The 72,089-nt window shown below is 43.2% G+C and overlaps 2 protein-coding genes and 2 pseudogenes across 6 annotated transcripts; 2 read left to right on the top strand and 2 right to left on the bottom strand.

The window, feature by feature from the left end:
- Positions 1-9,058: 9,058 nt before the first annotated feature.
- LOC103647970 (uncharacterized) lies at positions 9,059-17,036 on the bottom strand. Of its 4 annotated transcripts, none has more exons than XM_008672477.2 (7): positions 16,576-17,036; positions 16,201-16,308; positions 14,087-16,098; positions 13,784-13,894; positions 13,564-13,714; positions 13,321-13,458; positions 9,059-9,377 (listed from the first exon to the last, which is right to left on the bottom strand). In XM_008672477.2, exons 1-7 carry the CDS (start codon positions 16,913-16,915, stop codon positions 9,235-9,237), a joined length of 3,003 nt encoding a protein of 1,000 aa, XP_008670699.1. In that variant the 5' UTR covers positions 16,916-17,036; the 3' UTR covers positions 9,059-9,234. The 4 variants fall into 4 exon arrangements, with proteins under 4 accessions (XP_008670699.1, XP_008670700.1, XP_020404240.1 ...); XM_008672478.2 differs by having other exon boundaries at positions 13,564-13,702; XM_020548651.1 differs by lacking the exons at positions 13,321-13,458; positions 13,564-13,714; positions 13,784-13,894; positions 14,087-16,098.
- Positions 17,037-17,249: 213 nt separating this feature from the next.
- On the bottom strand, positions 17,250-26,233 carry LOC103647969 (protein NRT1/ PTR FAMILY 4.4). The gene is made up of 5 exons (XM_008672476.3): positions 25,850-26,233; positions 25,450-25,667; positions 24,290-24,733; positions 18,800-18,930; positions 17,250-18,549 (listed from the first exon to the last, which is right to left on the bottom strand). The coding sequence occupies exons 1-5, from the start codon at positions 25,974-25,976 to the stop codon at positions 17,598-17,600; spliced, it is 1,872 nt and encodes a 623-aa protein (XP_008670698.1). The 5' UTR covers positions 25,977-26,233; the 3' UTR covers positions 17,250-17,597.
- Positions 26,234-47,238: 21,005 nt separating this feature from the next.
- LOC103647968 (uncharacterized) lies at positions 47,239-49,873 on the top strand (annotated as a pseudogene).
- Positions 49,874-57,254: 7,381 nt separating this feature from the next.
- On the top strand, positions 57,255-59,362 carry LOC100274609 (LOC100278178-like pseudogene; annotated as a pseudogene). The gene is made up of 3 exons (NR_159956.1): positions 57,255-57,553; positions 57,993-58,139; positions 59,108-59,362. The product of NR_159956.1 is annotated as a protein-like pseudogene (transcript).
- The last annotated feature ends 12,727 nt before the right edge of the window (positions 59,363-72,089 follow it).

Genomic DNA, 72,089 nt, shown 5'->3' with positions numbered 1-72,089 from the left:
AAAGGGAGAACACGTGATAGGTCTAACTAATGTAACTTTCGAAAAAGATAGACCTTGTGCAGCTTGTCAAGCAGGTAAACAGGTGGGAAGCTCTAATCATGCCAAAAATGTGATGACAACATCAAGACCCCTGGAGTTACTTCATATGGACCTCTTCGGACCCGTCGCCTATCTAAGCATAGGAGGAAGTAAGTATGGTCTTGTTATAGTTGATGATTTTTCCCGCTTCACTTGGGTATTCTTTTTGCAGGATAAATCTGAAACCCAAGGGACCCTCAAGCGCTTCCTAAGGAGAGCCCAAAACGAGTTTGAGCTCAAAGTGAAGAAGATGAGGAGCGACAATGGGTCCGAGTTCAAGAACCTTCAAGTGGAGGAATATCTTGAGGAGGAAGGAATCAAGCACGAGTTCTCCGCTCCCTACACACCACAGCAAAATGGTGTGGTAGAGAGGAAGAACATGACACTACTAGACATGGCGAGAACGATGCTTGGTGAATTCAAGACGCCCGAACGGTTTTGGACGGAAGCCATGAGCACGGCTTGCCACGCCATAAACCGGGTCTACCTTCATCGCCTCCTCAAGAATACTTCATATGAGCTTCTAACCGGTAACAAACCCAATGTGTCTTACTTTCGTGTATTTGGGAGCAAATGTTACATTCTAGTGAAGAAAGGTAGGAATTCTAAGTTTGCTCCCAAAGCTGTAGAAGGGTTTTTGTTAGGTTATGACTCAAATACAAAGGCGTATAGGGTCTTCAACAAATCATCGGGTGTAGTTGAAGTCTCTAGCGACGTTGTATTTGATGAGACTAATGGCTCTCCAAGAGAGCAAGTTGTTGATCTTGATGATGTAGATGAAGAAGATGTTCCAACGGCCGCAATGCGCACCATGGCGATTGGAGATGTGAGGCCACTGGAACAAAAGGAGCAAGATCAACCTTCTTCCTCAACAACGGTGCATCCCCCAACTCAAGAAGATGAACAGGTTCATCAAGAGGAGGCGTGTGATCAAGGGGGAGCACAAGATGATCATGAAATGGAGGAAGAAGCACAACCGACACCTCCAACCCAAGTTCGAGCGACGATTCAAAGGAATCATCTCGTCGACCAAATATTGGGTGACATAAGCAAGGGAGTAACTACTCGTTCTAGATTAGTTAATTTTTGTGAGCATTACTCCTTTGTCTCTTCTATTGAGCCTTTCAGGGTAGAAGAGGCCTTGCTAGATCCGGACTGGGTGTTAGCCATGCAAGAGGAGCTCAACAAATTCAAGAGAAATGAAGTTTGGACACTGGTGCCTCGTCCCAAGCAAAATGTTGTGGGAACCAAGTGGGTGTTCCGCAACAAACAAGACGAGCACGGGGTGGTGACAAGGAACAAGGCACGACTTGTGGCAAAAGGTTATGCCCAAGTCGCAGGTTTGGACTTTGAGGAGACTTTTGCTCCTGTGGCTAGGCTAGAGTCAATTCACATATTGTTAGCCTATGTTACTCACCATTCTTTCAGGTTGTTCCAAATGGATGTGAAGAGCGCTTTCCTCAACGGGCCAATCAAGGAGGAGGTGTACGTGGAGCAACCCCTGGCTTCGAGGATGAACGGTACCCCGACCACGTGTGTAAGCTCTCTAAGGCGCTCTATGGACTTAAGCAAGCCCCAAGAGCATGGTATGAATGCCTTAGAGACTTTTTAATTGCTAATGATTTCAAGGTTGGGAAAGTCGATCCAAATTTTTTTACTAAGACTTGTGATGGTGATCTTTTTGTGTGCCAAAGTTATGTCGATGACATAATATTTGGTTCTACTAACCAAAAGTCTTGTGAAGAGTTTAGCAGGGTGATGACTCAAAAGTTTGAGATGTCGATGATGGGCGAGTTAAGCTATTTCCTTGGGTTCCAAGTGAAGCAACTCAAGGATGGCACCTTCATCTCCCAAACGAAGTACACACAAGACTTGATCAAGCGGTTTGGGATGAAGGATGCCAAGCCCGCAAAGACTCCAATGGGAACCGACGGACACACCGACCTCAACAAAGGAGGTAAGTTCGTTGATCAAAAGGCATACCGGTCTATGATAGGGTCTTTACTTTATTTATGTGCTAGTAGACCGGATATTATGCTTAGTGTATGCATGTGTGCTAGATTTCAATCCGATCCAAGGGAGTGTCACTTAATGGCCGTGAAGCGAATTCTTAGATATTTAGTCGCTACGCCTTGCTTCGGGATCTGGTATCCAAAGGGGTCTACCTTTGACTTGATTGGATATTCAGACTCCGACTATGCTGGATGTAAGGTCGATAGGAAGAGTACATCGGGGACGTGCCAATTCTTAGGAAGGTCCCTGGTGTCGTGGAGTTCTAAGAAACAAACTTCCATTGCCCTATCCACCGCTGAGGCCGAGTACGTTGCCGCAGGACAGTGTTGCGCACAACTACTTTGGATGAGGCAAACCCTCAGGGACTTTGACTACAATCTGAGCAAAGTCCCACTCCTATGTGATAATGAGAGTGCTATTCGCATGGCGGATAATCCTGTTGAACACAGCCGCACAAAGCACATTGACATCCGGCATCACTTTTTGAGAGACCACCAGCAAAAGGGAGATATCGAAGTGTTTCATGTTAGCACCGAGAACTAGCTAGCCGATATCTTTACCAAGCCTCTAGATGAGTCAACCTTTTGCAAGCTGCGTAGTGAGCTAAATGTCTTAGATTCGCGGAACCTGGATTGATTTATAGCATACATGTGTCTTATGCCTTGATCCTGTTCCTTAATGCATTTTGTTGTTTATTTATGGTGCTCAAGTTGTACAAGCACTCCCCGGACCTCACAAGTCCATTTGCAAGTGATGCACATATTTAGGGGGAGATGTGCTACAACTTGACTCTTTGAGACTAACTGTGTACTTGAGTTTGCTTAATTTAGTCTCAAAGGAAGTTTGAAAGGGAAAAGGTGGACTTGGACCATGCAAGACTTCCACTGCACTCCGATGAAAGAGTAACTGATTCCAAGTTCATCTTTGTACTCTTATTGCCTTTTTACTCTTAGTTAAAGATTTTGGTGAGGCAATGGGGTTAAAGGGCCAAAATTGATCCCGTTTTGGTGCTTGATGCCAAAGGGGGAGAAAATAAGGCCAAAGCAAGAAATGGATCAGCTACCACTTGAGAATTTTGAAAATAGTAGAGTTAGAGTTTTGTTTGTCAAAATACTCTTGTTTGTCTCTTATTGTCAACATTGGTCTCTTGTGGGGAGAAGGCTTGATTATGGGAAAAGGGGGAGCTTTTGAATCTTTGATCAATTTCTCTTGAAATATCTCTCTTTATGTTTCAACAAGTGTGTTTGACTTAGAGATAGGAAATTGAACTTGGCTTGCAAAAACAAACCAAGTGGTGGCAAAGAATGATCCATATATGCCAAATTTGAATCAAAACAATTTTGAGTTCTCATTTGTATTGATGTTGCACTTCCTTTAGTTGCTTTTTATTGTGTTGGCATAAATCACCAAAAAGGGGGAGATTGAAAGGGAAATGTGCCCTTGGGCCATTTCTAAGTATTTTGGTGATTGAGTGCCAACACAAGTGGACTTATGCAAAGTGATGGACAAAGTGCAAATCAAGTAAAAAGGTATGTTTCTAAGACTTGGTACATTGTTTTGGAGACTAATGTATTGTGTCTAAGTGCTGGAAACAGGAGAAATCAAGTTGGGAAAGAGATGGCTTTGTTCAGCCAAAGACAGCTCGGTCTGGATGCACCGGACTGTCCGGTGGTGCACCGGACAGTGTCCGGTGCGCCAGACCGGCGTCTGTCAACTGGCTGCTCTCGGGAAGCAATTAACGGCGTACAACTATAAATCACCGGACTGTTCGGTGGTGCACCGGACTGTCCGGTGAGCCAACAGTCGGTCGTGCCAACGGTCGGCCGCATAATCCGCGCGCGATGCGTGGCAAGAGCCAACGGTCAGAAGGGGCACCAGACTGTCCGGTGCGCCAACGGCTCCAAAGCGCCAACGGTCGGCTTCGCCAAAGAAGGAAAGAAATCCGCACCGGAAAGTGTCCGGTGGTGCACCGGACTGTCCGGTGCGCCAGGCGACAGAAGGCAAGAATTGCCTTCCTGGAATGCTCTCAACGACTCCTAGCTGCCTTGGGGCTATAAAAGGGACCCCTAGGCGCATGGAGGAGTACACCAAGCATTCTCTAAGCATTCCTAAGCACCAAGACTTCAATTCCGCGCATTCGATTCTTTGTGATAGCAACTAGAGCTCCATTTGAGTAGAGAACTCTTTGAGTTGTGTTGAGAGCTCATGTTGTGACCTGTGTGCGTACTGTCGTTCTGATTTTGTGTCTTGTGTGTGTTGCTCATCCCTCCCTTACTCTGTGCTTCTTTGTGAACATCAAAGTGTAAGGGCGAGAGGCTCCAAGTTGTGGAGATTCCTCGCAAACGGGATATAGTAAAGCAAAGCAAAACACCGTGGTATTCAAGTGGGTCTTTGGACCGCTTGAGAGGGGTTGATTGCAACCCTCGTCCGTTGGGACGCCACAACGTGGAGTAGGCAAGTGTTGAACTTGGCCGAACTACGGGATAAACCACTGTGTCTATTTGTGATTGATCTTCTTGTGGTTATCGTGTCTTGCAAAGACTCTTCTCTAGCCACTTGGCTTTATTGTGCTAACTCCTAACCAAGTTTTGTGGCATTAAAGTTCAAGTTTTACAGGATCACCTATTCACCCCCCCTCTAGGTGCTCTCACTCCTATAAGTATGTTTTAACCCAAATTGGCGTCTTATACTAACTCGACCATATACCACTACCTGACCAACATGCACAATGTGTATAGATCAACATAAATTAAAAGCACCTGAGATTTTGAACTATCCCATAAAACCTATCCTACCCACATCTATCTACATGTCCATAAACTCATATGTAACTCCAAGAATGAAGACCGAGGGTGATCAACCTCAACAAGGAAGGATAAGCACCAACTCAAGTCTTAAAGGACCAAGCTGGATCGCTAGATGAGTCAAGATCCACTATCCAGGACGGAATCTTCCCTTTCCAAAGTCTTTATTTCTTATACTTGTATTGATCCTTCTAACCCCCAACTTTCTTAACAATAGCTAAAACATGATTACAAGGTACCCATGCTATCCTAGGCACCTACTGGTTAGTCAAAAAAAGGCTCGATGGTTTAGTACCAATTGAAAACAAGAAGCGAAATACAAACAAAACCTTCTATATCCCTTTTCATTGTAATCTCGAGGACGAGATTATTTTTAAGGTGGTAGAATTTGTAACACCCAAAATCTTATTTTAAAAGTTAGTAAAATTTCTCCAAGGATTTTGATGTTAGAATACCTTCCAATAAGAATTTTCTTACGTTTGAAGCAACATCACCTAAAATAAACATGTTACTAATAAAGATTTAAATAAAATAATCTCTATATGAATTTGTTACCCCCTTTGTTGAAATATATATTTCTAATTATTCTCTAAATAATTTTATAAACTATAGATTTTATTTCTTAAAATACCTATTCTCCATTTTAGTGTGTATGAATTTTATATTTCAAAGCATTTGTTTAAATAGTATAATAAATTAATTAATTAAACAAATTATATTCATGCTGGAGTTTTTAAACTGTGAATTCTAAATGAATTTGCAATCTAAAATTGCCTTTGAATTAAAATTGATTTGGGAATGGAAAATATAAAACAAAAACAGAAAACATATACCTGCGTTTGGGCCGATTTCGGCCCATTTAACCGTGCATGCCCAACTCCTCCCCTTACAATGGCGGCTCATCCTTCCTTTAATTCAGTGCTCCCATTCACTGACGTTTGGGTCCCACACGTTAGCTCTCTATCATGTCGACACAGCCTGTCGTCTCTTTCTCCCCCGTGAAACCAGCGTCGAGTCCGTAGCCCTCCCAAACAGACACCACGAGATCAGCTGTGTTGACCGGATCCCCAACCATGCGCACACCATATCTGTCGGGGGTGGTTGCGAAACTCGCGGGGCTCCTTGCTCGGGCTATAAAACTCGACCCCTTTGTCCTCCAGCTCGAGCCGCCACCTCCTTCCTTCGTCGCCTCAAGAACTATCCTAGTTGCGGCTCCGTGAGGGAAAATGAAGCCGTCGTCGACCCACATTTACACCAATGATTTCCCTCGTGCGGTGGCCGTGCAGGTTCACAGGTGTTCACTGGATATAGCCATGGCCGACTCAGGCGGGGAAGTCCACTAAGGTCACCGGAATTACTCACCGGAGTTGAACCTCCGCCATTGGTCCGCTGCGTGCAGAGGGCAGAGCCCTCCATGCCGCACCATCCAGTAAGTAGTCCTCATCCAAGTCCGCCTCATCCTCCTCGTCACGTGGCTCCGGTAGAAACAGTGCTTAGGCATCGATTCATGGCTGACTCGTCACCGGTGCGCCCTTTTGCCGTGAGGTAGGGCGGCGCGCCGCGTTTGGTCTGTGGTGAGGAGGTCGGAGGATGACACAGCGACAACCGTTGATCCAGCCGCTAACGGCTCGGATCGGACCGTGCATACCGTTCGGCTAGAAGGCTTCGCGACCATTGATCGGAAGATGGAGGGACAAGATGAGAGTTCGTTTAAAACTAATCTGTGCCACAGATCTTTTGATCAACGATCACAATCGTATAATGGTTCATAGTGATGTACATCTAATCCGAACCCTCAGATTGAAATCCAATGGCCAAAATCGTCCCATACCCCTTCGGTCGTCTAACTTTGCTAAAGAGTCACTGCAGAATCGTGTATTCAACCCACGGTTCCCCCAAGTGCAAATACTATTACGAATAAGTCCTTGTTTTTACAAAGAAAACCCTAGACTTATTGTAAATGATGGCCACCGTCGAGGGAAATCATAATTAATATAAAATAAAATCTAAAAATGGTTTATAGTGTAAAAAATAAATCATTAAACTTAGAAAACTCATATTTTACTCGTTTTAACTTCGACTTAATCTATTCCAATTGCGTTAGCTTTGTAATAAAATTGCCTATGCAGTAACAACCTTAATTGTATCATATCACATACTTTTATAATTAGATATTTGTTTATCCTATGGTTATTAGATTTATCCTACTTAATCTATCCATAAATATAATCCGATCTATAATAAAGTTATAATTTAGATTACAGTTGAATTAGTTATTTCTTTAATAACTTTTCTCATATGATTTACATTAATCAACATAGAATTTAGTTCGTATCATTTAATCATGGTAATCTTCCGAAAACCATATCTTACTAACCGTAGCTCCGAATTTAGTGGTTCTCGAACCTGGGATCTCATTGCGATGTGTAGATCATTATTATGCAGTATGTTCTCATGTTTGATGTGATGTTAATATTTTCCTATGCCATGTTTGTTTGTATTGCTACGAGTAGCAGTGAGGTTACGAGGCACTTGAAGACCAAGTTGGCACCTAGAAATATTGAGTCTAAGACAAGTTGTGCCATTGATCACTTGTCTTTACCTAATAATGTTCTTGTTAATCAGTGTGCCATGTTCAGGTTAATTTGATGGGACCTAATAGGTTTCCCTAGCATTGTTTATCCTCCACCTTGCAAACAGATAAATTATTGGGTAGATTTGCAATTGCTCTATCTGGTTTTGGGAAACTAATGTTTTATTATGGTCATGTTCCAATTATGTTGTTGTTTAATTATTGTTCATGATAAGATCATATTGTTAATTGGAACATGGAGAACCACTCGGGAAAACAGTGCTACCACAAGGGTGGAATGGGACGCCCTTGGCCAAGTAATTAGGAAAGCTAGAGAGAGATTACCTTACCCGAGAGGGGCAAGTGGGGAGACGTCGCTGCTAGAGTATAGGGAGGTCCTCCGGTCGAACTATCTGTAAAGCTTTTCGAACGAGGGATTCCTATGCTTCCTTCTTCCTGAATCCGTATCGGGTTTTCTCGAACTAGTGGAACTTTGGAAAGGCCTCGTAGTGCTACTCTGCCTCGCTTCCTTGGTAGAGTTGTATGGGGTCCGTACAACCCCGTGGCAAATGGGTAACACGACTTGTGGGTAAAGATGCACAACCTCTACAAAGTCTAAAACTGGTATATCAGCCGTGCTCATGGACATGAGCGGCTCGGACACTCAGATGATTAATTTATGGAACTAAACTTAATTTGTCATATGCATTGCATCACGGGTGTTATTATCAATTGTGATCTCTTATTATTTGGGATTGGTATCTACTTATACTTAGTAATTGCTAATAAAATTTTGACCAACTCTAAAAGCAATACTCAGCTTTAACCATCTCATTTGGTAAGCCTTACACTTCACATAGGCTCCCACCTTTAGCGAGTTCATGCACATTATTCCCCACAATTTGTTGAGCGATGAATGTATGTGAGCTCACCCTTGCTGTACTCACATTCCCCCCAGGTCAAGAACAGGTACCACAGGATGAGGCGCATGGAGGATGTTGTGATGAGTTCGTGAGAGGTCTAGGCTGTCGTCTCCGGTCAGCTTTGGTTGTTGGATCGTTGTCTTTATATGATGTAATTATTTAATTCTTTTGTATAGAACTCCGTTATGTATTAATGATGTGACATTCGTTTCTGTACCATAAGTCATCATATGTGTGAGACTTGATCGTAACACACTTGGTGATTATTTCGCGCCCAGATTTTGGACCCCTCAAATCCGGGTGTGACATGTAATTTTGGTCTTGGCACATGTATAGAGGGCATTCGATTTTGTCCTCGAAACTGAGTGTAACACATTTCTAGATGTAGCTAAATACGTGCATCTACAGATCCTAATTTAAAGAGATGAAAAACTAGAGGCGGTGGGTATACCCGCCTCTATAAAGATATATCAGATGTCCCTATATAGATATACGAACTACCTCTTCTATAAGAATCTATATTAGTGAATGACTTGCCTTGATTCACATGCATGATAGCATAGCTTTAACCAATGCGATGGTATGCATGTTTCTACGTTCATTATATTTTATAGGAACATAATTTTCAATTTTCAACGCAATTTAATTAAGTAGTTTGAGGTATCTACTTTTTTCGATAAAGGAAGCTTTATATTAAAGGTTACCAAGAGCGATACATCAAGAGGATACATAGTCTTGGTACACAAACTTCCGGCCTCTGCCTAATGCACATAGCCAAACTAAAAAAAAACAAACAAACATAAACGCAACAACTTTCCCAGTCTAGCGACAGTCAATCCGAAGACTAGATCGCCACCCATGCACCCGGGAAAAAAAGACCGTGGCCGTTCGCACCAAGAGTCGCGAACCCTCCACAACCAACGGTCGCAGCTCCTCTCGCTGAAGGATGGCCCAACTTGATAGCTTCTGTGACGCCAAATGGATAACCTGCAAAGGAGAACACAAGATTTTTTTCTCAAAAACTAAGTCATTTCTACAGATCCAGAGCGCCCAGCACAGCACGGCCGCTCCAAGTAGAAGCAATGGTTTCAGCACACTATTAAAACCTTGAAGCCAATCCCCAAACATATGGTCTACATTTTGTGGTTGGTTGATTCCGGTGGCCATCAGAAACACGCTCCAGACTGATCGAGCAAACCGACAATCAAAGAAGAGGTGTTGAATGGTCTCTTCCTTGTGACAAGAGGCGCATGACAAACTACCTTGCCAGTTTCGTTTAGCCAAATTGTCTTTTGTGAGAATTACGCCCTTACGTAAATACCATAGAAAAATTTTAAATTTCAGGGGGGCCTTTAGCTTCCAAAGCTCTTTATTAACATTAGGGATATTTCTGAGCATCAAAGCAGCGTAGTGCGATTTAACCGAGAATCTACCATTCATGGAAAGGGTCCAGCGGAAGGTGTCCTGTTCGTGGGACAGCTCCACACCTTGTATGCGTGACAAAAGAGAAAGCCAATCGATCAAATTGGCTCCAAATAACTGTCTCCGCCAAGAAAAGTTCGGAGGCGAAACGCTCAAGGCTTCTGATATTGAAATGAATTTTTTCCTCGTAATGTTATACAGGGCTGGATATTGGTCTTTTAAAGAGGACCCATCCAACCAGGCATCCTCCCAGAACCTCACTTGAGAGCCATCCTTTATGAGGAATGAGCCAAAACGGAGGAAGGTTAGCTTTACTTTCATTAAGCCTGACCAAAAATGGGAGTCACCAAGTTTCCACTTCACATGAGACAAAGGTTTTGAGCCAACATATTTATTACGCAGTAATTGTTGCCACATTCCATCTGAGGTGAGTAGCTTGTACAACCATTTATTGAGAAGGGCTGTATTCATCATATTCAGATCCAAGATACCAAGGCCCCCTTGATCCTGAGGTTGACATAGAATGTTCCATTTAGCAAGTCTATATTTCCTTTTGTTTTCATTCCCCTGCCAAAAGAACCTCGATCGAAAATAGTCTAACTTCTTAAGGACCCCTTTAGGTAGGGAGAAGAAGGACATCATATACATCGATAGGCTACTAAGCACTGACTTAATCAAAGTCAGGCGTCCTCCGATAGACAAGTGCTTCCCTTTCCAACTGCTAAGTCTCTTCTCAAAGCGCTCTTCGACTTTAGCCCAGTCTCTATTTTTTAGCTTTCGGAAGTGGATTGGAATACCAAGGTAATTGATGGGGAGGTTACCCGGTTTACATCCAAAGAGTTCTGTATAAAGATCTAAATTCTCCTGGGCAGCCCCAAAACAAAACACTTCACTCTTATGGAAGTTGATCTTTAGGCCTGAAGCTTGTTCAAATGCAAATAGAAGAAGCTTCATATTGCACGCTTTGTCCGGATCATGATCCATAAAGAGTATAGTATCATCTGCGTATTGGAGAATTGAGAGCCCGCCATCAACAAGGTGAGGGATCATTCCCACAACCTGCTCATCCGTTTTGGCCCTACTAATGAACACTTGTAGCATGTCTGCCATAATATTGAACAAGAGGGGAGATAAAGGATCCCCTTGTCGGAGTCCTTTTTTTGTTTGAAAGAAATCTCCGATATCGTCATTAACATTCACCGCTACACTTCCTCCTGAAATGAAGGTCTTAATCCAAGATATCCATTTGGACGAGAAACCCTTCATCCTGAGAGTTTGATATAAAAAAGGCCACCTCACCTTATCATAGGCTTTCTCAAAGTCAAGCTTAAGGATTACACCATTGAGTTTTTTCCGATGGAGTTCGTGTATTGTTTCATGTAGAATTACCACCCCTTCCAGGATATTACGACCTTTGATAAAGGCCGTCTGCGTCGGGCTAACAACCTTATCTGCTACTGAACCCAGCCTATTAGTGGTCACCTTGGTGAATATTTTATAGCTCACATTCAGAAGACAGATTGGCCTATATTGCTGAATAATATTTGCCTCTTGCACCTTAGGAATGAGGGTGATCACTCCAAAATTAAGGCTAAATAGAGGGAGGTCTCCCTTTGATAAATCCTTAAACATTTGCACTAGGTCGTCCTTGATGGTCTCCCAAAATTGTTGATAAAATTCAACTGGAAAACCATCCGGACCTGGAGCCTTATTGTGATTCATTGAAAAGATGGCCTCCTTTATTTCAGTTTCCGAAAAATTTGCCGTGAGTAAGCTATTTTCCTGACAAGAGACCTGTGGGATATCTTGATTAAAGGATTCATCTAAAGTGAAGGAGTTTTCCTCCGGCTCACCAAATAAACCTTTGTAAAACTCAGTGATAAACTTTTTAAGATTGTCGTGACCTTCTACTTTAGAATTGCCATTCTCAAGCGAGAAGATTCTCTTTTTTCTGTGTTTCCCATTGGCAATCATATGAAAGTATTTTGTGTTGTTATCTCCTAGGAGAACATCCTTTGTTTTTGCCCGTTGAAAATACTTGATCTCTTCCTCCCTGAGAAGTTTGGTCAACTGGTCACGTGAGTGAGTCAAGCAGACAAGCTCAGACTCATTCAGATCTCTTGTTTCAGCTTCAGTATCCAACGTGCAGATAATATTTTGGAGGTCTGATTTCCTTTTCTTATAATCCCCATTTGTTTGGGCCGCCCAACCTCGGAGGAACCGCCGTAATGCGCTCAGCTTATTATTCCATCTTTGCACCGAGTTACGACCCTTACATGTATTAGCCCAAATTTCCTTGATATGGTCCTGAAAACCTTCCCTTTGTAGCCAATTCAGTTCAAACTTGAATTTCTTCTTACTTCCAACGAAGGCAGGATAGCCAGTGTTAAGAAGCAAGGGGGTATGGTCGGATACGCCTCTATCTAAGGCTTGGAGTGTTACCAAAGGAAACTTAAATTCCCATTCTGTAGACATGAGTGCTCTATCGAGCTTTTCATAAGTAGGTATGGGGAGGGAATTTGCCCAGGTATATTGTCTACCTGTTAGGTCTATTTCTCTTAAATCCAAGCTATCTATCACAGCATTGAAGAGAAAAGGCCAGCGACCATTAAACCTGTCATTGTTTTTCTCCTTACTGCTTCTCATTATATTAAAATCCCCCCCAATGAGGAACGGAAGAGAAATCTGATGGCAAGCCCGAACAAGCTCCGTTAGAAAAGCTGATTTGAATTCTTCTTGAGCTGGGCCATACGCAACCATCAAAATCCATTTGAAGTTATCTGTTCTATTGCACAGATGGAATTTAATGTAAAATTTTCCTTCAGCGATAAGGGTTACATCAAAAGCATCCGCTCTAACTCCCAGAAGGATGCCACCAGATCTGCCCCTCGGTGGAAGACAGTGCCAGATAAAATCTACTCCACCAGACAGACGCGCCAAATTTGCAGTGGACATATCCTGCTTTCCGGTTTCCATTATCGCTAAGAAGTCTAGGTTGTGGTCCCTCACAGCCTCCGAAATGTAACGATATTTAGCCAAGTCTGAAAGACCTCTGCTATTCCAGAAAAAGCCCTTCATTAGGAACCATTCATTTTTTGTTTCGACATACCCCCACCATATTGGCTTTTATGATTTTTAGGGCGCTTTTTTGACTGTCTTGCAGATGCCATAAGATCACAAATTTTTGTGTCCAGGTCTACATCGTCAAAGTTCGCATCAGCTACATCCTTTAGTAGGTGAGTTAAGAGGTCATTGTTTATTTCATCAACCTCCTCATCACTCACCGAGCAAGAGTTGCCTGTATTGCTCTCTTCCAAGCTGGGTGATTCAAGAGTAGTGTGTGAATTAGTAGCCTTCCTATCCAATTCCATTTTTTTTAAACCATTGATCGATCTATTAACTGCAAACTCATCATCGCCCAACATGAATCCTATCTTTTTTAGCTTACTGGCACAAGAAAGATTTGACAGATCATTGATAGCAGTGACAGCCGAAGCTTGCTCCATACCTGACTGAAACGGCCCAATCGGAAGAGATGAAGTGGACACCGTGCGTAGCGCTTGACCAGCCGGCTTGAATCCACTCAAATCGCCATCAAGATTGCGACGAGAAGCCCTCTTCATAGCCTTCAAAGTAGAATCCTCATCTACATGAGTAGATCCATCTTTAGATAAGGCAATAAAGCGTGCACTTCTACGAACAAAAGCAGGTGAGTCTGAATTGTTTTTGTATAATGGAAAAAAATTCGAACCTTTCCCCGGAGGCATCAGTTTCTTCTCCGGTGGGATGGGCAATTTTACTTGCCCCGCCCCAATATGCAAACTGCGTTCAATCTTCCTTACATCATCCATCGGCTGGCCCTCCCTTTCAAATGCAAAACTCCTCTGTCCCTGGAATGCAGGCTGCAAAGAATATTCAGTCTGCATAGGAGGAGGATAAATTTCAAGAATGGGAGGGGGACAAACATGTACCATGGACCAGCAACATGCCGCTGGCATATTCATGGCCGTGTGTGCCGAAGTAAGCACAACAGACGGACCAACCCCCTTCTTGTTACTTACTAACTGCTCATCAGGAATATTCTGTAGCAAAAAGTTGCAGCCATTAGTGCTATCTGACCCAACAACAATATTCCTTTTGCCACAAGAAAATACTCCAGCAGAAAGTTGTGAGTAAATATTCTGCATTCTATGCTTCTGTCGTGCAGCCTGCTGATAAAATTCAGTACGCATAGTAGGACCAAATTCAAGCGAGGGAGGGAGGAAAGCATGTACCTTGGACCAGCTGCTTGCGTCAGGCACAATCCTGGTCGTGTGTACAGAGTTAATCACACCAGTCGGGTCAGCCCCTGTCATGTTACTCACTATCTGCTCATCAAGAATACTCTGTAGCATTAAGTTGCAGCCATTAGTATCATATGACCCAACAACAGAGCTCCTTTTGCCACCAGAAAGAAACCCAGCAGCAGATGACATTCCATTCTTATGCAGCTTCAGATCTGCCCCAGTTCGGCCATTCAAAGAGGGACGTACAGAATGCAGGGCAGACAAGTTGAGCAAAGGAAAACCCTTCATCACAGCAGGCACAGGTTCATTAGCCTTCTCCAAGGGTGAAATGGCAGCAGCCCCAAGCATTGGAGAATCTTCTCCATCACCAAAACCCCCTGCCATAGAACCAGCACCACCCCCCTTCCCATCTAATTTATGCTTTTTGAAAGCATGTTCTGGACTTTTATCCTCTTGTTCAGAAACCTTGTCCATACCACCCCCACCACCATTACGAGACTCCTCCCTAAAAATCACCGGAGATGCAGGAATGAAGTTCTTATCCTCTATAGAATAGGTGATCTCGTATCCCTTCTTGTCAAAAACAATATCGGTGGTCAGGGGTAGTGGATCTCTGCTCATCACACCAACAAGCAGTCTGATGACGCCCATCTTTCTATAGGTGTACATGTCTACATCAAGAGTGGCGCCGATTACCGATCCTAGGGCCCAAAAACCCAAATAATGCCTCCAAGCGTGAGGTACTCCCCTCACATGAACCCAAACCTCGTCCAATTGATAACTGGGTTCAACATCACTAGCATCCTTCCATTCAGAGATGGTGAGAGTAACTCCATGATTTTTGAGAGTGAACTCCACATCAGCCATCCTAATCAGTTCATCAACTGAGGGAAATACCACCAAGAAGGAATCATCACTATGGGGTAGCGCCTCCCAAACCCATTCTTTTGTAATGAATCGAGCTAGTTCAGCTTGCACCGCCTCAGCCGAGAGCTTCCCCCCACTCACTTTGATCAGAGCAGTCGGGGCAGGGTCAGGTGTTTCTAGCCTGTAGTCGAAATCCGGAATGCGAAAGAAGCCTAACTCGTTATTACCAAAGCCAAAGAAGGAGGCATCGGGCTTAGGCAATTTCAGTAGGGGGCACTTGGCTACCACATGTGAATTCTTCTTGTTACACACCACACAATCTAAATCTGCCTTGCACTCATCATTTAAATGGCCACTCAACTTGCAACGGAAGCACAGAGGAGACTTTAGTTTCTTTGCTTTCACAGAGTTACCTGGGGGAGCCGCTGTTGACTGCCTGCGCTCAGCATCCCTTGGCATCCAAGACATACCATCAGCAGTGGCCGCCTGAGGCATCGTCTCCTGGCTTGCCGCGGGCACCTCCCCGTACTGTTGGAACCGCGGCTGTGGTGGAAATCGTCCACCCCGGCCCGCTGCTCCACGACCAAGACTGCCCCGGCCCAGGGGACCTCCGTGCCCCGGACCATGGCGCTGCGGCTGCACTCCAAATCCACGTCCTTGACGTGGGGAGGTGCGCCCACGCCACCCATCACTCTGTCTGGAAACCGCCATCCCTGGGAGTCTGCTGTTTGGGACGAATGGGCGATGAGCAGCTTCACTCGACCTGCTGGCTGGAGCAGGCGGACGGGCAGCCATCTCAGCATAGGATGGTGAATGCGATGAGAGGATGGCCCCTTTTAAATCCACCGCCACCGGCCTAGGGACCTTGCCTTGATGAAGCCGGAACAAGCAGGAGCGTGGTTTTCCAAAAGCCTTGGCCCTCTTGATTAGGTCGGCTAAAACGGAGTCCGATGAGTTAACTTGAGGACCTCTCCCAACCTTGCTGTCCCAGCCACACGAACTGGAAGAAGTGCAAGTCGTCCTTGGGAGGATCGCACGCGACTCTTCGGGAGACGACAGCCCCCCAGCATTAACTCCCGAAATTATCTCGTTACCACCTGAAGACACTGATTTGTGGGTCCAGAATGGGTGCGCTGTCAAGAAAGCCTCAAGCGTCAGTCTCGCCGCCGATCGCGGCCGCGGCAGCGGTCCGCGCCATGGCCTGATAATGCAAGCTTTGCGTGGCAAAGGTTTACCTGAGGCCATTATCCGAGCCTTAGGACCCCGCCGCAGCCTCACATTTCGATTTGATTCAATTTTCGTGAACACCTTGTCGTCTTCTTCAGGGGATCCAAAGTGTTTTGCTGTAAGAACAATTTGTTCAGCTAAAACACCGGAGTCTGTATTGTGGGGAATCAGAGTATCGCCCCCTACCAAAGATGTTTGTTCCAACATCCGATTATCACAATTAACTCCCCCCTCAATCTGAGTATGAGCACCAGTAGGTTCATCCGAAGAAGAAGCGGATTCGCTGGAAGAACCATAGGCTCCATGCTCACCCGAGGGGACACCAAAACTCGAAGATGAATCCGCCAAATCAAAGGAAATACCAGTTTGAGAGTTGTACTTACCGTGTATCAGCTTGCATGCCTGCCGAAGCCTCCCATGATTTGATCTCCTTGTCCTTGGGGAGCATGCCCAGCCTCCGCTATCTTCCGCCATCAGCTCAACGAAAGCAGACTGCTCGCTGCTGGACTTCGCCAAGGACGTGGACGCGCTCATGGACTGGGTCTGCCTGCAGCTGCCGCCGGAGCTGCGGCAGGAGGCGGTGCGGGCCGTGGAGGCCGGGCGGCGCGCGGGCGCCGACGGCCGCGTCCGGGTCCAGCCGTACCTGCTAGCTGCCGTGCTCCACCTAGCTGTGTCTGCTGTACCTTGCATACCGGTGATACACCCAGAAATCCTAATATGCATTGCATATGGTGGCGATTTGCAAGTTGCGACACACTCTCTTTCAGGTGGATGGTCGTTGCTCTAGCTGTAGAGTGTAGGCTAAGGCTACAGCTGCTCTCGCTCGGTTCGCAGAGAAGGAGCTTGCTATCTTGAGGTATCTACTTAAGTTCATGTATTTGAAATCAATGGCATGGGTGGGTGATAGTGAAATTGGCATAATTGCATTTTGGGCTATCCTTTTAAGTAAGGACAATGTTGCGTAATTTATTCACACATATATGCGCAGTTGATATTATTTTACTTGACAATGTAGTGATTCTAGGCATTGAAAGTCAAGGTGCAGAGTGGAGATTGCTTTTGTTGTCGAAATAGTAAGATAAATAAATAGATAATACATCATTTGCATTTACACACAACTACATATACATAGTATTAGCTCAACCCGCGTGTAAGGGGACTAATATATAGGTTCAGCTACCCAAACCACTTCTACTCATGCATCCATACATGAGTTGAATTTACATAACTACACACCCTTAAATTAACTTGGCCCGGCCAAGGTCGTTAATTGTGATCAGCTATCTATCGCTTTGTGAGATTAATCTAACCCTCACACACACATATGTTCTAAGATAGTTGCGAATGAAGAAAAACCATGAAAGCAGACAAGATACCTACACTTGACGTACGCTAGTTTAGTTGATTAATTGGCTGAACTTGTTTTCAAGGACCCAGTCATATTAATCTCAGCACTCAGGGGTGTCATTTCGTCACCCTGCTGCTCACCGCCGCCGCTTCCGACTCCGACGACTTGCACTTGCAGCGTCTCTACGCTCTTGGAGTACCACCGTGCCCAGAAGAGGTAGTTGAAGAAGTTAAGCATGCTGAGTGCCGCGAGGAGGCAGTAGAAGAGGTCGAGCCTGTCCTTGTTGAGGTCGTTGTTGGCAAGCCAGCCGCCATTGCCATTGCCTGCCGTGGAGCTGGAGCTACTGGTGAGCCTGTTGACGAGCGACACGAGCACGGAGCTGAGGTAGAAGCCGAACGAGTAGGAGCAGTAGGTCATGGAGGTCAGGAAGGCCTGCATGCCGGCGAGCGACTGCCTGTAGAAGAACTCGATGAGCCCCACGGCGGTGAACATCTCCGAGAGCCCGAACACCAGGAACTGCGGCGCGATCCACAAGATGGAGAGGAGGCGGCCGCCGTCCGTGGCAGCGGCGTGGCGGCGCCGGGCCTCGACGAGCGCGGCGGCGACCATGGAGAAGGTGACGGCGAAGAGGCCGACGCCGATGCGCTGGAGCGGCGTGATCCCCGTGGGGACGCCCGTGAGGCGGCGCATGGCCGGCACGAAGGCGGCCTCGTAGGCCGGGACGAGCGCGACGAGCATGATGTAGGGGATCGCCTGCAGCGAGGCCGGCGGGACGTGGAAGGAGGCGGCCAGGCGGGTGTCCATGGCGCTTCCCTGCTGCACGGAGAAGGTCTGCAGCTGCGCTAGGATGGTGTTGAAGATGATGGTGCACGCGAAGATGGGCACCACGCACAGCAGCAGCTTCACCTGCTCCACTTCTGCTGGCGTGCACATAATCCACGGGCTCTTCTTCCCCGCCGACGATCCGCCGGGGCCGTCCTGCGCCTTCATGCATGCCTTGTCCAAAAACCTTTTATTTGCAATAATCACAAGATTTGAGACACGTTACTATTCTATTAGCGATAATCCACAGGAAAACTTTGAATATTACGTACTAGTATATATAGAACTAAAAAAATATTTTTATGGTAATAGAACTAGCTACTATACAGGCGAAAGATAGTATGCATATTGTATAGTGATAACTTTTTTTTTTGCTTTTAATTTAAGATACACATCGATCTTGTAAGGTGTGAAGAAGGTACACATATATTTGGTACCTGAACTTGTTGATGTGGCAAATGTCTGTGGTGTTAACGGACATCTCATGGACGGTAGAACCTGCGACCGCCTGCGTGGAGGCCGTCGACGGGCACACTTGCTTCCTCTTGCTCACTGCGGCGACAAATACCTACACACACAAAGAAGTCCCAGGTCAGGCCATGATGGGTGATGAGAGTTGAAACAAAACATGAAGGTACGTACAACATGCAAATCATTAATTAATTACTGTTGTAAACTAGTATGTAATTTTGGTACTTGGGATATTCTAATAAGGAAAGAAAGCATTATGTCTAATTGGCCATGCATGTCTTTCATTCATTCATCTTACTGCAAGCACCTTCCAACAGCTAGCTAGGTAGCAAGCCTACGCGCGCTGCTGTTGTTGTCCCACCCCAGTGGAAAGCTGAGCCACTAGCCCCTGTCAATTTGTCCCACAGGTAAAAGCAGAGACACGGCCGGTGCACAAATCAAGCCAACAGTGGAACTAAAAGTTTAACAAAGCAAGCACACAGTTTTATTTACAAATATCCGGCTGGTGGACCATCATTCTAACAAGCAGCAGCAGGCTGGAGCTCTACATCATATCTACTGTACTGATCACTCTATTCTAAATTATATATAATGTGTTTTTAGTTTTCTGAATATGTTTTATTTTTACTATATATCTAGCTAGGCATGCATAGAGTACATTATATGTATCAAGAAAATAAAATCAAACGCTTTGTAATTGACAATATTGAAGTGAGTAATAAATAGTTGTTACATATTTCCCTCTGAAATTGATGTTTTATCTCAAATCGCACAAGGTTTATTGGATGGGTGGGTCCAAGTTTTTTTAATTTTCCCCCCAAGATAGTGTCTGTCTTAATTTTGATCTTTTTCTGGGTTATAGTATGTTTTGTATACAATCTACAACCATGCATGTTTTTGAACACGCATATATATATAAAAAATCTCTAGCTACCACCACAACTACTACTTGACCAAATTAAGAGGGTGTTTGGTTTTTAGGGACTAATGTTTAGTCCCTTCATTTTGTTCTATTTTAATATATAAATTGACAAATATAGAAACTAAAATAGAGTTTTAATTTCTATATTTGATAATTTTGTAACTAAAGTGGAATAAAATGTAGGGACTAAAAATTAGTCCCTAGAAACCAAACACCTCCTAAATCTCCTGTATGTGATAGGCGATGCCTGTGGCTTTTGATCATCAGAAAGCTTTGCCGATTAAATAACATCGGCTGCCAGCCATCAGCTTTCCAAGCAGCATATATTATTGGTGTCATACTTTCTTCATAAGGAATCATGATACGCATGGTCAAACTTTGTTCCTTTTCTAGCTAGCTAGTGTTGGATATACACCTGCCTAGCTGCTCGCTCAACCATACATCCTTTTGCTTCACTCTCCGAGACCCGCTAGCTAGTGCGTCCCTTCCTTATTGGATTTCATCTATGTACTACTAGCTATTATATATTATATATTTGTGTGTGTAGCTAGTGCACGTACGTGCAGCTAGGCCCGGCCGGCGGCCACCATCATATCTGCCGATAGTGCATTTACGTGAGAGCTAGGGCTGTGTTAAAATATGTATATATAACACGTACGTGGATTCTGGCTGTGTTACCTACTAGCCAGTAACATTGATTAGAGGATGCCGACTTAGGTATATTATTCAATATAATGGACGTAGCAAATTACAAGTCTGATCCAGCTAGCTAGCTAGGCTACAGATTTTGCTTTTATTAGACACACTAGTACAAAAAGGCTCAAAGCCTGCGGCACCCATATATTTTTACAGGCGGATCCGGTTATCCACCGACTGTGCTATTTTTAGTGGCGGTTCCTTAAGAAAACCGCCACTAGAAATCGTATTTCTACTGGCGGTTCCTTAAGAAAACCGCCAGTAGAAATCCATGATTTGTAGTGGCGGTTTTCTTAAGGAACCGCCAGTAAAAATACGATTTCTAGTGGCGGTTTTCTTAAGGAACCGCCACTAGAAATCATTTTTATCCTTAATTTTTCGAGTTTTTCAAACGACCTCGTATGATAAAACCACCAAAATAAAAGTTGTAGATCTCTAAAAGTTATGAAACTTTGTAGTTGACAACTTTTTTATTTGAACTCATTTCGGTTCTCAAAAATTGAATCTAAGTATGTCAAATTTAAAATTCAAATTTTGCAAACTACCTCGGATGAAAAAAGTGTCAAAATAAAAGTTGTAGAACTTCAAAAGTTATTTATCTTTGTAGTTGACAACTTTTTTATTTGAATTCGTTTAGGGTCTCAAATAAGCAATTTACACTCAAATGGTTGTAATATGTGGAGAAAACAACTACAAACTAGACACAAGTCATGTCATAGACGGAGTGGTAGTGGAGGGTACGCGCAAGGGTGAGGTCTACGGTTCGATTCCTAACAACCGCGTAGCGCGCGAAAAATGTCGCGACTTGCGACTATAAATTTTTTTACTATTTTTAAAATCTGTTTTATGTTTTCTGGAAACGATTTGCACTGGCGGTTTTATTATGTCGACCGCCAGTGAAAATCGATTTTCACTGGCGGTTTTATTACGTCGACCGCAAGTGAAAATCGATTTTCACTGGCGGTCTTCAGTTACCCGCCTGTAAAAATGATGATTTCTACTGACCTCTAGCACTGGCGGTTACGAAAAACGTCACTATAAATATGTTTAGGACCGTCAGTATAGAGCTTCTCTGTACTAGTGCTTCACTCTCCGAGACCCGCTAGCTAGTGCGTCCCTTCCTTATTGGATTTCATCTATGTACTACTAGCTATTATATATTATATATTTGTGTGTGTAGCTAGTGCACGTACGTGCAGCTAGGCCCGGCCGGCGGCCACCATCATATCTGCCGATAGTGCATTTACGTGAGAGCTAGGGCTGTGTTAAAATATGTATATATAACACGTACGTGGATTCTGGCTGTGTTACCTACTAGCCAGTAACATTGATTAGAGGATGCCGACTTAGGTATATTATTCAATATAATGGACGTAGCAAATTACAAGTCTGATCCAGCTAGCTAGCTAGGCTACAGATTTTGCTTTTATTAGACATGTGCCTAAGCTTATAGTATAGGCCTATTTTTTTGGGGATCAAAGTAAAGAGGTGTTTGGTTTCTAGGGACTAATGTTTAGTCCCTCCATTTTATTCCATTTTAGTCCCTAAATTACTAAATATAGAAACTAAAACTCTATTTTAGTTTCCTTATTTAACAATTTATGAACTGAAATGGAATAAAGTGGAGGGACTAAAATTTAGTCCCTATAAACCAAACACCCCCTAAATTAAAGCAGCACGATGTGGAAGAGCTACCTGCTATAAATTAACCATCATATAGGCAAGCACATATATTTATGACCGACAGAAGAAATGATGCGTCAAACACATTCAAGTTTATTTGTGATTGGGCACAAATTTTGTGGATTTGATTAAACACATTCAAGTTTATTTGTGATTAGGCACAGATTTTGTGGATTTGAATCTAGCTAGCCTGCTAACATTTCACCAACTAGATTGTGCAGTCCAAAACCGGCCACTGCACCGGGTCGGTAAATTTCCCACGACTACGTACCACCATAATCCTAAATCTGTTCTCATATGGGCTTTGCAGCTCCACATGAATATGCTATATCATCTCAATTCTACATTTTGTATTATATTTTGATGTAAAACTGTTTGTACTTTCTTTGCAAACTATTTTTTTTTAAATGTCTAATTGTTTCCCTTTCCCAATAGCTTTACTACATTTCTAATATACTTATTCAAAAATCCGCAGTGTAAGCCCTGCAAACAACAGTGAATAGAAAAAAAGAACATGTATAGCTTTGGAAGGAAGAAAACAAATTGTGTTTCGTTATTGGTTTTTCATTATATACCTAGTCAAAAATAGAGATGGCAATGGGGCCCCATTCCCGATTCTCCGCGGAAAATTCATTCATTAGGAGATGGGGATCGAGAAGTTTATTTCCCCACGAATATATAAACGGGAAAAATTCTCCCCCGACAGGTAATAGTGTATGAGGACGGGAAATCATTCCTCGTCCCTGTTCCTTGCTCGGATCTGCTAAAATTGCACATGACGATGTTTTTGTGTAATAGTTAATGATAAGAATATATAATTATCTTCTTATGAGATCACTAATTGTACTAATATGTTCACTTTGATGTACATATAATTATTTCTTATAACTGACAATGTGTATAAGTGACAATGTTATACATAAATAAAAAAGGAAGTACATCTTAATTATAGTTTAAGCGGGGACAGGGATCCAGGTCGGGGATTTATCGCCACAAGAAATGGGGATAGGGAAGAAATATCCCCCGCAAACGTTTGTGTGGATCCTCGAGGGAAAACAAATTGTCACGGGTACGAAAATGTAGAGCTATTCTCTAACGGAGAATTCCCTATTACCATCCCTAGTCAAAACACACACATGGGCACACTCATGCGCACGCATGCACGCCCACAAGCCAGTGATGCACACATGTTCACCTAGTACCTACTCCTTCCATGTTCCTTCTATATATGTAGATGTTCACCTAGTACCTACTCCCAATTTGTTAATGCTTTACATGTTCCTTCTATGTAGATGTTCACCTAGGACCTACACCCATCCTAAACAGGACAATTTTTAATAAAAATAATAATATTTATGATACCAAATAATTATTGTTATATTTTTCTAGCATATTTATTTATATCTATTTGATATTATAAACTTTTTTATATTAATATAACTTTATTTTGAATATAAGACACTTTAACTATAAAAAAGATACAATGACGGGGAAGTATTATTTTTCGTTTTGCAGGAAGATCTAAGTGCATATACGATACTCCTTCAGTCCCAAAATAAAAGTTCTTTTACCTATTTAGTTGAGACATATAGTAATTAATGTATTTGTTTTATATATGCGTTTAGTTTATCATCATCTATTTGAAAATAGACACAAAAATCAAGAGCTAAAATGACTACCACTTTAGAATGGAGATAGTATTTAAAATGATAACCACAAAGCAACTAAAAGCATATATATATATATATATATATATATATATATATATATATATATATATATATATATATATATATATATATATATATATATATATATATATATATATATATATATATATATATATATATATATATATATATATATATATACACTAACATAATACTTTCTCGGTTCTAAATTACTAGTCGTTCTAACCCTTGAATTTTATGTTTATATTTGAATAGATGATAATATATATAGACATGTATAAAAAATATATACATCAAGTATTATATGAATTTATTAAAATGTTAAAACGAATTTTAATTTAGGACGTACAGTCAATCTTTGTACAAAAAAATATAGTATAGGGTATCCCGTATCCGTACGTATGTATGTACGTACAGTACGAGACAGTGGTACGTAGAGCACCAGTAATACAATCTACACGTACCTTAGCTATGGGAGTGAAGATGCTGCCCTGTGGCGGCTTGTTGCGGTAGAAGGCAACGCCAGCGACGAGGCTGAGCAGGCCGACGGCCATGGCGGCGGCCGAGACCCCAAATCCGACGTCCATCCCGGAGCGGGTCTGCACCCAGACGAGCACGGTGAGCGCCACCAGCTCGCCCACGCAGAAGCTCAAGTAGGCTGCATTGAAGTAGCTCGACAGCCGGCGGGCGGCGTCGCTGCCGCTGCCCCGCCGGAACTGGTCGGCCCCGTGCGCGATGATGTTAGGCTTGAGGCAGCCGCTGCCTAGCGCCACAAGGTAGAGCGCCGCGAAGAAGATGCTGGCCTTCAAGCCTCTCGCCTCCTCGCACGCCTGCCCCGGCGCCATCATGTCGCATGGCGGCGGTCGAAGCTGCGGCAGGTGCGCCTGAACCGCCAGTAGGATGAAACCCTGCCAGTGCCATATAAGTAAGTAGATATATATTAACAATATGTAGAGATTATTATTACTAATTGCCATTCAGAGGAGATTAAGTTAGTTGGTGCACTGCAGCAGCTTTTGCTGTTGCCATTCTTCTGATGCACTGAATCCAAAGATGAGGCAGGAAAAAAGTGGATTGGCGTTCGGGGCGCGCACTCAAGAGGCGCACTAGACGGCTGGCATTGGGAGTGATGATTTGTTCCTGTCCTTTCATTGCCTTTATTTCTCCCTTGCTTGCCTCTCTACAGATCAAAGCACTGTTTTCTCACTGAGCAAGCAAACTGTTTGTTACTGTATATCTTTTCCTTTTGTTTCAGGCCGTTAATTAAAGTACCAAGCTTGTTTTCTTTGTTGGACGGTTTATTATTTTCTCTTCCTATTTACCGTACCACTTTACTTACAGGAAAAAAATAAATAAAGAACAGTACGTAACCAGCAGAGAGAGAGAGAGAGAGAGAGAGAGAGAGAGTTAATTAAATTAAATTAAATGCCATGATCCTGTTCATCATCAGGCTGCTGGCCCTCTTGCACAGAAACAAACAGGAATGCAATCAACCGTTCTTAAACGAGCCCCCCAAGCAGGTGGCATGGCATCATTTTAGCTAAAGCTTTTCTTTATATGGGGATGATGATTGAAGCATAAGAAGGAACGAATAGTTTATATGCAATTATTAGTTTCCTGTTACCGAGAGCTCGACGAATCCAAAGATGAGCATGGTCCAGAAGCTGCCCAGGTAGGAGTCGGAGAGGAAGCCACCAAGGAGGGAGATGAGGAAGACGGTGCCGATGAAGTTGGTCACGATGTTCGCCGCCTGCGACAGCGGGAAATGCATCTCCCCGAACACGTACGTGATCAGGTTGTTCCCCACCGCCGCAACCGCCATCATTTCGAACGCCTGGATCCCTGGCAACATGCACGACGACGCATGCAGGTTCATCGACCAAATTATGAAGAGCAAAATCATATAGAGCACAAGGAACACAAATTAACACTGCGAGCTGCAAGAACGAAGGGTGGAAAACCAACACTTGTTCAGCCAAATAAAACTTTGGAACCGAGAGAGGAGAAAAATCTCTCGCACGAACCTAGGACGAAGACCGCGGCTTTCATGCCGCCGTGCTTGAGGGGGTCGCAGGGCCTTCCCTTCCAGTCAACAGAGACAGCAGCAGCTATGGCGTCCCCTTTGGAAACTTGCCTCGACTCGATATCCATCCTTCACCTTAGCTAGCTTGCAGCAGCTGCCACTGGCAGTCTAGCGCACGTACACCACTCCCTTCTACAGTTCTACTCTGCTCCCTCGCGTCCAATAATGTTCTTTTAGCTCTCTGTGTCTCTACCCCTGCTCTTGTGATACACAACCAACCAACCTATTGAGCTACATATCACACTACTGTTCTAGGGTGTTGTGTTGTGCTCCATCTTTTGAGTTTGCGATGTCTTGGTAAGTTTCTAGGCAACCGGAACGGTTATTTATAAGGGCCCTGCTGGCCGTGGGGGTACTGCTGGCTAGGCCAAACTTTGCGAATAAATACAACATGCAAATTCAACTGAAACAATAAAATTCTGAAACGAGATAATATTAAAAAAAATGGATGCAACAAAATTCAAAGCACGAGCGAAGGAAGAACAGGTTTCCCTGCTACACCCGCCAGCCACATTAAACTTAGTCCATGAAAACTTTCCAGACCTGTTTTTGGAACCAGTCATGCCGATTTTCATGTCCTGCTTCTAAATTATTGTTTTCGATATAAGCCTTTAATCTTCTTTTTGTGTAGGAATATATAGTTTACAATCTGGACTTGTTTTTGCAATTCTTTGCCGATATAAGCCACTTGGTAAAGGAGATATTTTCCGAGTGTCAAAAAAACACTCGCCAAAACTTATTTGCCATTTGTTTGTTTACACTTGGCAAAGATCTTTTTTATCGAGTGCTTGTTTGGACACTAGGTAAAGAACTTATTTATTGAGTGCTTTTTTTGACACAAGACAAAAACTTTCTGGCAGTGTGCTTTTTTTAACACTCGGTAAAGAGTTTTTTATTGGGTGTTTTTTGACACTAGGCAAAGAGCTTCTTTGCCTAGTGTTTTCTCGACACTAGGCAAAGATAATTTTCAAATCATATTTAAAAATAGCAAATTAATTTAAATGAAAAGGTTTTCAACTACAAAGTTGTATAACTTATTAATTTGTACAATTTTTAATTTGGTCATTTCTTCATATGACAAAGTAATAGTAAATTTGTTCACAAAACGTATAGATCTCTCTTGTAGTGTATGAAACTACAAGAGAGATGTATAAGATTTGTGAGCAATGTTCAAATTTGCAGGCTTACTAGTGGAATTATTGCGCCTACTACCAATTTTAACAAAACTTTGAATCGATTTAGAGATGAACTATCCAAATCTATATAGAATAGTTTGGCTATGAAAATTTAACCTAATAGAATTACTTATCATAAGATGTACCTTTTACATTTTAATTTCTTGAAAGCTCCTCATGGTTAGAGGATACCAAAATATTAAATAATTCACCGATACATCATCCAATTATTTGAAAACTATCTTTGACTACCCGCGGATTATCTTTACCAGGGAGAGGTGGCAAAGGCGGCTGCGGTGATGTCGAAGGCGGCCCTTGAAGTGGCAGATGCGGTGGTGCTGCATCCGCAATACATATGTTTTCTTGTTATTTGCACCTTTGGGCCATGCTTGGGCTATCCTTAATCATTGACTTGTAGGTCAAGGACTTCGCCGACCATGTTGCGTCTGGGGCCTATGCTAAGTTTATGACTTCGTCGTTGGACTAAATGTAATTCTGTCCGGGCTGCGTCACGTGCCTATAAATAGGTGAACAGTACCCCCGTATGGTTGACGCTGACTTGTATTCGCCCGTGCGTCACGCTTGGACTTTTACCTTCTGTCAAGCCGAAGGTACAAATGTACTTCGTTATTGTTTCTGTTTATCCATGATAATAAAAAGAATATATATATATATATTAATAATGTTATATGATTATTTATGTTATCTTTTATACTTCATATGCTTCTTCTTTCATTAATATACACTGTGATGATGAAGCTTCGTCCTTCATAACCTTCGTATGAACATCATTATATCATAAGGGAAATAATGCTTCGAAGGACGAAGGGCATTAACCTTTAACATTTTTTGTTGCCTTAACTCATAGCATTTGAGAGCAAGTCCCCAATATTGGCGCCCACCTCTGGTGAACTCACTTCCACTTTTGAGCTGATGGCTTCGTTCAACAACCAAGTCGTAGCACCCTCGGCTATGAAGCTGGTGCTCTCGATAACAGGCGGTTCAAGCTCAGAGCTAGCTAACAAGAAGCAGAAGAAGGAAGCGCAGAGAAGGGTGCAACATGTTGGGGTGCAGGGACCCTTCATCAAGTCCAAATGGTCCCACATCCCAATCACCTTCTCCCAGGAGGACCTTCAGCTCAAGGATTACCCTCACAATGATGCTATGGTCATATCTTGTGTCATCAAGGGGTTTCTAGTCCATAATGTTCTGGTTGACATAGGCAGTGCGGCAAATATCATATTTGCTAAGGCCTTCAGACAGATGCAAGAGCCAGAAGACAAGATTCATGATGCTACACACCCTCTTTGTGGCTTCGGAGGAAGGCAGATTGTGGCACTTGGCAAAATCACAATGCCAGTTACCTTCGGCTATGTCCACAATACAAGAACTGAGCAAGTTGTTTTTGACATTGTTAACATGGAGTACCCATACAATGCAATCATTAGTCGAGGGACACTCAATTCTTTCGAAGCAATACTCCATCTAGCATACTTATGCATGAAGATACCTTCGGAGCAAGGGCCCATCACTATCTATGGAAGTCAAGAAGCTGCCAGAAAGGCTGAAGGAAATTGGACAGATTCAAAAGCAATCCATAACATAGACGAAGCCGAAGCTTGTCAATAGTTTAAGCACAAAAGAGAGAATGCTACTTCGGCAGATCAGCCGAAGCCTATGCTACTATGCGAAGACATAGCAGAACAAAGGGTGTTGCTGGGATCTTAGCTATCTGACGAGCAAGAGAATACTTTGATAAGATTTTTATTCAACAACAAAGATGTCTTTGCTTGGTCAGCCAATGATCTCTATAGTGTCAACAGAGATGTTATCGAACATTCACTCAATGTGGATCCATCCTTCAGGCCAAGAAAACAAAGGCTTCGGAAGATGTCTAAAGACAAAGTTGAAGGTGCTCGGAACGAAGTAAAAAGACTTGTTAGTGCTGGTGTCATCAGAGAGGTGAAATATCCAGAATGGCTAGGCAACACTGTTATGGTAAAGAAGGCCAATGGTAAATGGAGAATGTGTATTGATTTCACATATCTTAATAAGGCCTGTCCAAAGGACGAGTTCCCATTACCAAGAATAGACTCTCTTGTAGATGCAGCAGCTTCTTCAGAGCTCATGAGTCTATTGGACTGTTACTCAGGCTATCATCAAATTTGGATGAAGAAGGAAGATGAGCCGAAGACTAGCTTCATAACTCCTAGCGGCACATATTGCTACCTTCGAATGCCTTAGGGGCTCAAGAATGCTGGAGGAAGTTTCAGCAGAATGACAACCAAGGTCCTTCATTCTCAAATAGGTAGGAATGTACTGACCTATGTTGATGATATTATAGTGAAAAGCACGAAGCAAGAAAATCACATTGCTGATTTGCAAGAGACATTTGCTAATTTCAGGCAAGCTGGCTTGAAGTTAAATCCAGAAAAGTGTGTTTTTGGGGTGAAGAAGGGCAAGTTCCTTGGCTGTTTGGTATCAACAAAGGGAATCGAAGCCAACCTGAGCAAGATTGAAGCTATCCTTCGGATGGAGCCGCCAAGCACAAAGAAGGGGGCCCAACAGCTGGCAGGAAGATTAGCATCATTAAACAGATTCATATCCAGATCAGCAGAAAGAAATCTGCCATTCTTTGAAATACTGAAATCAGCCGAAGTTTTTCAATGGGGTACGACCCAACAAAAAGCCTTTGAAGAGCTGAAGCAATACTTGATCGATCTAACAACACTCACTCCACCTTCGCCAGGGGCTCCATTACTCTTATATGTGGCAGCTTCACATTCTGCAGTTAGTGCGGCTCTGGTACAGGAGAAGCTAGATGGCCAAATCAAAAGGCAGGCTCCAGTGTACTTCGTCTCTGAAGTTTTAAGTTTATCAAAGAAAAATTATACAGAATTGGAGAAGGTGTTGTATGCTGTGTTAATGGCCACTAGGAAGCTTCGGCATCATTTTCAAGCATATCACATAATTGTTCCTTCGTCACAGCCCTTGAAGGACATAATGAGGAACAGAGAAGCTACTGGAAGGATTGGAAAAATGGGTTGCGGAGCTTAACGAGTTCAGTATTGATTATGTACATAGATCCTCAATTCAGTCCCAGGCGTTAGCAGACTTCATTGCTGACTGGACGCCAGTGGCTCAGGAAGAGGAAACCAATAAAGACACCGAAGCTTGGACAATATTCTGCGATGGTTCTTGGGGAACCTTCGGCGCAGGAGCAGCTGCGGTCCTAGTTGCGCCTTCCAAAATCAAAATATGTTATGCAGCAAAACTTGACTTCAGTTGTACAAATAATATTGCTGAATACGAAGCACTTCTGTTGGGCCTTCGGAAGTTAAAGGCAATGGGTATAAGAAGGACTATCCTTAAAACTGACTCTCAAGTCATTTCTGGTCATATAGACAAAAGTAGTAAGGCGAGAGATCCGAAGCTCGAAAAATATCTGGATACAGTTCGAAGGTTGGAGGCTTCTTTCGAGGGTTTTTCTGTCAAGAATATTCCAAGAGGAGAAAATGAACATGTAGATCTGTTAGCGAAATCAACGGCACAGGGGCTCCCTCTACCTTCCGAAGTATTCTTCGAAACAATAAAAGCATCTTCGGTTGAACTTATGGAGAGAGCAGTGCTTACAATTTCTCCAGTACATAGTGAAGATTGGAGAACTGAAATTATATCCTTTCTCCAAGGTAATTGTATTTCAGATGACGAAGCTTATAATAAGAGAATGGAGGCAAGGACAAGACCGTATCTGATGATAGAAGGAGAATTATATAAGCATGGAGTTTGTTCTCCACTCCTCAAGTGTCTATCCAGAACCGAAGGTATAGAATTAATGAAGGAGATACATGTAGGTCTGTGTGGATCTCACATTGGGTCCAGGCCCTTGTTGGGAAAAGTGTTTAGACAAGGATTTTATTGGCCAAAGGCAGCTTCGGATGTAGCAGAGTTAGTTCAAAAGTGCGATAATTGTCAAAAATGTGCAAGAGATCAGAAGCAACCTTCGTCTCTCACACAGCTGATACAACCTACTTGGCCGTTGCAAAGATGGGGCCTGGATCTGTTAGGCCCACTTCCACCAGTGCAAGGTAACTTGAAATATGTTGTGGTGGCAGTAGAATATTTTTCTAAGTGGATTGAAGCAAAGCCTTTGGCTACAATAACTTCGGTTATAGTCCAAAAATTCTTTTGGCAAAATATTGTTTGTCGCTTCGGCGTGCCGAAGGCTATAACTGTGGACAATTTAACACAGTTGGATGTTGAAACGTTCAAAAATTTCTGTGACCAAACTAGCACGACGATTCATTTTGCATCAGTAAGGCACCCAGAATCGAATGGACTGGTAGAAAGAGCAAATGACATTATAATGACAGGAATAATGAAGCTAATCTTCAATCAGCCCAGAGGAAAGTGGCCAGATGAGTTGATCAAAGTGGTGTGGAGCCACAATACAACCATGTCAAGATCAACATGTTTTACACCTTTCAAACTATTATTTGGTGACGAAGCTATAACTCCAGAAGAAGCTAAAGCAGGATCAATAAGAACAGTAGCTTCGGTAGAAGACGAAGTTGATTATCATGTAGCAAAAGATACTATAGAGGGGACCAGACTTTAGGCTATAGAGAACATCAACAAATATCAAGTCGAAACAATAAAATGGTGTGACGGAAAAGTTCGGTTGAAAAATATTATGTCAGGGCATTTGGTGCTTCGGAAAGTGGCCAACCCGGACACAGTAGGCAAATTGCAGCTAAAGTGGGAAGGACCTTTTCTGGTGGTATCTTCGTCGAGGCCCGGTTCTTACAGATTGAAGGATATGGACGGTAACGACATACCTAGATCTTGGAATGCGGATGAACTTCGGCGATATTATGTATAATTTGATGTAATCTTTTTTCATTTTTTCTATGGCACCCTTTTCCTTTCCAAAGGGGGAGAAAGGTTTTTAATGGGGCCATAGCTTGTAATTTTTCCTTTCTTATTTAGCTCCATGAGAGCCAAATTCCCCAAAAAGGATGTAAAGTGTAAAACCTGAGCATGCACCATCGAGTGCAGAGAGAAAAAAAGAGGAAAAGCAGGGAGAAGCTCAAAAGTCGTCCCAAGGGGATGCAGAGCATGACGAAGCTACAAAAAGTCGTTCCTAAGGGAGTGCAGCATAAGTTTTCTGCTCAAAAGTCGTTCCCAAGGGAATGCAGAGCCAAATACCGCCGAAATATAAGGTGAAGAAGTTCAAAAGTCGTTACTAAGGGGATGCAGAACTTATACCGCCGAAATAGAGGGCGAAGAAGTTCAAAAGACGTTCCTAAGGGGATGCAGAACTTATACCACCGAAATAGAATGTGAAGAAGCTCAAAAGACGTTCCTAAGGGGATGCAGAGCTTAAGATTCAAAAGACGTTCCTAAGGGGATGCAGAGCCTGGGTGTGGCTTCGTGTCCGTGTGTTCGGACATTCATTTGCACATTACATCACATCATTCATTGCATTCATACACATTCATGTAGACATTCGTAGGATCATCATCATAACATAAAGTATAAACAGATGCTTCGTCTTTGATGACAAGGCTTCGATGAGCATAAAGAAGCAAAGATATGCTTCGTTGTGTACGAAAAGAAGGGAAGGTGTTTTTCGCCTTCGGCTCAAAAGATATAAGTTTCGTCCACATGTGTGCAATTCACACACGGATGAAAAGGTAAAAGTATATTACAAGGTATAGACAAATTTACAGAGTAATGTTTCATTCCTAAATTACAGAATCTTTTACAAGGATAATTCGAATTTCTCTAAAGATTTGTGCAGCAGCTTCATCAGTCTCCGTCAAGCTTCGGTTTATTGACCTTCGGCATCGTCATCCTGTACACAACAAAGCGGTATAAGGTAAAAAAGTAATCTCAGGGGAAGGTGAGAAATAGGTACAAGCTTAATACTGGCTTAAGATGACTTCGAGCTTCATCACCAGCTAAGTCTCGCCCACCCTTCGTCCAAATGTGTGTTATAAATCTATTTCCAATGCTTCAGGCTAGGCTAGGGATATCAGTCAAGTCCGCTGGTGATAAGCTGAAGTTTGGCCTGTTGACAATCTTTCCGTGCATGCAACTAGCCTTCATAAAAGCTACAGCTGTGCCGGGAGAAGCCAGCAGGGCACAGAAGTCGTCGTGCCCAGCTATAACTTCGTCAAGCGCCTCAACTTCGCTCTCAATATGTTCGAAGGCGCTTGGCAGGTCTTCAACCGAAGGTTCAAATTTTTCAGAGCTAGCTCCCACTAAGTTGAAGACCTGTTTCAGCCGCTGCACGCACCGGTTGCCGAAGTTCAAGCAAGCATTACGAAGCTCTTTTAGGGATTCTTGCAATTTTGAGTTTTTCTCGACTTCGGCTCCAAGCCTTGCATCGAAACTTTTCTTTTCTTGGTCGAAGTTTTCTGATTTTTGGAGGAGTTCATCGTGTAATCTGGCAATTTTGGTTTGGGCTTCAGCCAATGAGCCCTCCATTGTCTGAAGAAGGAAATCTTTCTTTTCTAGAGAAGCTTCATGATCTTTGATCTTCTTTTCTAGACCCTCGATTATAACCTCATTCTTCTTATTTTCGAGGTCTTGTTGCATTCTCAAGGCTTTGCTTAGTAGCATACTCTGTGTAAAATAACCTTCGTCAGAAATCTTTGCTTCATCACAAAAACAGTAAAAAGTTGAAGAAAAATCGTACCTTAAAATTGGAATAGAATAGGCTGCCTACGATATGCTGTCGTCGGTAGCTGCTGATGTCAGCCTCAAGCTTAGGAAAACCAACACTCTTCGACAGAGTGCTGATAATCTTTGCCCCAGTGTGGTCTCGGATACACCCCAAGGATTCTTCATCAACGCCACCAAAAAGCCTGGCTCCTGATTGGTATCCACAGGATATAGCATACTCCTGCAACTCCTCCTTCTCGGCCTTGGATAACTCTTGACCAATTAGATTTTGAAAGTTAAAGCTTTTTCCTTCCGAAGTATCTTCGGCAATTTCTTTCTCTTTCCCAGGCACTGTGGTCAGGGCTTCTTCTGTAACCACAACAGTCTCCTCTGCAGCCAGGACTCCCTCTGCAGCCACGGCAGTCTCCTCCACGGCCAAATCCAAGAGAACTTTATCAATAGCAGATAATGTACTCTCCAGATTCGTAGCTTCGGTAGTCCCAGCTTCGGTAGCTGGTGTCATTTTTGATGCTGAGGCCGGTGGTAGTGTTTCCTCAATAGCTTGCATGACAGTAACAATTCTTCACTTTTTTTGGCCCAACCACCTTTTTCGCTACCGAAGGCTCTTCCTTCTTCTGTAAAAGTTTCGTCAGATGCGACCCCAGAGGACTTAGCAGCTTGATAGGTAAGGATTCGGCCATTACCTTTAAAATTTCTTCTACTTCGGCAGCAGAAGGCGTCGAAGGAGCTTCCTCTTCTATCTTAGCCATCTTCGGCTCTGGAGTTGCAGTTTTTCTTTTCTTCGAGGTCGTCACCTTCGGCTCAGGACTGGATTTCCTCTTTTTCAAGGCTTTTTCGTCCTCTTTTATCATCCTAGCAGCCTGTCTGCTCATAACACTGACAACCCTTTTCTCTTTAACCCTTCGACAACCTTGTTTAGTCGTTCATAGTCAGGGTATTCAAAGTTTAAAGCGTCCATTACTCGATTCAACCTTCTTTTTGGTCGAGTGCCGAAGGCTGCAGTCATCAGTTGATCTTCCTTTTTGGTATAATTGCCCAAAATTTCGTTGCACATAGCCTCAATCATCTCTAGCCACTCTTGGCAAGGCTTTTTGAATTGTTTTTCAAACTTGAAGCGATAGGGCAATCGAACAAGTTCACCCTTCTTCTTTGTTCCTTTCAGCTTCGGCATACTCCATTCACTCAATGTGGGAGATACCCTGTTCGCGAAGTATTCTTGCACTAGATCCCTGGTGCTGACATGTTCAGCCACCACTCTAAATTCTGCTACAGCCAGCTGACATGGTAACCCTGGCTTCATGTTGCACAAGGGTCTAGTCATCCCGAAACTTAAACTTAGTGGGCTCATGACCAGTATCTTCAGCTTCTCTCTCCTCTTCTCATCGTCCTTGATATAAAACCACTCACTTTTCCAGCCAGTTGGCCATTTGGTCCGATAGCTGAGGACTGGAGCCTTCGTATCCTTGCGATACGCGAAGTTATAACAGCCAAAATTTTCATGTAGCCCGTCTTCTCTGGCCTTTGTTTGGTAATGTAGCTCATGCACTCGGCAAAAAGCTTCAGCATTTGGGTCCATTCCTTGGCTTCGAAGGGCCCAGATAAAGATGCTGAGCCTAACAATAGCGTTAGGGGTCAGCTGATGAAGATAGATTTCATAATTATCCAAAACTTCTCCAATCATCTCGTTCAGCGGGAACCATAATCCTGCTCTAAAAAAACTTTTAAAAACTACTACTTCATCATCCTTCGGTGTTGGAGTGGTTTCTTCCCTGGCAAAGCGAATAAGCTTCTTCTCAGCTTCTCCGAAGTAGCCTAGTTTTATCATCATGGGCATATCAGCTTCAGACACAGTAGATTTTTCAAAATCCAAGTGGCTAGGTTTTGACGGGATCAGAATGCTATAATCCTCTTCTTCTTCATCACTGATTTCTTCTTCAACATCTTGTTCAGCTTCGGCAGCAGGTGCACCTTCTTCAATGGCTCCCTCTGTCACAACTAAGCCCAATTGTCTCATGACTTCAGAGATCGGGGCAGTGTCGGTGGCTTCAGCCTCCTCTCCGTCACGAGTCACCCTCATGGTAGAGCGCACTCTGGCCATTTGATTATGAATCTCTTGCAGTTTTTACGAAGTTGATGATTTTTGCAATTTTTGACGAAGCTCTCTCTTTTGACGAAACTAATTCAAAGTGACGGTTCGCTCGAGAATGTGGTGAAAAAGCTTTGGCTATGGTCAAATTTTTCAACAGCACAACAGTACAATGGCAATGAATGTTGTGGTAACTTCACACCTACCCGTCTGTTTATATAGTGCTGCAGGTGGGATGGTGAATCGCTAAGTCGCCCTCACCCACCGAACAGTCACCCGCACCCGCTGAATGGTGGACCACTACCTGCTGTGTGGTGGGCCACCTCGAGCCTGGAGTACTTTAATTGTTTCTCTGCAACGAGCTCAGCGAAGGTGTTTTTCGGACCTTCGGCATTCCGAAGCCTTGAAGATTTTTCACGGATCAAGCTCGTTACGAAAAACGATCTAGCAACGCGAAGGGGCTACTGTTGGGGGCCTGCTTCGTCGCTGAAGGTCCTTTAAGAAGAAGCACCTTCAAAAGATCAGTGTATAATCAAACACAACACGAAGGTACACGCCGAAGCTACGATCCAGGGAGCTTCGGCATAGCGACATGCCTCGAGACGAAGGGTTGCACCGACTTAAAGAGGAAAAGACCGTTCAACCCATGATGATTTGTGTCATGATTGTAGCTAGTCATCAGGGGCATAAATGTAATTCTGACCGAGCTGCGTCCCATGCCTATAAATAGGTGAACAGTACCCTCGTACGGTTGACGCTGACTTGTATTCACCCGTGCGTCACGCTTGGACTTTTACCTTCTGTCAAGCCGAAGGTACAAATGTATTGTTTCTGTTTATCCATGATAATGAAAAGAATATATATATTAATAATGTTATATGATTATTCATGTTATCTTTTGTACTTCATATGCTTATTCTTTCATTAATATACACTGTGATGATGAAGGTTCGTCCTTCATAACCTTCGTCTGAAGATCATTATATCCTAAGGAAAAAATGCTTTGAAGGACGAAGGGCATTAACCTTTAACATGTTGTGTTGTCTTGTTCTTAACTCATAGCATTTGAGAACAAGTCCCCAACAGGTAGGTTGAACTGCGCTTCTGTTCTAGAAATTTCCAAAAATCCTATAAAAATTACAGTGGCTTCTTGTTGGCTTACTTAAGCTTCTCCCAAAATTTGGGGTGCAATGGAAGTGGTTATCTCTGTAAAAAATGACAAGATCTAGGGCAGAGAGGGTACTTTAAACTACAACCATTGTGTAGAAGTGGCTTCTGCCCTATAACTTATTTTTGTTGATGTTTATGGGTAATATTATGCTTATATGCCAATTTGCAACCAAGGATACCTAATGGTTATTTAATGGTGATTTTCTAAAGTTTGGGGCTTAGTGGGTGCTTTCTACTAACACTCTATTTAAAAAATGTCAAACAACATATTTCCTAATTTTTCTAGTTTCTTCTTTGCGTAAGAGCAATCATTCCTAAAGTTGATTATTTTTACTTATAAGGGATGGTTGTATGATTTCTTAGAATCTATAAACATTCTCACGAGGCAGGGGGTGGGGTATATTCCACTGTGTAACTACCTCATTTTCATATTTTCCCTTATAGCGCATATCTCAAGTACTTAGGGAAAAATAAGATTGCTTATTGTTTTTTACTTTTATTCTCTTTTTTTTATTTTCTAGAAGTATTGGCAAAATCCTAGTTTTATTTATTTAACCCACTTACTTTGATATTCTGGGTGATTGCTATTTTTGTAGTGGTACAATAATGTTCAAGGGTCTGCTAAATTTTTCTTAACATTATTTCATTTATCCCATTATTTTTAATCTTTATCTCACTTAAATACTCAATACCTAAATTAAATTACAAATTCCAGAAGAGTACTGGACTAGGGTTCCATATATTTTTCCCTTGAACTTTATAACTTAGGCATGCATGAAAAAATAATATCGCTCTTGGTTTCTATTTTTAGTGCTCTTTCCTATTTTTCCAAAGTTTGAGTAAAACAAGTCCTAGGGGATAAAATTTGCTTAATCTTGGCTACTTAGGCGCTTAACATTTTTAAACTTTGTAACTACTCGTCAAGTATCTCCATAAATTTTCTCAACCTCAGTCTAAAAGTTTTTCTACCATTTTCCTTATTTTCAAGGTTTAAGTGGTTTTCTTATTTAAATCAAAACTTTAAAACATGCTACTGTACAAAGGTGATTTCATATTTTCGGTTGTAAGCCCTTAGTACACAAAGTTTAACAAAATTGGTTTCATGAATTTTGGGTAAGTTTTCATCAAGTTATGAATTTTTGAAGCTTTGGTGCAGATTTAAAAAAATATTTTCAATTAACGGGAAAAGAAACGCTGCTTTGCACTTGGGTCCCTGGACTTTCTTCCCTTCCTCTTTCGCAAGTTAGTCCTCAGGGCGCTATTCACCCGAGTCGCTGACATCGTGAAAACCCCTAGGCTTATGAACTATTCATCCCGCGCTCCAAACCTCACCGGAATAGTGACAGTGGCGGAAAAAAGGGTGGCGGGGCTTACCACTGACGATCTAGCTTCGGTGAAGTGGTCGCAGAGATCGGGGAGGTCCTGGCGAACACGTCGATGGTCGGATGACGACCAGTGGTGGTCGGAGTCACCGGTCTACCTTCCCCGACGGTCGGAGTTCGACGGCAGAGGTGCTCTGCTAGTCGGCGACGGTAGGGCTCGATTCCTTTGGCGGACAAGCACATCAGGTAGTGGGAATACGATTCCCCAAAGGTTGGTTGTGGAAGCGGGTCCACGCGCACCGACGCTCGGGTGTGGTCCGGCGAGCGGTGGCGCTACCTTGGCGAGGCGTGCAGACGAAATGGACTGGCCGAGGAGGTTCACTGGGGCTAGGGAAACTCCTGGTGGTGATGGCGTGAGGGTTGGAAGATGGTATTGGCTGGGCCACGGTGGTTGGCCCTTCGGCTGGCAGGGCAGGTGGTGGCGTACTCCGACGGTCGCAAACTCCGGCAAGGAAGGCTTGCAATGGGCAAGCAGGGAGAGGCTGAGGGCGCACTGGTACTTATAGGCACGAGCACTCGTGATGCTGTGGTTTTCCCTGGTCGTGGCGAGGGTAGGGTAGGCGCGCTGGTTTGCGCACGGGCAGGCGGACAGAGCCCGCTCGGCTTCTGTCAACCGGCGTCGAACACTTGGCAAGTGTTCGCCTAGCCCTTTTCTTCATCATTTTGTCGCTTGTCCCAGCCCTATCTCAGCTAAATCTTTGTATACGATTGTTGCTTATGCTCTAAGCTAGAGATAAGGTGTGGGGGTCGACGGATTTTGTTCACTAGATGAGTATATCTTGCCCACTCAAGTGTGATCTGTCCAGCAGGTTGTTTCCCGAGGCAAGGTCAGGGTTTTGTCACGTCTGGCTTCGAGTTTTGATGTTGTCTTCTAACAGGGGTTAGGTTGGGTAATTAGTCACAACTTTGTTAATTGGGCCAAGTGGGTTTGAGTTTTAGAATATGGTGAACGCCTTTGATCTTTGTGAGGGGGCTGAATTTCAGAAATATGAAATTCTGATTTTTCTTTGAGTTCCCAACTTGTGTGGTTTATTTGGGGATTTTGTAAAATCTTTTTGGGCCAACTTTCTTACTATCTTTTATAGGTTATTAATTGTACTATAACTTTCATAATTAGCCAAAGTCATGACAAAGTGATTTACTTGGTCTTTTTACTGAGTTTCTCTTTGGTGCTCTAATGTACCTAAGAGGGGAATTCTAGGGTTTTAGCACTCCACCTATTTCCCTAAGCTTGATATGGTTAACGTTTGACCTCTTAGGGTGGTGAAACTTGGTTAGGGCTTGGTTTCTCAAGTTTTGGGGTCCTTTAAACCACATGTGATCATAGGTACAGGTGTAGATACTGAGGAAAACCCTAAGTAACACCTGGGGTGTTACATAACATAGCTTCGAAGGCATTCAGTGTTCCCCTTCCAATGATTGAATTGTAAGGATATTCCATGTCCACTATGTCAAATACAACTTGCTCAGTTCTAGTGTGGTGTATCTAATCGAAGGTGATTGGCATTGTTATCTTGCCGAGTGTTGTTATCTGTTTCCCTCCGAAGTCACATAGAGGATGTGTTGCATCATGTATCTTATCTTCTTGCTCTTGCATTTGTCTGAAAGCTTTGGCAAATATGACATTTGTTGCACTACCTATATCCACTAGAACATTGTGGACCAAGAATCCTTTTATGACACAAGATATGACCATGGCATCATTGTGTCGATAGTCTTTAAGCTGAAGGTCCTCTTGAGAGAAAGTGATTGGACCATTTGGATTTGACATAGGGCCCCTGCACTCCAACATGTTGCACCCTTCGGTGGGCTTCCTTCTTTTGCTTCTTGTTGGCTGGCTCGAAGCTTGAACCACCTGTGATTGGGAGTACGAGCTTCGTCGTTGCCGATGATGAAGCTTGATGGTTGATCGTGGTCATTGTTATGGAAGTGAGTTCACCGGAGGTGGGCGCCAATGTTGGTCACTTGTTTTCAATTGTTGTGAGTTAAAAACAAGGCAACACAGTACTAAACATTAAGGACCTTCGTCCTCCGAAGCATTATCTTCTTTCAAAGATAATAGTTCCTGGACGAAGGTGATAGTGAGTGTAAAACTTCACTTTCAATCAATCCTTCTTCAAAGGTTGTGTATAAGTGAAGGTTTATAATAAGATGAAAGCATTCATGTTAAAATGATAAGCAAATGATGAAGGATTAACCCCTCTTTTTCTTCATTTATGTACGTTAATAAGATCATACTTTGAGAAACACAGGAACAAATGATTACATTTGTACCTTCAGCTCCGCAAGAAGGGGAATACGAGAGTGACCTCCGGTAAGTGAATAATTGATATTGCACTTAGGGCTCTCTCTAATCACTCTCTTCAAAGATCGCGTGAATAGTATGGGGGTGTTGTTCATCTATTTATAGGCATGGGACGTAGCCTAGGTGAAATTACAATTGTGCCCTTGATATCTATACATTTGTTCTAATACAAACACTAAACATAAAGTAATATTTTTGTTCTTGGTCTAGTTTGTTGCGAGACCTTCGGAACTAACTTAAGCCGAAGCTATGATACTTGCTGAAGCTTTGTCATGTCCCTCGCGCTTCTTGCTTCACTGTTCTAGCTTTGGCATTTGGTCATGCGGCATGTTTGTTAGATGGATCAAAGTAGCTTGTTTATTCTGAGGACATTCGGCAGAAAAGGAGGCCCCCAACAGGTTGGTTGGCCTTGTTATGCTCTATCGATTTTGTCATTTTGTCTTAGGCATGACTGGCCATGGAGGCTGAGAGTCTGGTTGACTCTAGGGTGGACGCTGTGTCACACGCGGTTTTGGAAGGCAAACCGAATGTGAACTATGTTCGTGCTAGGATAAAAAATTCACGTACACAATGATTACATAACTAAACATCATCGCACGGTGCTCGAATAATAACATAAAGAAGTATTACTTTATTACATCACAATGTCCAAGACATCCACATAGTCATTAACTTAAACAATAATCAAAGTGCTAAGGTGAAACACAGTAAAGATAAGGCCTTCACAGGCAGCTGACTGGGGGTTTGCCGCTAATCTACTATAGAACTCACCGAAGTCCTGAAACTCCTGAAAGTCCTCCGCATGGCCTTCACCTTCTCCTGAGCAGGGATTGCAATGGGGACAACCTGGTGTTTTGTGTTTAAGCAAGGGTGAGTACACATCAACGTACTCGGCAAATGTCCCGTTTGGCTAAAGTGGACAAGCTGTATGTGAGGTGAAGCTCAAAGCAGTTGCTTTTAGTTCGTCAGGTAATTATTATTAGTAGAAGCCAAGTTTTAGCAATAACCCCATGTTATTATCCCAAAAGGTACTCCCTCAAAGAGAAAATACAAGAACCCATAGTTATAATCATCATCATTAAATCATCATCATAAAGGTATCTAGAATATCTCTAATCAAAGAGCTCCCAAGGCTGCTCATAACCGTGAGCACGACTAATATACAAGTTTCTAACCCTCTGCAGAGGTCACACACTTTACCCATCAGCCGTGATCCCTTTTTGCCTCGAGTTATACAGACCCTTAAACAGTCCCATGGTGAGTCAGCAAGGTTTCACTATGTAGCCTTTACAAAGATTCCCCAGAGGTCATAGCCGCCCGTTAGATTTCTCTAGTTTGATAAACATAGTACCTCTCCTCGCAGGAGGGGTGAATAACAGCGCAAAACAAAAGAACATTGGCACCCAGCCTTGGTAGAGCAAGTACTGTGCCCCGACCCCATTGATGGGACAACGAGGAAGTCGACTACACCTCAAGTTCCTCTAATTAGTTAGCTAAGGTCGTCCCATACTACCCTCATGGTTGTACTATTTTCCAGGGTGGTCATCTAACGAACAGGTACTTACAGAGAGGTACTCGGGAAACAACCCGAGTCCCTTTTAGTGCCACAAGTTCATCATCATATCTAGAATAACATCATAGTATCATAGAGTATTCTTATCATGTTCATTGATTAAGGTAAAGCACTAGCTTGATATTAACCATAATAGCCAAATCCCAAAAGGGTAATCAAGGATAGGATAAATAGAAAACTAGTCAATCCTTATGTTGATCATGGTATGCAGGAAAATGAATTATAAAGTAAGTAGGACATAATGGGTCAGAGGACACTTGTCTTCACCAAGTTGCTGCTCAGGGACTTCTCCTGCAACTCCCTCGGTAAACACGGACTGCTCGTTGTCTACGCAAAGCAATCATTCATTCAACACACTTGGGGAATAACAAAGGAACAGTACACCAAACATTTACAACAGGGTAATCATAGGTTCAACATAGAGGTATAGACAAAGTGGTGTTCCCTAAGTCTAGGATAGATCACTACACAGGGTGGTTTGTTATTCACTAACCAAGGCCATGTTGTTATAACACTTGCTCAAATATAGTTAGTTTAGGGAATGTATTACTCATTAGATAGTGTTAGGTCTATGAACTTGAGTGTTTGAACATTTATTAGAGGTTCCTACCTTTATTTTATTTCTATTAGATTTCAAACAACATCAACTCTACATTAGAGATCAACTATGAATTGGGAATGAAAACAGTAGGTGAACATTATTTTAACAGGTAGACAAGAATGTAATGAACATTTTGCAATTTGAAGCACCTAATTTGTAGTTCATATGACAAAGTTATGAATTTTGGAAGTTTTGGGAATTTAAAACCCTATTTTAAACACTTTTTTTTATCAAATAAAGACCCGAGGGACTAACTGTAAGATTCTAGGGGCTCAGGTAAAAGAAGCAAGGACGGTGGGTTCTTTTCTCGGGAAACTGAGGGACTCTTTAATAAAAGTGTCGCGCGAAGGGGTATCATGTTCAATCAGTCGTTTGATCTTGGATCAATGGCCGAGATTAGATCTACGGGGCGGGCGCGTGAGCATGTGAGGTGTGGGCAATGGATAGGTGGGGCCCTAGGGCAGGGAGGTGTGGTGCTGATGCACAGGGCCCACGTACCAGTGGCCGAGCAGGCGGCTAGGCGTGCGACGGGACGCCAGTGCGCTGGCGAGCTGACAGGGGACCCCAGAGTGACTGGGCCCGCTGGTCAGCGGCATGGGACAAACGCGGGTACGATGAGGCACAGGGGTCACGCTGACGGGCGGGGTCCGCCTGTCGGCCACCTAGAGAGGGGGGTTGAGGGGGCGACGCAGGGAGGCTGACAGTGGCCCGGGGTGTTGGGCTGGCGGCGCTCGAGAGGAAAAAGGGGGATGTGGGGCAGCGACGGGTGACCTAAGGACCACAGTACGACAGCGCAATGCCATCGTCGGCCCTCACCGATGACTATACAACGGAGAAGAGAGAATGGGGAGAGAGAAAAGAAAGTCTGGCAGCCGAGCTTACCTCGAGTGAGGCTCAATCGGGACGGAGCTCTGAGCGGCAGTGGCGGACCACAATCAAGGATAGCATGGTGAGCTTGCCGTGGGGCTCTGGTGCGTGGGTGGCTCGGTGGGTGCGCGTCCCCGGTGAGGTCAGAGCGGCGGATCTACATGAGGCGGGCTGCGGGCGAGAGGAATGAGACAGGGGGAAGGGGCGGGTGTGTGCGAGGCTCAAAAGGAGCCGGGGCAGCGGCGGTTGCGTGAGGAGGGCGTGACATGGGCCGCCTTCCTTGACGTGCGTGCGAGCCAGGCAGAGGGGCGGTTTTGCGAGAGGGGGAAGGCGAGGGTGAGGCTGACAGGAGGGTCGCACGGGTTTAAACTCCCGCACTCCCAATGATGATTGGGGTCCACAGAGCGGCTCTGGGATGCGACGATTGCGCGACGAGGGGAGGCTGGCAAGCGGGCCCTGCAGGGCCTGTGGGGCAGAGAAAGAGGGCGCGAGTGGGGGCTGAGGGCGACGGCACCGACAAGGCGGGCCCACCGGGCAGAGAGTTGGGGGAGTGGGTGCGCGGGAGGGGAAGATGGGCCTGTTGGGCCGAAATGTAACGTCTCGGTTATTTAAACCAATATAATCACAGAAGGAGTCTACCAAAGTTAATAATGGAAATTAGAACCCCTCGTGAAAAGAAAAAAAATTCACATGCGTGAACACAGTGTAAAAATATTATCACAAATTATCATTGGAGGGTAAAAAAAAACAAAGAAACAATCTAGTTCATAACACGCTAAACTCAAAAGTAGTTTTTTTTAAAAAATATAGATATTTACGCATATATACTTTTGACACAAGAAATATATATATATATATATATATATATATATATATATATATATATATAGGGTAGGTATAACGGGAGCCCTGGGCTTCCAATAGTTAAAGGAAGCCCAGGCCGACCACCCCTTCAAACTGGTTCAACCAGCGCGCCCAAACAGGCTGTCGGGTGCGCCACCTGCCCCACGTCTGTTAGCGCAAAAAAAGGAATGCATGCATGAGTCAAACACGATCCAATGCATGCGCATAAATTTAGGAAAGATATGTGCGGCAGTTTCTGTTTTTAAAATCCTTTATTTCCTCCATAAATTTAGGATCGCTGCAACAGCCATGCAGCTAGACGCGTAAGGACCATTTTATGCTATATACTGAGACTAAATATGCTATACTGTGTTAATAATTATGCAATTCGATACACTGCGTAAAAATCTGTTACCAGCTGCATGCACACGAATTTATGATAAAAAATGTGCAATGAAAGGAAATGAATTATACGCATAGAAACAAAAAAATCGTATTTAATGTTTTATTTCCTTCATAAATATAAGGTCCTTCCAACAGCCATGCAGCTAAAACACATTAAATCTAGTTTATGACATATACTGATACAAATTATACTATATGGTGTAGGTATTTATGCAATTCGTTACACTGCGTAAAAAATCTGGCATGTTGTTCACTGGTGGACGCACCTCCGGGTTGGAGCGTAATAACCTTAAGTTTTGAGCATAAAATCCCTCAATTATAAGCGTATATACCGAGCCAATGTGAGAGGTTGATAGCTCTAGTAGGTTGTTATTACGATCCTATTTTTATGGCAGATCCGAAAAACATGGCAGTCGCCATGCATGCGGATATACAGATCCTAAAATTATGGCAAAATGCATGCATGAGTCAATCACGTTCCCTTGCATGCGCGTAAATTCAGGAAAGATATGTGTGGCGGTTTCTATTTTAAATGCTTTATTTCCTCCATAAATTTAGGATCGCTGAAACAGACATGCAACTAAAACTCGTAATGACCATTTTATGCTATATACTGATACTAAATATGCTACACTGTGTAGATAATTATGCAATTCGGTATACTGCGTAAAAATCTGCTACAGGCTGCATGCACACGAATTTATGATGGAAAGAATATGCAATGAAAGGAAATGAATTGCATGCATAGAAACAAAAAATCACATTTAATGTTTTATTTCCTTCATAAATATAGGATCCCTCCAACAGCCATGCAACTAAACGCATTAGAACTAGTTTATGATGTATACTGAAACAAATTATACTACACGGTGTAGGTATTTATGCAATTTCTTAGACTGCGTAAAAAATCTGGCATGTTGTTCACTCGTGGACGCATCTCCGGGTGGAGCGTAAAAACCTTAAGTTTTGAGCATAAAATCCCTCAATTATAAGCGTAAATACCGAGTCAATTAGAGGTTGATAGCTTTAGTAAGTTGTTATTACGATCTTATTTTTATGACAGATCCGAAAAACATGGCAGCTGCATGCATGCGGTTTCTATTTTTATACAGATCCAAAAATTATGGCAAAATGGTGGGAGTTTCCATTGCATGCGCGCAAATTAAGAACAGCATAAATCAAGGAATTTCCTTTCAAATGTGCATGCAGTAAACTGATATACGAACTCTGTGTTAAAGCATAAAAACATACAGTTTTTAGCGTAAATAATACATGTGGTAGGCATAAAACACAATAAACGAAAAGAAAAATGCGCCGGATTAGAGGATGTCACGCGCAATCATTGCTGCGCGCATCTCGCCCCTTCCGTGACGTCGCTCGCTCGAACATCGCGCCTCATGCGTCGCCGTCGCTACTCGCACGTCGACGGGCGTCGCTTGCTCGCCGGCCTTGGAAGTGCCGCCTCCTCGGGACTTCGGGGACGCCGCCGCTTGCCTGCACAAGGGCCTCGCTGCGGATCGAGGAACCTCCGCCACCGCGCGTCGAGGTAATGGAGTTGCGGCCAGCGGCCTGGGAATCGTCGCCACCGCACAAGGACGCTGCCGCCGCTCGCCCTCTGGATCGGGGGCCGCCACCGCCGGCCTGGAAACCGCCGCCACCACATAAGGGCGCTGTCGCCGCCGCTCGCCCTCTGGATCGAGGCCGCCACCGTCGGCCTGGGAACCGCCGCCACCGCCGGCCTGGCAACTGTCGCTAATGAATCGAGATGGGGTGTAAAAACGGATCCCTAGCACTACGGATTTCCTTTTATAGACGTCTGGACCTGGTCCGGCTCGACCGGATTGCACTGTCTGGCCTGGGCTTCCAATAACTAAAGGAAGCCCAGGGCTCCTAATATACAATCTATATATATATATATATATATATATATATATATATATATATATATATATATATATATATATATATATATATATATATATATATATATAACCGTAAGACAGGCGTTGGTAATAATAAAAAACAACAACTAATCAACAAAAACGAAGAAGGAAAATCTTAAATAAAAAGGAAGAAGACTTACTAATGCTCAGCGTAGAGTACGTGCACACGCACGCGCTCGCCACGCATGTGTGCAGCAGGTGCTACGTGCCGGGCTGATAGCGGCCACCGTCCTAGTCTGTAAAAAAAAGTGGAGCTGAAGTATATCTGTTGTTCACCCATCGGTCCTAGCATGTTTCTTCTATTTTTTTTCCACAGGACCAAAGATAGCTTCCTCACATACGCAGCAGTGCAGCCCACGCTCGCGTCGTTCTTCCTCCGCTCGCTTCTGCGTCTCCTAATCCTCTGCTTGCTGCCACGCCACGAACGTCTTTCGACAGCAGCAGGCTCATCCGTCGTCGACCTGAGCAGCAGTCGTGTGCTGGTCTACGTTTCCAGCCACGACCCAAGCGGATCGAAGCTCCCGGCAACAGCTTCGCTTTCTTGGACAGCACCGACGACCTCTCTCTGGATTTCTCACTCTGTTTTGGTGAGCAAATTAAAACAAATTTCTCATGAGTTTTAGATACTAATCCACTATCTAAATACGTTAGTCTGTCTCTGATGTAGTCCCTAGTTAGAGTTCCTATCATCCGTGGCCGTGAAACTTTGTTTGCGACCAATAAAAATTTTATACAAAATCAATCCCTTAAACTAAGGCTAAGACGTAGGAGGAAATAATAATAATAAAAGAAAACTTTATGTCGTGACCCTAGCCGATCCGATTAATAGGAATTGTTAATTGTAGTTTGATACGAGAAGAAAGAAAAACAAACGGAGGAAACTAAGTTAGACATGAAATATTCTATCTATTGTAAAGACATAAAAAAAATTATCACATTATCATCCGTCTAAAACTTTAATTTAAATAAATTTGTATGTGAACGAAGATGACCGCTCAATATTCATACATGTGCATCTCCTGTAGATTTCAATATTGTCGATGGAGAGTACGTGCTAGTACCGACACCGGCAACAGAAGGTGGACAACAAGAGAGTAATCTGACTGCTGTCGAGGTTGTTCAAGACCTGAATCCCACTTCGGGAGACTTTTTCCCCGGCCCAACTCAAGAAGGCAAGCCCCGGTTTTATATATAACCTGTTATATGTTATTTTACTACAACTCTGTTGTAGGCTTGTATTGTGCACTACGTGTAGGAGTTGTTTGAAACCCTAGATGCATAAACTCAGGTTCCTTTTCGAAATGAATACTAGTATGCTAGGTCGAGTAGCTGCTATGCTAATTAGAGATCTCGGTAGAAGTCGAGTGATTTTTCTAGCACTCGCGCGAGCTCAGGTATTGCTGGTCATACTTTTAATAATGGAATTTATGATTGTCTATGGACATGGATTCCTGGGGGATACCCTGTCTATAGAACGAAACTTGGAATAAGGATTAACATGTGGATACTTTGTATCAAGCGTTTGAATGTACTAAACACATGCTGAGAAATATGGTAATCGGTAAGCCTAGTACCTGACTGAACCTGCATGTGGACTTTCTTCCCACTTGCTCTGAAACGAGGTTTCCCATAATAGCTAGTGGTGGATACAAGAGCAGTCACTGCACGGCGGGTCCGGGGCAGTGGGGCTTTGTATCCAAGGGGAGTGGGCTCTGTTCTACGTACTGGGAATCGACGGGGACGGTTGACGAGGGTGGGACCTGAGTGCCACCTGCATGTCGTGTGTTTAGGTTCACCTTGCAAGGTTGAAACTCGATTCGAATCGTCTGTTTCTCGCAGCTATTGAGACTGCTTGATCGATGTACTGCATTGAGTAAAAAGTGAAACGAGGTTGGTGCTTAAAGATGTTGCTTGTTATAATTGCTTGTTACCATGGTTGCTTAGAAAGGATGCTGTTGGTGACTTGTTCTCAAATGCTAAGAGTTAAGAACAAGGCAACATGAAAAGTGTTAAGTGTTAAAGTCCTTCGTCCTTCGAAGCATTATGTCCCTTCGGGAAATAATGAGTTTCGGACGAAGGTCATAAGAGACATACCTTCGTAAATATAATAGGTAATAACGAAAGACTCATATAAAGCATGAGATATAATATAAGCATCATCATGGGATCATTTCTATTTTATTAACATGGGAAAATAGAAATGATTTCAAATTACAAATGTACCTTCGGTCCTGAGAGAAGGTAAAAAGTACAGGCGTGACGCGAAAGCAAATGTAAGGTCAGCATGAACAGTACGGGAGTACTGTTCATCTATTTATAGACGCGGGACGCAGCCCACGTAAAATTACATCCATGTCCATTACATTTGTTAACGGTTTATGGAAATCTATTGAGGACCCCGAAGTCTTTTCATCTTAAGGTCGGTTCCCCCTTGTGCCATCGCGCCGAAGCTTCCATGCGTACAGCTTCGGCTGCCCCCGACCTTCGTCTGGCTCAGCCTTCGTCCTGGTCGTGCTCCATATCCATAATTCTGAATCCGAAAATACCTGTTCATATAATTCACTTGGAAAACATTGTCAAATCATGTTTTTGAGGACCTTCGGAGGACGAAGGCCCCCAACAGATGCAAACCTAGTTTAATCTACAACTAGAATTTGAAGCTAAAACTTGATTCAATTAAACAACTGCTTTTGGCAAACCAACCCCTCAACCAAAAGCCCTCATGTGTCTAGAGGTAGTGGAGTAGTTTCCACACACCGGGTAAGTCTCGCTGAGTATTAGTATACTCAGCCTTGCTTGTGGCATTTTTTTTCAGATACTAACATAGAGGAGATGGTTGCTGGAATAACTTGGCCAAGTCATTTGCCGCCTGGATGGACGGTCGAGTGGGATATGACCTCCGCAGGAGAGGATCATGTGGAGTAGCTCGTGGTCGGCTTTGCCATCCTACTTATGTATCATTAGCTTATCGTTAGCACGACGTTACCTTTATTTCCGCTGCCAGTGAAACTTGGAACCAATGGTTTATGTTCAAACCTATGTCTTGTAATAATAATAATCGTCCTTAATATGGCATGTTATTACCTTTGTGGATGGTTGAATTCTCTATTCTCATCTTCGAATGAGACGTGGTTATCGATCCTGTATATGTGGTTAAATCGGATGTGATCCGACGGACTGTCAGTTTAATCCCATTTTAGTGTGCCGTCACCCTCGGGGTGGAAGTCAATGCACTTAAGTTGGATTATGCAGGGCGGTTCCGCCACAGCTGGTATCAGAGGGCAGTAACACACCACTAGAGAATCTAACAACCCACAAGAACATGTTCCAATCAAAACTAACCTAGAAAAGTCGTGTGGATATAGAACATAGGAATGTTAAGGACAAACCTTGGTTCGTGAAGCCTTAGAGGTTAGGAGGGTATAGGTGGCTATATAAGTATGCCGTGAAGGCTAAGGGTATTTAGGAAAGGCGTCGTAATAGCGCCAAAGAAATAGATAAGCTTGAGAGGGCGCCTAGGACGAGCATGCATGCATAATAACTAAAACTAAGCATAATCTGTTACTTTGTAGTAGATAGGTGGTTCTTGCCATTTTAAGTTATCTTAGCAAAGTTGAATACAATTTTGGACACCAAAGTTGTTCTAAACTAAGTTTCGTATCCATTTCTCGAAATAGCGATGTTTGCTTAAATCTGACTAAAGATATAACCTAATTACCATAGGGTTGTCTAGGACCAAAACCGATTTGACCCCTCTATAAAGACTTGAGTGAATGACCACTTTAGGAAGATGTTTGACCCAACTAGTGAACAACAAAGGTGTACCTAATTAATAACTTAAGGAGTTCTCTGGTAAAAATTGGAGAAACCTTGAGCCATAGATCTCGAGTAACAACCAATTTGCTTACTGTTTAACAATCTGTTCTTTTCTGGTCCTACTTACTCCATCTTGTGTTTTCACAGATGGCGGCTCCGGATCATGTGGTGGTGGACGAGCATGGGTTTGCCCACTCTGTGTGTCTGCACTGGGAGGGCTTTCCCGCTATTTTGTGGGACCTATTGAGGACTGTCGGTTACACCACTCCTCCCCACTACGTTGGATATGAGTTCGAGGAGCACGGAGTGCCTCGCTGTCGGGTACAACTCACATTGTGGTCTCATCCGGTGTACCCTGAGTGGCCTTTTTTGGACACCGAGACGGAGGGCTTTCGCCTTGGCGACACATGGGAGGCATCAGCTTTGCATGCGCTTGTGGCCTTCTGTGAGTACATGGGGTTGTTTCCCCTGAAGCAGCAAGATGACCCCTTATGGTTGGACAGGATTGCCAACATAGTCCTCTTGGGTTTCAGTTGCCCCCAGGAGGCGATCCTCATGGCAACCCGATGCATCAGGGCACTGCAACACCTCCAGGCACTGCAGAGTCAGGCCATGACATATTTGGTGGCCCTCACTCAAACAACTCGCCAGATCCTTAGTGAGAGACAAGTTCGCATCATTAATCTTTCTACAGAATTGTCCGACCAAAAGCTACAAATTGAGGCGATGGGAGTTCAGGTTCATGAGCTTCAGGAGCAGGTAGGTGTGCAGGCCATGACTATTGCAGACTTGGAAGATCAGCTCCATGACCTTAACCTTGAGCTGGAGGAGGCTAATGATCACATTGAGATGCACCACCAGGAACATGTCGAGATGGAGGCTGACCTTGAAGATGCTGATATGGATGAGGAGGGGGAAGACCCAGAGGAGATTGAGGGTGTTTCTGAGTTAACCACCGAGAGTGGAGCACCACTGCCACCAGTCGACTGAGCACACCCCTCGGCAGGGAGTGTTATGTCAGTTAATAATTAGGATAGATTAGTTAGCAGCGAATGATGGGTATGCTCCTCGAAGTAGCCAAATTTTGGTTCTTGGGTGTAACTGGCTAACCTAGACTAGAGCATTCCTTGCATGTTGGTACCCTAGGTTGTAAGGCAAATTTTGTGTAAACATGGCCTAACCTCATGGTATGTGCAAGAAACTGAAAACTGGTTGTTGTTGTTTTGGAAATCATAACGGGTGCGAGTCCTCGGTATAATTTTGGTATTTTCGGTCCTTGCAATGCATACCAAATGTTGTTGTGAATTTTGTTGCCTACGCACCTATAAAATCCTAATTACCTTCAGCATATGCAGCACAAGTGATGCCTAAAATACTAATATAAAGGTTCACAGTTGCAGATGGCAGATGAAACGCGCCAGCACCCTAGAGGCCATGGTGAGACTGGTGGACATCAGCAGGCACCACCCGTGCTGCAACCGCCTTCCATGGAGGCGATACTGGCCGCTCAGACGGAACTACTACGACAGCTTGTGCAAAGGCAAACCCCTGCCACCACCTCACAATGGGCATAACAACCACCAACTCCAAGTGGCAAGCTATCAAGATTTCTTGAGTACCCAGCCACCTCTGTTCAACAAAACGGAAGAACCCTTGGACGCTGATGCTTGGATACGCATCATTGAGTCCAAATTTACTCTACTTACGGCAGATTGCCCGGAGGAAAGCAAGGCTAGATTTGCTGCGCAACAATTAAGAGGAACTGCTCGTCTATGGTGGGACAATTACCATGCCATGCTCCCAGCAGATCACCTAGTTTTATGGGAAGAATTCAAGATAGCTTTTAGGGCACACCACATTCCAGAAGGTCTAATGGAGCGAAAACTGACAGAGTTTCTTGCGTTGACCCAAGGCAACCGCACAGTACTCCAATATGCCCAAGTGTTCAACAATCTGAGCCAGTATGCAGGGTATCATGCAGATACAGATGCCAAAAAGAGAGATCGTTTCCGTCGGGGTCTCAATACCAAGCTTAAAGAACGCTTGAACCCAGTAAAAATAGACAGCTACAACGAATTGGTGAATGTAGCTATATCGCAGGAAGATTGTATCATGGCTCATCGAGCAGAGAAGAAGCGAAAGGCCCCGGCTGTACCACCAAGTGCCCCGAATCAAAAATTTAGGCTCGTCCCTAGTGCACGGCCTGGAGCTCCTCCCCAACCATCACCATCTGGACGTTGGGTACTGCGACCACCGCAACAACAGGGTAATCCCCGGTTTACCATTCCACCATCCCAAAACACCAGGCCAAATTATCAGCAACCGAATCGCCCAGGTTCTGGAAATAGGTGCTTTACTTGTGGAAGTACAGGACACTTTGCAAAAGAATGTCCTCAGAATCGCCAGCAGAAACAAGGACAAAACTCAAATCAAAGCAAGGGCAAGAAACCCACAGTCCAAGTCAAGCAAGGGAGGATCAATTTCACCACACTTGCTGACCTTCTTGAAGGGGCGCCAGTCATGACGGGTAACTTCCTTATCCAAAATCGACCCACGGTTATATTGTTTGATTCTGGTGCTTCACACAGTTTTCTCAGTTCAAGGTTCAGTGTTAAATGCCAACTGGTAATATGTCATACAAAAGGGTCGTATATGATCACTACACCTGGTGGTAGAATTTCATCCAACCAACTCACCCGTCAAGTACCAATCAAACTTGGAAGTAAAATCTTCCATGCAGACCTTATTATATTGGGATTGGAGGGTATAGATGTTATTTTGGGAGTGGATTGGATGACCAAACACCAAGTCGTAATGGACATAGCAGCTCGAGTCCTAGAGTTCAAGTCACCTGCATATGGGACCCTCACCTTGTACCTACCTGTCGAGCAGAGCATAAACTCTAGCAATTGCTCCATGATAGAGTCTAAATTAGGGGAAATTCCTGTGGTCCGCGAGTACGCCGATGTCTTTCCGGATGACTTGCCAGGGATGCCACCAGATAGAGACATAGAGTTTGTCATTGAACTGCAGCCAGGCACGGCACCCATTTCAAAAAGACCCTATCGAATGCCGCCAGTTGAATTGGCAGAACTAAAGAAACAACTTCAAGAATTGTTAGACAAGGGGTTTATCCGCCCCAGCACATCACCATGGGGTTGCCCAGCTCTCTTTGTAAAGAAAAAGGACAAAAGTCTAAGGTTATGTGTGGACTACCGCCCTCTCAATGCGGTAACTATTAAGAATAAATACCCTTGACCCCGCATAGATGTTCTTTTTGATCAGTTAGCTGGAGCTAGAGTATTTTCTAAGATGGACCTTCGCTCTGGGTATCATCAAATTAAGATTCGACCCAGTGACATCCCAAAAACTGCCTTCTCAACTAGATATGGACTATATGAATATCTAGTCATGTCTTTCGGACTTACAAATGCTCCTGCCTACTTCATGTATCTCATGAATTCAGTGTTTATGCCCGAACTCGATAAATTTGTGGTAGTTTTTATTGATGACATATTGGTATATTCCAAGAATGAGGAAGAACATGTCAAGCACCTTCACACCGTGCTTCAACGTTTAAGAAAGCATCAATTGTATGCCAAATTCTCTAAGTGTGAGTTTTGGATAGACAAGGTAAAATTTCTAGGGCACACTATTTCTTCTGAGGGTATTGTCGTTGACCCAGTAAAGGTACAAGAAGTAATGGACTGGAAACCCCCCACTTCAGTTCATCAAATAAGAAGTTTCCTAGGCCTAGCTGGTTATTACCGTCGTTTCATCCCAAACTTTTCTAGAATTGCCAAACCAATGATAGAGTTGTTAAGGAAGGGAGTTAAGTTTGTGTGGAACCAACATTGTGAAGAAGCCTTTCACCTTCTAAGAGGACATTTAACCACAACACCGGTCTTAGCTCAGCCCGACAATGCCAAGCCTTTTGATGTGTATTGTGATGCTTCCGGTATTGGACTCGGTTGTGTGCTTATGCAAGAGAACCGAGTCATTGCCTATGCTTCACGTGCACTTCGGCCACATGAGCAGAGTTATCCAACGCATGACCTGGAATTAGCGGCTGTGATTCATGCTCTAAAAATATGGAGACATTATCTTATGGGCACTCATTGTAATATCTACACAGATCACAAAAGTCTCAAATACATTTTCACTCAAACCGAATTAAACATGAGACAGAGAAGGTGGTTAGAGCTAATTAAGGATTATGACCTCGAAGTGCACTACCACCCTGGAAAGGCAAATGTGGTAGCAGACGCCTTGAGTTGCAAGACCCAATGCCACTGTCTGACCATAGATTCTCATGTCGCCACTTTGTGCGATGAGTTGAGCAAGTTAAGCATGGAAGTTGTTTCCCCGGGTACTCTGGATTACGTCTCAGTGGAGACAACCTTGCAGGATCAGATTATCATGACACAACTCAGTGACAAGGGAGTGCAAGTTATCAAAGAAATGCTCTCACAAAAGGTGGAGAAGTATAAGTGTTTTCACCAGGACAGTAAGGGCGTACTATGGTTCGAAGATCGACTTGTTGTTCCCAAGGATCAGGATCTTAGGAAGAAAATTCTGGATGAGGCTCATCTCTCCAAATTTTCTATGCACCCCGGAAGCAATAAGATGTACCATGACCTTAGATCCCTATACTGGTGGACTAGGATGAAAAGGGAGATTGCTAAATATGTGTCAGAATGTGACACCTGCCAAAGGGTAAAGGCGAGCCACTTGAAGGTAGCGGGTACCCTTCAACCACTACCAATACCATCATGGAAATGGGATGACATCAGTATGGATTTTATTGTGGGATTGCCCAATACATCTCAGAAACATGATTCCATTTGGGTTATCGTGGACAGACTTACTAAGACGTCCCATTTTCTCCCAGTGCACACAACTTATTCGGCAAGGAGATATGCTGAGATATATCTGGACCGCATAGTTTGCCTGCATGGAGTGCCCAAAACCATTGTTTCTGATCGAGGTACACAGTTTGTAGCGCGCTTTTGGGAGCAATTGCAAAATTCCCTTGGCACCAAGCTTATTCGCAGCTCAGCATACCACCCCCAGACCGATGGACAAACAGAAAGGGTGAATCAAATTCTGGAAGACATGCTTCGAGGTTGTGCCATTCATTATGGCAAAAATTGGGACAAATGTCTATCCTTGGCGGAGTTTGCATATAACAACAGTTATCAAGCCAGCTTGAAGATGGCACCTTTCGAAGCCTTGTATGGACGGAGATGTCGAACCCCGTTGAGTTGGTCCCAAGTAGGAGAACGAGAGATATTTGGACCTGAATTGGTAATTGAAGCTGAAGAGAAGGTTAAAATCATACAAAAGAATCTTATTGCCGCCCAAGCAAGACAAAAGAATTACCATGATAAGCGGAGGAAACCTCTACGATTTGAGGTAGGGGATCATGTTTATCTTAAGGTCTCCCCGACCAAAGGTGTACAAAGGTTCGGTCTTAAAGGGAAGCTAGCCCCTCGGTACATTGGTCCCTACGAGGTCACCCAGATTTGTGGACCGGTGGCGTACCGAATCAAGATTCCACCAGAATTATCAGCTATCCACAACATCTTTCACGTGTCTCAGCTTAAGAAATGTGTTCGGGTCCCTACTGAAATCATAGAACAAGATAAAATCATTGTGGAACCCGACTTATCATATGAGGAACACTCTGTCAAGGTTCTAGATTGCAAAGAGAGAAAAACGAGACGACAATCAGTCAAGATGTACAAGGTACAGTGGAGTCATCACACAAAGGCTGAAGCAACATGGGAGACTGCGGACTATCTGAATAAAAACTTTCCTGGTTTTCTTTCTAGACACAATGGTACGTACTCATTTACCCTGTTGGATCATCCGAATCTTGGGACAAGATTCTTTTTAAGGGGGTAAGCTGTAACGTCTCGGTTATTTAAACCAAAATAATCACAGAAGGAGTCTACCAAAGTTAATAATGGAAATTAGAACCCCTCGTGAAAAGAAAAAAAATTCACATGCGTGAACACAGTGTAAAAATATTATCACAAATTATCATTGGATGGTAAAAAAACAAACAAACAATCTAGTTCATAACACGCTAAACTCAAAAGTATTTTTTTTATAAAAATATAGATATTTACGCATATATACTTTTGACACAAGAAATATATATATATATATATATATATATATATATATATATATATATATATATATATATATATATATATATATATATATATATATATATATATATATCCGTAAGACAGGCGTTGGTAATAATAAAAAAAACAACTAATCAACAAAAACGAAGAAGGAAAATCTTAAACAAAAAGGAAGAAGACTTACTAATGCTCAGCGTAGAGTACGTGCACACGCACGCGCTCGCCACGCATGTGTGCAGCAGGTGCTACGTGCCGGGCTGATAGCGGCCACCGTCCTAGTCTGTAAAGAAAAGTGGAGCTGAAGTATATCTGTTGTTCACCCATCGGTCCTAGCATGTTTCTTCTATTTTTTTTCCACAGGACCAAAGATAGCTTCCTCACATACGCAGCAGTGCAGCCCACGCTCGCGTCGTTCTTCCTCCGCTCGCTTCTGCGTCTCCTAATCCTCTGCTTGCTGCCACGCCACGAACGTCTTTCGACAGCAGCAGGCTCATCCATCGTCGACCTGAGCAGCAGTCGTGTGCTGGTCTACGTTTCCAGCCACGACCCAAGCGGATCGAAGCTCCCGGCAACAGCTTCGCTTTCTTGGACAGCACCGACGACCTCTCTCTGGATTTCCCACTCTGTTTTGGTGAGCAAATTAAAACAAATTTCTCATGAGTTTTAGATACTAATCCACTATCTAAATACGTTAGTCTGTCTCCGATGTAGTCCCTAGTTAGAGTTCCTATCATCCGTGGCCGTAAAACTTTGTTTGCGACCAATAAAAATTTTATACAAAATCAATCCCTTAAACTAAGGCTAAGACGTAGGAGGAAATAATAATAATAAAAGAAAACTTTATGTCGTGACCCTAGCCGATCCGATTAATAGGAATTGTTAATTGTAGTTTGATACGAGAAGAAAGAAAAACAAACGGAGGAAAACTAAGTTAGACATGAAATATTCTATCTATTGTAAAGACATAAAAAAAATTATCACACTATCATCCGTCTAAAACTTTAATTTAAATAAATTTGTATGTGAACGAAGATGACCGCTCAATATTCATACATGTGCATCTCCTGTAGATTTCAATATTGTCGATGGAGAGTACGTGCTAGTACCGGCACCGGCAACAGAAGGTGGACAACAAGAGAGTAATCTGACTGCTGTCGAGGTTGTTCAAGACCTGAATCCCACTTCGGGAGACTTTTTCCCCGGCCCAACTCAAGAAGGCAAGCCCCGGTTTTATACATAACCTGTTATATGTTATTTTACTACAACTCTATTGTAGGCTTGTATTGTGCACTACGTGTAGGAGTTGTTTGAAACCCTAGATGCATAAACTCAGGTTCCTTTTTGAAATGAATACTAGTATGCTAGGTCGAGTAGCTGCTATGCTAATTAGAGATCTCGGTAGAAGTCGAGTGATTTTTCTAGCACTCGCGCGAGCTCAGGTATTGCTGGTCATACTTTTAATAATGGAATTTATGATTGTCTATGGACATGGATTCCTGGGGGATACCCTGTCTATAGAACGAAACTTGGAATAAGGATTAACGTGTGGATACTTTGTATCAAGCGTTTGAATGTACTAAACACATGCTGAGAAATATGGTAATCGGTAAGCCTAGTACCTGACTGAACCTGCACGTGGACTTTCTTCCCACTTGCTCTGAAACGAGGTTTCCCATAATAGCTAGTGGTGGATACAAGAGCAGTCACTGCACGGCGGGTCCGGGGCAGTGGGGCTTTGTATCCAAGGGGAGTGGGCTCTGTTCTACGTACTGGGAATCGACGGGGACGGTTGACGAGGGTGGGGCCTGAGTGCCACCTGCATGTCGTGTGTTTAGGTTCACCTTGCAAGGTTGAAACTCGATTCGAATCGTCTGTTTCTCGTAGCTATTGAGACTGCTTGATCGATGTACTGCATTGAGTAAAAAGTGAAACGAGGTTGGTGCTTAAAGATGTTGCTTGTTATAATTGCTTGTTACCATGGTTGCTTAGAAAGGATGCAAACCTAGTTAAATCTACAACTAGAATTTGAAGCTAAAACTTGATTCAATTAAACAACTGCTTTTGGCAAACCAACCCCTCAACCAAAAGCCCTCATGTGTCTAGAGGTAGTGGAGTAGTTTCCACACACCGGGTAAGTCTCGCTGAGTATTAGTATACTCAACCTTGCTTGTGGCATTTTTTTCAGATACTAACATAGAGGAGATGGTTGCTGGAATAACTTGGCCAAGTCATTTGCCACCTGGATGGACGGTCGAGTGGGATATGACCTCCGCAGGAGAGGATCATGTGGAGTAGCTCGTGGTCGGCTTTGCCATCCTACTTATGTATCATTAGCTTATCGTTAGCACGACGTTACCTTTATTTCCGCTGCCAGTGAAACTTGGAACCAATGGTTTATGTTCAAACCTATGTCTTGTAATAATAATAATCGTCCTTAATATGGCATGTTATTACCTTTGTGGATGGTTGAATTCTCTATTCTCATCTTCGAATGAGACGTGGTTATCGATCCTGTATATGTGGTTAAATCGGATGTGATCCGACGGACTGTCAGTTTAATCCCATTTTAGTGTGCCGTCACCCTCGGGGTGGAAGTCAATGCACTTAAGTTGGATTATGCAGGGCGGTTCCGCCACACGAAAGGCCTAGGGAAGGGTAGCGGGCTCATTTTCCTTTTCTTGTTCTTTTTGAATTTTATTTTCCTTTTCTTTTTCCTTTTCCTTTCTCTTTTATTTGAATCCATATTCAAATGCACTTCACAAATTTAAAGGGATGTACACCAAACATATGCACCAAGCAAGAGTAAGATATGAGGGTCAGCATCATGCAACACTTCCATATATTTTTGAGGTTTTACTCATAGGAGAAACACTTACATTTCTAAAATAATAACCCTTTCTAAAGAAAAAGGAAAAAGGTACTCGAGGAGAGAGAGAAAAGAGGAGTAACTCCTGAATTTGTGGATACAAGCAAAGAAATTTTATACCCCTAAATTCAGGGTGTTACATGCTGGCCGGATGACTTCATTTGTTATCGACCTTGATGCGGGCACAGAGCGGATGGCTTCACCAGCAGTCTGTCCCATGACTTCGAGGAGGGAGAGCGACTTGGATGCTTCATAGTGCGATGGTGATGCGACCAAAGGGGTCGAGGTATAAATGACATCATAGCACAGTAGGCTGTGTAGGTAGAAATGCCATATTTTGGAGTTGTGTAGGCAAATACACTAACTATAGTTTGGTGCCTGCGTTGGTTCTGATGTTGTGGCCTTCACAACACATCTTACACATTGTGACGTTGCGACGAGGCCTGGAGTTAACGCCATTTTTTTCTCCGCTGAGTTATCGGAGTCCCTTGTTGGGCTGAGACAAGATTTATAGATTTTTTGAATCACTGGAGTCTTCAAATATCGAAGATGAGTTAGTGTATTTTGCACTATTAGACGAAATGTCATCAGCTATTTGAGTCGATGCGAGTAGGGGGTTGCCCTATTCCTGGGAAAGGGAAGCAAAAGTCTATACGAAAATGTCTTTGTAAGAGCTCTGGAACCAAGAAGGTGGTGCCCTTGTCGATAATCGTGGAGGCCGGGACTTCAAAGGACGTTGCTTAGGTCATATTGAAGTCTGTTGCCTAGAGGGCAGGGCATTTGTTGACTTTTAACCCTCTGAGTGGTGATCCTATTCATCCATGTTTTCACAAGGATAACCTTAGGCATTTGTTTGAGGGAAAAGAGCTTGAGTTGCTTCTATTTAGCTATAGAGAGCTTGGTCTTATTGTGAAGGAGGAGCCCCTAGTCCTTGAATAATGTACTCGCTTGTGGTTGTCTATAGGCAACATCTTGTTTTTGTAATAAAGTCGATGGGTGGTGGATTCATAGTGGTCCCTGATCGGCAACTTAGTAGCGAGACACTGCCCTCACCCCCTTACCAATTGGGGACTATTGTGAATATGTTTTTGTGTCTTCGTGATCTTAAGAAAGTTCGGCTGCACCATTAGGTGACTTTTCCTCGAATTAAGGATTGCATATTTTTGTGACTTCGCACCCTTAGTCAATTTTTGCACAGAATTTGCATCCTTAGATGACTTTGCACCCTTAGGTGACTCCACATGTTTTTTCTAATTCGGCTGCACCATTATGCAACTTTTGCACAAATTTTATGAGTCGCACGTGTCTTTGCAACTGTGTCTTTGCGGACGCGATGACTTATGGTTGTTGATGTTACGGATCTAGTTTGAGCCTTTTCAACGGATGAGAAAGAGTTCTTAGAGGGATTTTTGCTTCTTTTATTACAAGGCTCCACCTCATTAAAAACCTCAACCCCTTTTGTGAGGAAAATAGTACGAGCTTGATTACATGGGCGTAAGAAGGGCCCTACCGAACAGAGTCATGTTACAGGTATTATTTCTTTAAGTTATCTATGTTCCATGAGTGTTCAATCTCTAACCCTGTTTGGCATATCAGCCTGTAGGAATTGGGCAAAGTCTTCTTGTAGTTTATGTAAGGGCCCTCCAATTTTGGTTCAACCTTGCCTTTTCCTTCTGTCCTCACTTTGCGGACAAGGATGAGGTCTCCTTTTTTGAACTACTTAGGGATGATGGATCTAACTCTCGCAGGGCCTTCATTGCAATCTGGTTTTTATTTAGCATGTCGAGGGCTTCAACTCAGAATGTGTTAAGGAGGTCCTTTGTTGCTACTTCATCGACATCTGGGGCAACACCTGGACTTGTTATTGGCGAACCAAGCCTAAGTTCTTGTGGAGTCATCACCTTGGCCCCGTACATTAATTTGAAATCCATGAACCCCACCGCATGGGACTCCATTGTGTTGAGTACCCAGAGGACTTCAGTAGCTGATCGACCCATTTTCCTTTTTTATCTTCGAGTAGTTGTTTCTTGATGGCGGTGAAGATTTTTCCATTTGTAGGGCCCATGACCCATTCTTAATTGTTTGTAAATCTTTTCCCCTTAGGATGGATCAACCTATCTCAATAAAGCTTGGTTTTGATGGCCTATCCTTGGGCAACTCTTTTATAGGCTGCATTGATGACAAAGCCATCATGGCTTAGGAAACCGACATAGTATCTTGGAGCACCTCTGAAGAAGTAGGAGTGATTATCCTAGCAATCGAGCGGATTCTTGCCATCCAAGGAATATATACCTGAAGATGTTTGCCGAAACTAGTCATCAAAGTGACAGTGGAGGAAAAGCTTCGGAGTCATAGAAAAATTTGGCAGCACGTGTCTAGGGGCAGTAAATGTCACTCGCTGTCACCTGCTCTATCACTTTTATACTAAGAAGTGGGCGTGAAGAGACGCGAGCCGAGAAAAAAATTCACGCGCAGGTGATAGCACTTCCACCTTCTCCATGTCCAGTGGACCACGAGTTTTACTCCATTTGTACCAACGTATTTATTTAACCCTTTCCACAACGAGCATCGAGAAGGTGTTTTACAGACCTTCAGCATAAGGCCTCCCAAATAAACTTTTTGCATCCTAAGCTCGTTATGAAAAAACGAACTCACCCCGCAAGAGCTATCGTTGGGGGCCTACTTTGCCTAAGTTCCTCAAATAACCTAACCTTCAGCCTAAGCAAATGTGTTTTGGGCACATGACAAAGGATGGACGAAGACAACCTTCCGGCGAAGCAGCCTGGGACGAAGGCCTCGGCTAGAAACATGTGTGACAAAGGAATGAGATGAGGTCACTAGCTTTGGTGTGACAAAGTTTTCTACACAAAGCGACGAAGGTGAAGAGGTTGAAGACTTGCGTAGCAAGAAAAAAGAGAAAAGACATTGATGCCCCTATAATATTTGTAAATCATAATTGTAAACTTTGTGGGATGCTTGAAATTTCATATGAAATTGTAACTCTCCCCTATAAATAGGTGAACATTGCCATGTATAAACTCACCTTTTGGGGGGTGTTAAGCTTTGTTTCTCTTAGCCTTTGAAGTATCTTCGAGCTGTTCCACATGTAAAGCCGAAGGTATGCATGTACATTTATTACATATGAAGGAAAGATGGAATGAAAAGTGCTAAGGCACATAAGATGAGTAAACATGCTTGACTCCCCACTACATTACCATATGTTACTTCTTCGTATATGTTTCTCTTTCATATCTTCTCCCTTGGATTACCCTTCGAAGAAAAGGTAGTCAAAGGGAGAGGGTCACAATTTTCTAACTTGGGTTACCTTGTTTTTGATATCATGAAATAATCAAAAGCATGTGACCAACACCGGGCCTTTGAGTGCGATGATGAACGACTTTGCCATGGCATTGTCGTCACCCCCTAAGGATGCAAAGGCAACCTTAACTCATTATGTATTGGGAGGGATCTATGCTGCCATTATATTTCGGATGTGCGCCACTGGGCTAGCCTAAAGGGCTAATCATCGTCTTGGCGATAGGCCATCTTGGATGAATGTTGTTGGGGAGGTCCTCATGTTGTAGGTCTATAATTTGTTGATGTATTGCCAATGCATTTTCCTACTCTTCTTGGATTAGTTGTTTAATTCTAGAGTGAACTTCACTCCTCTGCCTCTTGGTTGCGAGTGCTTCCTTTTGTTTCTTCAAATGAGTGTTTCTCATGTGAAGTTTTTTTAGCAGTAGGTGGTCCTCGACCTTTAGGAGGTATTCTTCTTCAGTGTCAATAGGTCGCTTGTTGTCTGTAGTTGATACGAGTTGGGGTGGGTTAGAACTGGAGGGTAAATTTTTGGAGAGGTCGGGTGAGGTGTCGGCTTGGTACGAGTGGCTTTTGAAGTTGAAGGGTGAGTTGTTTTTTGGAGAGGTCAGGCCAGGGGACTCCAATATGAAGGTGTGAAGACTGCCCTCGATGGTTGGTTGATCTTGATGCGGGTGAGTTGTTAGTGTCGGTGGCTTCAGCGAAGGTGACCTTGCCATTCCCATTGGCATTAGCGAGGGCGACCTTCTTAGCCTCGTTAGCATGGGTGGGGTTAGTCCTGGTGTTTTTCTTGGGATCCATCTTATGTTGTCTTCAAAGCGAGCATGGTGGGTGCCAAATGTTGGGACTGAGAATAGTGGACCCAAGAACTTAGAAACGGGAGTGACAGGTGGCATGAAAAAATGAATTGTAACACCTCAGGTGTTAGGTAGAGTGTAGACCCAAACCTCCCTCACTTAACCTATTATCACATGTGGGTTTAGGGAGGCAAACCTCACCAAAACTATGGATAAGCCTTGTAACTCAGTTACAAACAATCTAGAGGAATTAAATTACCCAACCCAAGTCAAAAATATGGGAAGAAATTGGCTAAAACCCTAATCCCCACTTTATGTGCATTTGAGTACAAAACAAAAGTTTTAGAGAAACCTAACCTAAACACTTAACCAAAGTGGACGCTTAACAAAAGTTGAAGATGGGTAAATGTAGAACAAAAGTCCCCATGTCCATAAGTCCAAAAAATGGCTTGAAATTTTCCCTAAGCACTGAAACAATTAAAGGTCTTAAGAAAAACAACCCTTTTCCAATTCAAAACCAACCCTATTACAAACATGTCTCTTGTTCATTAAGTTGCAATTACCAAATCACTTGGCCCACATTATGAAAAGGTGCATAAGTATCTAAACTAACCCTTGGTAAAAGTTGAACTCAAGACCAGGTCATTTGACAAGACAAGACAAGGATTTTGTCTTGATTTGGGCAGTGAGACAAACCCCAATTAAGCACTCCATATCATTTAAACCCTAGCCTAAAATCTCTCGGCTCACACAAAGTAGCTAGCTTAAGGTATAAGGAACCTCCTTTGTGCAGGGATTTTGCACAAACTCGGCTTGGATTAGTGAAAACACGCCGTGGATGTTGGGCACAAGCAATGGCACTAGATGTTCGACGCCGACTAACAAGCCTCGCGCCTACTGGCCACACCCCCACGAACGGTCATCTCGGCCACACCGCCATGCCCACATCTATAAATGGCAACCTTGGCCTCAATGGCACTCCACACACGTGGCTAAACCTCACCCATCTGAGCTCACCAGAGTTAGCCGCCCGCCAGCCTCACCGTAGCTCGGCCACCGTGGCTAGAGTGATCCACATCACCCCATCCCCAACTGAAACCATCACCATGTTCCCCATGATATAGTGAAGCTCCCTAGTCACTTGCCTAGTTTGCTACTACACTGCAGCAGCTTGCCATCGTCCGGTGGTGAACTCACACCCACACAGAGCATGTGGACCATCCACCTTAGTCCACCAACATCCAATCCTAGCTACAACCAACTTCTCTTGCCCCTTGTGATTCCTCCTTGCCCTTCTCCGAGTCCACTACAACACCAGAATCACCGATAGGAGCTACTAGTGACGTTTCACTCCCTGCACTCATAGACCTACCATCTCTGTTCGACATCGAGATTATCGAACCTTCCCGGAGCTCCTCGACTAGGACCTCGACACACTACCGGCCAAAGTACACTACAATTCATCGCCATAGTTCAATGCACCATTTCGGAAAGGGAGGGGAGGAGCACGGCTTTGAACCCCGGAAAACCCAAGGGCCCTTTTGCACAGTCAGTCTCTCAGTATAATAGTACGCCAAGAACAAGAGTGTAATACTTCAGCCGGGAAACTACCGAGGGACTTAGCGCAAGATGTCTTTTCCTTTTCCTTTTTAGATTTTTCCATTTTAAAATGTGTAGAAAATTTGGAAAATCCATAACTTGATAAATACAAACCCTAAACTAGTGAAACCAATTTTGTAGGGATCTAGATAACTTAAACTACCAACTAAAAATAGGAGACCAGATATTTCGAGGACTTTTTTGAGATTATGATTTAAATGTAAACTACTTATTTCGTGATATTAGGGAGAAAAATAGAAAAACTTTTAGACTAGGTTTGGAAAATTTAGAGTACAAGCATTGTTTATTTTAGCTCTGTTTAAAAATGTGAAACACCCTGGTCTAAGGATTTAAGTAAGGTTTATCCATTAAAGACTAATTATGCCCATTAATGTAGAAAAGTAAATAAATGGTAAATAAAGGATACCAGCAAGCACTTCATTTTGCCTAGTTTAATTAGATTGTGTAGCACCTAAAAATATAATAGACCATAGTCCAGTGAAAAAATATAGAGTAACCATTTAAATAAAAAATCTAGAGATAACTTTAGAAAATCATAGAAAAACCATCCCTGAAGAGATAAAGCCCCAACTTTAGGATTGATTGCTCTTGTGGTAAGAAAAACACAAGTAGAATATGAAATTTGTTGTTTGATACTTTTCAAAGGCAGTGTAGTTCAATGTCCATTTCTGTCCTAATCTTTAGAAAATCATAAAAAATGGAAAGAAAGGAAACTACCTGCAAATCTCTTTGTAGATTGCTCTTGTATTAAGAAGAACCTAGGAAAAATACCAAATCTGTTGTTTTACACTTTTCAAAGGGCAAGTTAGTTGTAAGTGCTTAAAGCCACTATTTCTTAGAAAATCAGAAGAAAATAAGTAATATGAGTTAAACAGTAAAACTTGGGAGGAATCACTTGTATACCAGGAAGATAGTATGAAAATATCAAATCTCTTGTTTGACACTTTTCACTAGGTAGTGTAGTGTTAAGTACCACATTTTGCTTCAGTTTTATGAATTTTGTGCAGTAAAGACCTTAACTCAAATTGAGCACATATTCATGGGCAAGCCCTAGTAATCAGTAGGGAGACACTGCAATTTTTACAGAGTTTTTGAAATTTTCTAAGTAACAGTTGCTAATCAAACCACCATATAATCCCATTTAAAAAGAAAGGATTAATGATACACATTGGAACCTATGAACCCCAAGTATGCAACACCTAAATAAAGATGTTACTAAACCCTTAGGTAAATGGGTAGTTCACCTTAAACTAATAAAGTGCACAATCCAACTAAGGGAAATGGTAAGTAACCAACTTAATCCAAGGGGGAGCTTAACTAAATAATTAAATCACAACCTAACATTTATGATAAGAATCTTATCATTAAGCACTACGTTTCATAAACATTTACTGTATACTATGTTATTAATTCATGCATTTACATTCGCTAGACTATAATCTTGCTGATGAAGAAGACATGCTGATTCATGAGCAAGAAGGAGGAGCTCAGGAAGGAGAGCAGGACCCTATTCAAGAGCACGCTGTTGTGGACTTCTCTCCCCACCCCACACAAGAAGGCAAGCCCCTGTTTTATGCATAACCCGTTATGTGCTAATCCCTCCATTATTTTTTATTTATCGTTGTTTAGTTCAAAAATGAACTAGCGACTGACAAATATTAGAAAATGGAGGTAGTATTTTACTGCAACTCGATTTGTAGGCTTGTATTGTGCACTTAAGTGTAGGAATTGCTTGGAACCCTAGATGCATGAACTTAGATTTCCTCTAAGATGAATACTAGTATGCTAAGTCGAGTAGTTGCTATTCTAAATAGGAATCTCGATCGAAGTCGAGTGATTTTTCTAGCACTCGCGCGAGATTAGGAATTGACTGTAACTTTGATAACGAGATTATGTTTGTATGTGGACACAGATCCCAGGGGTATGTTCTGTCTGTGAAACAAAATTGGAATAAGGATTAATGTGTGGATAATTTGTGTCAAGCATTTGAACGTACTAAACACATGCTGAGAAATATGGTAATTAGTAAGCCTAGTACCTGACTAAACCAACTTGTGAACAATTTATCTTTATCCCACTTTCTTGAACGAGTTTCCCATACTTGCAATGGTGGGTACAAGTGCAGTCACTGCACAGTTGGGTCTAGGGTAGTGGGGCATTGTATCTAAAGGACCGGTGAGGCGTCCAAAGGGGGTGAATGGGAGCCACTAAAAATTCTCAAACTGAAAAACACTATGACTTGATTCCCTGACCCATCCAACCTTTAGGAACACCAAAAACACTCCACAAAAAGAATAGATCAACCATGGATAGATTGACTGCTCCTACCAAGTTCTAGGGAAGAATAAGAGCTTAACGAAACTTGAAAGACTTGATTTGAACCCAAACTTTCACATGAAACTCCTTGGGTTCCCCAGCTGGTATACGAGCCCGGTCCGCATCTCACGGGTCAGGGGAGAACAACGCCGCAGTCGTCGACCCGCATTTGAGCTGCTGCTCTCGGCTAGCTCGGTGATGTAGGAGCTTCACCGACGATAGGGGTTGCTGGGCGTCGCGTCTTCGGGGAGGAATTCGAGGCATGAGGCGAGGAATTCGTCGTCAGAGCTCTCCATCACCACAGATCTGCCCTGCACCGTGGCTGGCCTTGCTCTTGTCTTCATCTCTGGTGAGAAGCTATTTCATTGATTCAGTTTCGTTTCCTCTGCGCATAGCACCTATATATCCTATTCAAGTATTACACACCTGGGCGCAGATTCGTGGGTCACCGGTGATGGCTTCGTGGAGGGAGCGAACGGATGGCTGTCGATTTTGGTTTGTGCATGTGGGATTAGATCCGCAACTTACCCCTTCGCGCCTTAAATCTGCATTGTAGATCCCAGATCCACTGGCCTGGAATAGATCGGGGGTTCCTTAAATAGTGAGCATTGATCTAAGATCCAAAGGCCAGGGCTGTGTATCGGTCAAGAGTTAATTCAGTGCATCGAATCTTGATCGTACGATTGAGATTGGGGCTCAGTTATTTTAAATTGTAACCATAGAATCTAGATCGGATGGCCACAGATTCATACCGTTTCGCTTAAGATCAGATCTAATCGGCGTTGTTCGCCCTTGATCGGACGGCCGAGGTTTATCCATACCCCTTCATAGGTGCTCTTTTACTTAAGAGACCCTGTACTTTAAGATAACCAACCCGCCGTCCACTGCCTGCACAAAGTAATTACAATCGTGCCCTGCAAATTTATAAATAAACCCCTATGCTCTCATGTTTTTGTTTCTACACCCAATAAACTCCAGGATTATTAAATAATTCAGAAAATGAATTTTAGTATAGAAAGAATTTTAGAAACTTGTTTAATTCATAAGTAATTCATTTTAACTCCTTTTTAATCCATTCCAGTTGCATTAATCTCACATTAATATTGTTTATCATCTGGTAACTCTATTTTGTTATGAAACCTAAATTAAAATTATGTACTTGATTTCTTTTGTACCTCACTCCTAAATCTTTAGAAAATCATAACTCCTTAACCGTAACTTCGAATTTAGTGATTCTCGAAGCTACGATCTCGTTGCAATATGTAGAACATTATTATATAGTTTATTATTTTGTTTGGTGTGATTTCAATTTTGCCTGTACCATGTTTGTTTGTATTGCTACGATTACAACGAGGTTACGAGAATCTTGAACACCAAGCTGGTACCTGAGATCTCAAGTCACAGGCAAGTTGTGCCCTTGATCACTTTTCTTTACCTAATAATGTTCATGTTAATCACTGTGACATGCTCAGGTTAATTTGATGGGACACAATAGGTTTCCCTAGCATTGTTTATCCCCTACCTTGCAAACAAAAGCACTATTGAGTAGTTTTGCTATTGCTCCAACAATCAAAGCAGGGGATCCCAACAACAGACAGGGAGATGGGTCATCAGGCTGCCACAGCAGCAGCAAGCACCCAACCGTTTCCCTGCTCCTGCTCCAAGGAATAATCAACCCCAGCAACAGCAGCAGCAATTCTGCCAAGGGAACGGAAACAAATGCTTCACATGTGGCAACACAGGCCACTATGCCAAGGATTGCTCATGGAATCAACCAAGGCAGATGCCAGCACCTAACCAAGACAAAGGGAAGAAGCAAAAAGTGCAAGTCAGGCAAGGGAGGCTCAACTTCACTACTCTAGAGGAGCTACCCAAGGGAGCACCCGTCATGACTGGTACTTTCTCCGTTTTTAATCAACCTGCATTGATTCTGTTTGACTCCGGCGCATCACATAGTTTCATTAGCCAGAGGTTCAGTTAAATCAAAATGTAACGCCGAGAGGCAAGGTTGCAACAAATCAATTAAATCAAAATGTACCTATCCTATTAGGGAGCAAAACCTTCAAAACCACACTTCTAATTCTAGGGCTAGAGAGCATAGATATCATTTTGGGAACTAACTGGATGACTCAACACCGGGTCTTGTTAGATGTAGCTGCCAGGGCTCTGGAAATCCATTCTCCCACCTTCGGGGACCTTACTTTGTATTTGCCCAGCCAAGAAGCCACTCGGTCATGTGTTTTTTCCATGGTGGAGCTACCCTTGAAAAAGATTCCAGTAGTCTGTGAGTATGTGTATGTCTTTCCAGACAAACTGCGAGGAATGCCACCAGATCGGGATATCGAGTTCGCCATCAAATTGCAACCGGGAACTGCACCTATCTCCAGAGGCCCTACCGGATGCCACCCGCCGAGCTTGCAGAATTGAAGAAGCAGTTACATGAATTGTTGGACAAGGGATTTATCTGCCCAAGTACTTCACCTTGGGGATGTCCAGCCCTATTCGTAAAGAAGAAGGACGAGAGCTTAAGATTATGCATAGATTACCGCCCACTCAACGTGGTGACTATCAAAAACTAGTATCCTTTGCCTCGTATTGATGTTCTTTTCGACCAATTGGTTGGAGCTAAGGTGTTTTCTAAAATAGATCTTCGCTCCGGTTATCACCAAATCAAGATACGGGCAAGTGATATTCTAAAGATGGCCTTCTCAACCAGATATGGGCTGTATGAGTATCTGGTGATGTCATTTGGGTTGACAAATGCACCCGCATACTTCATGTACCTGATGAATTCAGTCTTCTTGCCCGAATTGGACAAATTTTTGGTGGTCTTCATCGACGATATCTTAGTATACTCAAGAAATGAAGAAGAGCATGCTGGTCATCTACATGTAGTACTTCAACATCTGAGAGAGCACCGCCTTTATGCCAAATTGTCTAAGTGCGATTTTTGGCTGAAGGAGATTAAATTCTTGGGTCACACGGTCTCTCAAGAAGGAATAGCAGTTGATCCGGATAAACTGCAACAGGTGATGAATTGGAAACCACCCACCATTGTCTGCCAGATTCTTAGTTTTCTAGGATTGACAGGGTATTATCGGCGATTCATTCCAGATTTCTCCCGAATTGCTAAGCCAATGACCGAACTATTGAAGAAGGGAGTAAAAGTTTGAGTGGGGTCAGAAATGCGAAGATGCTTTTCACACCTTGAGGCAACATCTGACCACAACACCTGTGTTGGCGCAACCTGACAACAACAAGCCGTTTGATGTGTATTGTGATGCCTCTAGCACTGGGCTGGGTTGGCGTGTTTTAATGCAAGAAAACCGAGTCATTGCCTACGCGTTAAGAGCACTCAGACCTCATGAGCAAAATAACCCTACTCATGACTTAGAGTTGGCAGTCGTGGTTCATGCCTTAAAAATGTGGAGGCATTACTTGATGGGAACTCGCTGCAACATCTATACAGATCACAAGAGCCTCAAGTACATCTTTACTCAGGCTGACCTCAACATGAGACAAAGAAGATAGCTGGAATTGATCAAGGACTACGACTTGGAAGTGCATTACCACCCTGGGAAGGCCAATGTGGTAGCAGATGCCCTAAGTCAGAAGTCACAATGCAATTGTATGGTGATGGATTCTTGCATCAATACCCTATGTGACGAGTTGAGTAAGATGAGGATTGAAGTAATTCCTTCTGGTACCTTGACTTACATCTTCGTCGAACCCACCTTGTTAGACTAGATTATTATGGCCCAACTCAGTGACAAGGGAGTGCAAATCATCAAAGAGAATCTTAACCAGAAAGTGGAAAAGTATAAGTGCCTTCACCAAGGCAAAAAATGAAGATTCCTCTTCCCATACTGTTTCTGCTCAAGTGGTTTAGGAGGTGCATGAATAAATGTGTCAATTGATGCAAGGAATGCAACAACTTCAACAATCCATTCAGCAACAGCATGAGGAACCTCCACCTCATGATAATGAGGATGATGATCACCATGGTGGTGGCCTTGGCGGCGGCCGTGGCGGAGGATTTGCTGCTGGTTTTGATAACTTTGCAGGTGGTCGTGGTCGAGGATTTGTTGCTAGTTTTGGTCGTGCACAATGTGTTCCTATCGGTGATCCTAGTAATTTTAATGTTGAAACACTTTAAAATTATAGTGTTGAACATGGTGCACATGATAATCATGGCCATGACAATTTTGGCCGTTTTGGAGCCCGTGGTCATTATGGTGATCACCGTCGGCGTC

Source organism: Zea mays, chromosome 2, assembly GCF_902167145.1.
Source record: "Zea mays cultivar B73 chromosome 2, Zm-B73-REFERENCE-NAM-5.0, whole genome shotgun sequence".
NCBI classification, from domain to species: Eukaryota; Viridiplantae; Streptophyta; class Magnoliopsida; order Poales; family Poaceae; genus Zea; species Zea mays.
The sequence above is the reverse complement of the archived record's forward strand: the minus strand, read 5'-3'. Positions and strand labels throughout refer to the sequence as shown.

Coding starts and splice junctions, on each gene's coding strand:
- LOC103647970 (XM_008672477.2), bottom strand. CDS start 16,915: ATGCATATTAGGATTTCTGGGTGTATCACCGGTATGCAAGGTACAGCA. Junction 16,309..16,575: donor GGCATGCAAGCTGATACACG/GTAAGTACAACT, acceptor TTGTTCTTACAG/CAAAACACTTTGGATCCCCT. Junction 9,378..13,320: donor GATTGGGCCGTTTCAGTCAG/GTATGGAGCAAG, acceptor TCTCCTTTGCAG/GTTATCCATTTGGCGTCACA.
- LOC103647969 (XM_008672476.3), bottom strand. CDS start 25,976: ATGGATATCGAGTCGAGGCAAGTTTCCAAAGGGGACGCCATAGCTGCT. Junction 25,668..25,849: donor AGCCGCGGTCTTCGTCCTAG/GTTCGTGCGAGA, acceptor GCATGTTGCCAG/GGATCCAGGCGTTCGAAATG. Junction 24,734..25,449: donor TTGGATTCGTCGAGCTCTCG/GTAACAGGAAAC, acceptor TGGCACTGGCAG/GGTTTCATCCTACTGGCGGT.